The sequence below is a fragment of the Acomys minous genome (assembly GCF_964271855.1).
Source record: "Acomys minous genome assembly, chromosome: 17".
NCBI lineage: Eukaryota > Metazoa > Chordata > Mammalia > Rodentia > Muridae > Acomys > Acomys minous.
Window position 1 is genome coordinate 9,260,311 of NC_140500.1, and position 52,022 is coordinate 9,312,332.

Genomic DNA, 52,022 nt, shown 5'->3' on the forward strand with positions numbered 1-52,022 from the left:
TTACAGACACTGCTGGGATTTATTTAAAAAAATTCATTTCCTTTGCATTAGAGAGAGAAAAGAAAGCCTCTCTTGCCTGCCAACTCATTAGAAACAAAAGTTATGATTCTGACTTTGTTCTTCTCTTCTCTCATTCCAGCTCTTACCTTACGCTCCTTTCATCCCGCCTTCTACATCCTGAGCATCAAGATCAATCTTTTCCCTGCTTCCCTGTGTCACCCACTAGCCCTTGCACAAAATGGGAATCCAGTAATTTCAAACATATTCCCCAGCACAGTCAGCCCTGTCTCCTCTCCACCTTCTGTCAGCCACTGATAGGTGCTGAACAGTGGTCCCACTCTAGGCTGGTCCTACAGAATTATACAATCTTTGTCCATTCAAGGATGTAACATTGATAACTGAGCTTATCAACTTTGTAGAGGCTTTTTTCCCCCCTTTGGTTTTTCCAGGGTTTCTCTGTGTAGCTTTGGCTGTCCTGGACTCACTTTGTAGATCAGGCTGGCCTCGAACTCACAGTAATCTGCCAGCCTCTGCCTTCCAAGTGCTGGGATTAAAGGGTATGCCACCACATGCTGGCAGCTTTGTAGAGTTCTTAAAATCATCCTCCTGATCAGAATAAGGAGAAAATAAGAATTGGGAGATAACTGCAAGGTCATTGCAGCAACCGACAAAAACCATAATCAGGTCTGATTGACGCGGTTAGGAGAGGAGCTGGCATAAGACACCTTTAGCAGGAGCTGAAGAGATGGCTTGAGGTTCAGGGCACTACCAGCTCCTGCAGAGGACCTGGGCTCTGCTTCGAGCGCTCAGAGACCCTGGGCAACAAAACTGACAAGACTCAATGACTAGGACTAAGGACAAACAAATTGGAGAAAATAACTGAAAGTTGGGTCAAACGAATAAGCAAATGGGGGGCTGGAGAGATGGCTCAGAGGTTAAGAGCACTGGCTGCTCTTCCAAAGGTCATGAGTTCAATTCCCAGCAACCATATGGTGGCTCACAACCATCTACACTGCAATGTGGTGCCCTCTTCTGGCTGCAAGTGTTACATGCAGGCAGAACACTGTATACATAATAAATCTTTAAAAAAAAAAAAAAAAGGCCGAGCAGTGGTGGTATACACCTTTAATCCCAGCACTTGGGAGGCAGAGGCAGGTGGATTGATGTGAGTTCGAGGCCAGCCTGGTCTACAAAGCAAGTCCAGGACAGCCAAGGCTACACAGAAAAACCCTGTCTCGAAAGAACAAAACAAAACAAAAAACAAAAAATAGAGAAGTTTTCAGTGACATTTTCCACAGATGGTTCCCACGTGCCCACACATCTGAATGTAAAAATTTGGGGTATTTTGGGGGTTGTTGTTGTTGTTAGTTTGTTTTGTCATAGGCGATAATATAGCTTGAATGTGAGGCTTCACACCTGCTAGACAGTGCTCTGCCTTTGAGCCCAGCCCCTCGGAAAGTTGATTAAGAGAAAATGGAGGAGAAGCTGGCACTAGTTTTTCTGTGACACCTAACATTTCATTTCTGTGTGCATGTGACTTCACGCAGGCAGAGAGTCACTTGGTCATGGTGGTGCTTGCTGAGAATGGCGGCATTAGGCAACTTCATCACTGTGACCTCGTAAGACACACCTAAGAAACGTCACACACAGCTCTCTATGAATGTGAGTCACTAGACATAGGCAGTGATATTGAGAAAAGCTCAGCCACTATTTTTTTTTTCAGATTGATTTTTGTAAACCAAATCTATGCGAGGTAGATAAAATATTCCATTTCTAGTTCTAGCCTCTTAAGCCACTGAGAAATAACATTCTTTCGAAGCAAAGACAGACTGCCAGGTGCTGGCCATGCTGAGCCCTTGCCCCCTTCCACCGCCTCACAGGGCGTGCCCAGGCATGGAGCCAACTCTGCTTGTCCCCAGAGTGAAGAGGGAAATGAGACACTGCATCAATGTCACACCTAGTGCCAGATAGGCTTTGACGATAGGCCAGGATCCAGGAGTACTGCTGGCCATACACAGTCCTGGGCAGTACGGGAAGAAGCCAAGCCTCACGTGCAGGCAACAGAACTCTAGCTGTTGCCTCGGGTCCTGAGCTCTGGGCTCCATTCCAGCAAGTTTCCAAACTTCTTGTCTTTCCATAGATATGTATGGATAGAACCCTGGCACTAGAAACACTGCTCTTATTGCTAGAAAATTTCCCTTCTCTGCGGGGATAAAAATCAATGCCTGTGCCCACCACGTGTTTGCCTCACTCCATGGAGCCTCTGGTAAAGAGAGTACAGCTCCAATCTTTGACATCAAACAGCAAAATTCCTGTGAATCCCTCTGGAATTGTGACAGGTGCAGACAGGTACCAGACATCCAGAGTTGAATGTCAGAACACACTTTCCCACAGAAACAGTTGGGAGCTTCCCAGGAGAGTTCATAAAATCCCTTTCGCCGACAGCATTCTTAGAATGCCCCAGAAAAGTCTATGTGAGTCTCCTAATGCGCTCTCGGTTTTCCCCACTGATTTTTGTTAATGGACTAGAGTAGACAAGGGCTCACTTTCGCATACTCTTCCAACACTCTTCACTCGCATTTACAAATTCGCATCTGTTCACTCTGCCAGATATGGAAAACAGAGGCTTATCCAAGAGGCCCCAACACTGTCCTCCCAGCACTGGGCCACGCAGAGTGTGGGTACAGCCCAGAGCTCTTTCTTCTCCTTCAACATTCAGGATGTTCATCTTTCAGGGAAAGTTGGGGCAAATGTGAGGGCTCTTAGCCTACATGATGAGCGACCGCAGTGGATCCACTGTGTTTGGAAATGCGATGTGCCAATTAACAAAAAAGAATCGGTCTTACAAATGTTGAGAATGCTGCTCATGTCAGGGTAGAATAAGGTCTGAATCCTAAGAGCCTCCTGCAGAGATGATGATGGGCCTTGAAACATGCACGCACGCACGCACGCACGCACGCACGCGCTTGCTAGAATAATTGCCAGAGCTGTTCAAACCACATGGTGTGCCGCCGGGGCCCTGAAGGGTGAAGAGTGATCTAGGAACTTGCTTTACCTTCCCTCTTATCAGCCTCCAGTGAAACTCACCAGGTTACAGATGCTGACCCCGAGGCTTGCCTCTCGCTCCCCAAGAGGCGGACTGAGCACCCCCTGACTCTGAACTCCTAGAGTACATCTCCAGCCTCCCTCTCCCAGACACCCACCCCTAGTGTCCCCTAGGCAGCAGAGGGGAGAACACTGTCTTGCTCACAGTATGATTCTACACTGATTCCAGACTTCTGCACTGACGCAACTACCATCTTCAACTTTTGTATGGATTTAACTCATATATATGTGTGTGTGTGTGTGTGTGTGTGTGTGTGTGTGTGTGTGTGTGTGTACTATTTATATATATGATATGCATTATATATATGGAATATATATATAATACCGGTTGGAAGAAGAAAGACAAAATATCATGGATTTGTTTTGTTTTGTTTTCAAGACAGGGTTTCTCCGTGTAGCCTTGGCTATTCTCGACTCACTTTGTAGACCAAGCTGGCCTCAAACTCAGTGATCCACCTGCCTCTGCCTCCGAAGTACTGGGATTAAAGGGATGCACCACCAGGCCCAGCATGTCATGGATTTTTATATGCAGAATCTAGATTTAAATTTTATTTTATGGCCAGGCAATGATGGCTCACCCCTTTAATCCCAGCACTTGAGAGCCAGTTCAAGGCCAGCCTGGTCTACAGAGTGAGTTCTAGGAGATAGCCAAGGCTGTTACACAGAGAAACCCTGTGTTTTGACTACATGCATGCCTGTGCACTGTGCTCCTGCAGTGCCCACAGAGACCAGAAAAGGACGTCAGATCCCCCAAATCTGGAATTACAGACAGCTAGGAGCCACCAAGTCGGTGGTAGAAATCAAACCTCGGTCTGAAAGAACAAGTGCTCTTAGCTACTGAGCCAACTCGCCAGCCACCAGAACCTTGAGATTAAAATATGTGCATATAGAAATAAATCTATACACACACAGTTACACCAGATGCCTTGGTCACGTGCTTGCTGCCCAAACATGCAAACCTGGGTTTGAATCTCTCACCCTTGTAAAATACCCAGCACACATCTGTAACCCCAGCACAGGGGATGCGGAAACAGGTAGATTCCAAATTCAGCCAGGTCAGTAAATCGGTGAGCTCAGGGTTCAGCAAAGCACCCTACCTCAATGTGACAGACACCTGTAATCCCAGCACTCCATAGGCTGAGCAAGGAGGCTCACTGCAAAATGCAGGCCAATCTGGTTTACCAAGGGAGTTTCAGATGAGCCTGGTCTGCAGAGTGAAACTTTGTCTCAAACAGATTGTAAAAAATTTAAAAATATAAGAGCTCTGGGCAGGAGAACAAAATAGGATTGTTTCAATGGAAGAAACAGAGTAGCCGGCAGATGACTGCCGTTCAGGGGTGTCTGCCCTTCACCGGTGTCTTGGCTTCTTCTTTGCTGTGATAAAATACCTAAGCACCTAAGGGAACAGGGGATTATGCCAGCTCTCAGTTCCAGGTTGTATCCAGGCTCCCTCATAGTAGAAGTCACAGCAGCAGGAGCTCAAGACAACTGGTCACACTGTATCCATAGTCAAGACGCACAGAGCAATGACTGCATAGCAATGGTCACATCGCTGTCTCCAGTTTTATGCAATCCAGGATCCCTCTGCTGGGTGAACAGTGCCTGCTTGTATGTCTGGGTACCACATGTGTGCCTGGTGCCTGTGGAGGCAGAAGACCACAGTAGGTGCCCTGGAACTGGAGTTCTGGATGGTTGTGAGCTGATGTGGGTTGCTGGGCACTAAACCTCAGCCCTCTGCAAGAGCAGCCAGTGCCTTTAACAGCTAAGCCTTCTCTCCAGCTCACATCTTTTTTTTTTTTAATTTTGTAATTGCTTTATGAGTCAGGATTAAGTATGTAGCCCTGACTGACCTCCAACCCACTTGTACACCAGACTTTACTGAAAGAGGCCTGCCTGCCTCTGTTCCCTACTGCTAAGATTAAAGACACTTGCCACATCTGGCTTTTGTTTGCTTTTAAAGACAGGGTGTTTTGTAGCTCGGCCCAGTCTGGCCAAACTCACTACGGAGGGGAGAGTAGCTCGGAACTCTTGGCTGATTGTCCCAAGTGCTGGGATTTCAGGTGCCCTCACCACCATCAGCTTGGAACATGATCTGTTTTAGAGGTTCCAAGGGCTGGATTCCATCTCTTCTAGATGTGGCCATTTGCCTGTGTTCTACTTTTAGCTGGGGTGAAATATCCAAAGATGACACCATCATCTGTTCTTACTGGATCAGGACCAGGGTGACTTCGCACAGCTATCAGTGTTTGTTTTATGAAACCTAGAGCCCCCCCCCCAACATGTGGTTGATAACAAGTTTATAATTGTTATGGTTAGCTAATTATTCTCTTTATTAATATGAACTGGCCTCCTGGCTGGCTATGGTTTGAACTCTATCTGATTAACTATCAATACAGCTAGGCTAGCTGGTTTTCAGCCTGCATTCTCTTAGCTGACTTGACACTTTGATTGAGTCTGTGAGGACCTTTACCAGGGGTGTATTTCTTGGCAATGTGATGGGATTTAGTTTTTAGCCAGTCTGTTGCTGTGCTAATTCCATTTACATTTGAAGTTATTATTGAGAAGTACATATATACTAACTCCTATACTTTTACTGAGTTTCAGTTTTAGTTGGTTGGTTGGGTTATTGTTTATTCATTTCTATCCTATAGTATTAGAGGCTTCTTGGCTATGGTGGACATCCTTCATTCATCTTTTCCTCCCACAAAATATATTTTTCCTGTGTGCCTGTGACTGAGACTTTCTTCCTCTTTGGTATGCAGTATTCTGTTCAGTGTCTTCTGCAATGATGGTTTACTGGTCATGAGCTGCCTCTGTGTTTAAAAAAAAAAAACAGATCTCACTAAGTAGTCCTGGCTGGCCTCCAATTCCCAGAGATCCTCCTGCCTCTGCCTCCTGGGATTCTTAATATTTGTCATGAAACATCCTTTTCTCTCCATCAGTTAGAGAGACATTACATTACTTCATATGAACAAAGTCATTGTTTCTCTTCAGCCAGGGATATTACTTACCCAAAGGATGCGGGACAGCAAGATAGCTCAGGGCACAAAAGCATTTGCTGCACAAGCCTAGCATCCTTAGTTCAAACCCTGAAGACCGAAGGAGAGAAGCAACTCCTCACAGTTGTCTGCTGGCCTCCCCAATGGCAGCAGGCCACGTACTCACCCACGCACAGAAAGAGAACTTCTCTTAGTTTTATTTTTAAGGATGTACATGTGGCTGTGGTTGTGAGTACCAAAGCCAAAGAGGGCCGAGCACATCACACAGGCTGGAGTTACTGGTGATTGTGAGCCCTCTGACATAAAGGCTGCAAACCGAATGACAGTCTTCTGTAAGAGCAATGCCCATTCTTAACCATGAAAAAGAATTCTTTAAAAGGAAGAAAAAAATAGTAACTTCCCTATACATCCTATTATGTTTTCATAACCAAGGAAAGTAAATGTCAGGGATAATTTGGGACTTTTTCTTTTTCAGGAATTTGATCCACTTTATCTTTTGGGTTTTGCTGCTGTGGTTAACAGGGTGGATTGAGAGCAGATAAGGAGTCCAAGAGGGCAGAGTGAGTCAGGCACAGTGGTCAAGGGAATCTTACAGCTATGACTGACTAGCAAGCAGATTGGCTCTTATACACGGTTCAAATAACAAAGACAGACTAATGATTATCCAATAAGTACAAATTATATCATTGTGTCTCCAGACACATGTTTTATTTTTCATTACATGTCTGGGGCAACAAGATCAGTCACAATTAGAAAGTACAAATAGGCCAGGCGTGGTGGCGCACGCCTTTAATCCCAGCACTCGAGAGGCAGAGGCAGGCGGATCGCTGTGAATTCGAGGCCAGCCTGGTCTACAAAGGGAGTCCAGGACAGCCAAGGCTACACAGAGAAACTCTGTTTTGGGGGGAAAAAAAAACAGAAAGTACAAATAGAAACGTAATTTATTTTATTAGTCCTATAACTCCAATTGTAAAGAATTGGAGAAACCCTGTCTTGAAAAACAAAGCAAACAAAAGAACACTAGGAAACAACACATGGGCAGGTTTATTTCCATGCTGAGAGGACTCAAGTCGGAAATCAACAGTGGGGAAGCCAAGCATGCAGGGGTGAGATGGAACAGTGTTTCTCTTTAAAGAAACGTCAGCAACCTGGGAGAAACGTGCAGGTTTAAGGAGGGCAGAGGTTTGCTGAGGCTGGCGAGTTGAAGCTTGACCACTTTCGAGCTGCCAGCAGGGTCAAGAAATGGTAAGTAAGGCATTTCTGGCAAATGGGGCTACTGCTCAAGAGACATGCACCCCACTCTCGGAAACAGAGGCAGGCAGATCTCTGTGAGTCCAAAAGCCAGCCTGGTCTACCAAGTGAGTCCAGGACGGACAAGGCTACACAGAGAGACCCTGTCTTGAAAAAACAAAAAACAAAGATGTTTATTACCTTTGCACAAAGGTAATAGGGACAGTTTATTGCAGCCTACTTTGCCCTACTTTTTTTTTTTACATCTTATGTAAAAAGCTGACCAGATATGGTGTCACATGTCTGTAAACTCTGTGAGGCTGAAGCAAGAAAACAGACACAATTTCAGGGCCAGCCTGAACAAGGAAGTTATTTCAAGGTGAGCCTGGACTAAAAACTAAAGGAAGTAAAGTAGGGAGGGAGGAGAAAGAGGGGAAGGGAAGGGATAGAAAATCTTTCTATGGGGTGTCAGGAGTTCTCCAATGTTTCCAAACGTGGTGTCAGGAAGCACTGTACCCTCTTAGAGCTTACTTCCTATACCCTAAAAGGGAAGGGCAGAAACTTGCCTGTAGTGCTAGGCAACTTTGCCAAGTTCTGCCAGCTCAGAACCAGCTGGTACTTAGTATTTGGTGTCTACTGCCTATTTCCACACATTATGTTAATGTGACCTTACCCCCAATACCCCACAGGATCCAAGATGCTGACTGACATCAGTAAAAGCACACAAGAAGGCAAGGCAGTGTGGGGAGTTGTTTTTGTTTTTTAGCTTTTCTGTGTAATACCACTGACTGCCCTGAAACTCTCTGTAGACCAGGCTAGCCTGGAACTCACAGCTATCCCCCTGCCTCTGCTTCCCGGGTGCTGGAACTAAAGGCATGTGCCACCATGCCCTGCAGCAAGGCAGTTTTGATCAATGACTTGAACTATGAATTGGTTGTTCTTTTATCCTTTGGCAGCTGATGAGCATATTGATTTATTCAAGAAGGGGGAAGAAGTTAGGCTGGGCTTGGTGGCACACACCGTGAATCCTAGCACTGTGGAGGCAGAGGCAGGCAGATCCCACTGCTCACTGGTTCTTCAGGAGTTCTGCTTAAGCTCAGATTCACCAGACTTTTTAAGAGACAGAGTTTTCTCTGTGTAACAAGAGCCTTGGCTATCCTGGATTCACTTTGTACACCAGGCAGATCTGGAAGAGACCCCCCCCCACCTGCCTCTTTTTCCTGAGGGCCCGAGATTAAAGGCACTTGCCACCACGCCCTGCTCTCACTCCGACTTGTACAGAGCGTGCAACAATCTCAGAGTTTAACAAAAAGAAATACTGCCTTCTTTTTTAAATCAGGCCTGATGCTTGGATGTCTCCTCAGCACAGATGGAAAGCATCAGTCATCCCTGGAATGCCCCTCCCCAAGCTGTGCACTGCACCCCCCCAGAGTTGTTCATTCTTGGCAGTTTAAAGCAAAGTGGCCTTGGAGTCAGACTCTAACACAGTAACAGCTCCACCTTCAAATGAGCTAGTTTCTTTAAAGCATTCTTAGTGCATCGTGTGTGTTTAAACAAAACTATCTTGTTATCTCCATCCTAGTGAGGCTTTTAAATTTGACCATGTCCCCTGGACGGGGAGACCTGGTGGCACTCAGAGGAAGGACAGCAGGTTACCAAGAAGAGACTTGATACCCTATGATCATATACAGGGGGAGGTAATCCCCCTCAGTCACAGTCATAGGGGAAGGGAATAAGGGGAAATTGGGAGGGAGGGAAGAATGGGAGGATACAAGGGATGGGATAACCATTGAGATGTAACAAGAATAAATTAATAAAGGAGGAAAAATAAATAAATACACTCTACTGCACTTTGATTCTGACTTACTCTTGAGTGATACTTGAGCAGTTACCTTATTTACTATGACAGGCTTTTCTCTCCTAGACTGGCAGGCCAATAGGCTCTAGGTTCCTGCCTCCCCATGCTGTGTGTGCTCATATGTTCATGTGTGCTTCTTAGGTAGGTTACATGCTAGTGGTCTCAATTCAGCTATGCAGTCTTTCTGGCTACAAAGCTGAGCCCTCTCCTGACCTGCCATGGTGTTTAAAAAAAAAAAAGCCAGACATGCTGTGTGATAGCCCTGGCTGTCCTGGATTTGCTATGTAAAAGGCTGGCCTTGGAACTCAAGAGACCTGCCTGTAACAGCCTCTCCAATGCTGGGATCAAAGGTGTGCACCACCATCCCCAGAATATAGCCAGATCTTAACTTTCTTTTCCTTTTTTTTTTTTTTTTAACACTCCATGTCCTCAAAGATAATGTCCTGTCATATGAACTCAGCCTTACTTCCTTCAAGTGTGAAGATCCAAGAAGCTGAGTATCTTTTTTAGGTCTTACCATCTGTTTAGAATGATGCATGCCATAATAGTCTTCCCTCTAGTCTCTTGGTCTTTATACTTCTGTGCTGACAATTCTTTTCTCTTAAAGCCTGCACAGGCTCTCAACTCCTTTATGGCTTTGCTCACAAGAGCTTCCATCTGTCTGAAAATCACATAACTCACTTAGCCCCAGCCCATTTAATAACATTTGCATCCCATGGCATTCTATCCACTACCATCCACACACAATAGCTTGGAGACAAGGTGGCAATGCACCTTTATCTGAGCACTAAGGAGGTTAAGGCAAAAGACCTGTGTTCAAGGCTGGCGTCTCAGTACGGTGGTAGGAGGTACACTGGGAATACAACATAGTGGTGTGCTTGTTCCAAATTCAACCCTAGTATCAGGGTGGGCTAAAGGCTTCACAATTAAACAAACCCACAACCACTGAAATCTTGTCCTAGTATCTCCTAGTGTTGGGAGCGTAGGAAAATACATCCCAAATCATCACCTGTAGTCTGACAAGGCAGAGTGCTGTCAGAGGCAGGGGGGTTGGACAGCTTGAGCTATTACCTAGTGAACCCATCGTAGAAAAACAAGAACTTGGGAGGCAGCTGTGTTAGTGGCCTCAATCACACGGACGGGCCCCAGAACCCAGCAACAAACTGATAGAAGCCATGAGACTGGCCAAACAAGCCACTCAATTCATAACCTCTGTTGTAGTTACTAAATATTTTAAGAGCAACCTTAAGTCAGGAGCTCGGCTGAGGGCTGGAGGGATGGCTCAGGGGCTAAGAGCACTGGCTGCTCTTCCAAAAGTCTTGAGTTCAATTCCCAGCAACTACATGGTGGCTCTCAACCATCTGTAATGAGATCTGGTGCCCTCTTCTGGCTTGCAAGCCTACATGCAGGCAGAATTGTATACTTAATCTTTAAAGAAAATAAAATCAGTTCAGCTGGTTTTTAATATTCCCAATACCTACTTCAACTACATATAGCTAAAAGGAAACCACAAAGTCCTTATCAACTTTTTTCAAATTGCTAATTACTTGAGTAACCAAAACCCAAACCAAACAAACCAAAAAGACCTTTAAGAAAACAATGTTCGGGACATTTTTAAAAGAGCTAATAGCTATCTAGAGTTAAACTTGAGAAAGAAATGAGACCTGTCATGAAAGCAGGTGGGGAATGTGGGGAATGGACCAGTGCAGGGCACTACATGTACAAACACATCACAATGAAACTTGCTTCTCTGTAATTTCCTGCCCTCCCCCCCCCCCCACAGGGTTTCTCTGCAGTCTTGGCTGTCCTGGACTTCTTTTGTAGAGCGACCTGCCTCTGCCTTCCCAGTTAAAGGCGTGGACCATCACGCCCAGCCTTTCTGTTGTTTTAGGGTTTGTGTAGCTTTGGCTGTCCTGGACTTGCTCTGTAGATCAGGCTAGCCTCAAACTCTGTGATTCGCTTGCCAGCTCCAAGATTTCTTTTCTGTCCAAGACAGGGTTTCTCTGTGTAGCCTTGGCTGTTCTAGACTCGCTTTGTAGACCAGACTGGCCTCTGCCTCCCCAAGTGCTGGGATTAAAGGTGTGCACACCATGCTCTAACTATAGCTTACATTGAATGACAGCTTTTTTTTTTTAATATGTACTTTTATAGGTTAAGTACAAAAGGTTATGGAGTTACAGGCGGCTTAACCCATAATAGGCACTGGAAACTGCAATCAGGTCTGCAAAGGCAGCACACTCTTCATCACTTGAGCCTGCTCATTTTTCCAAATTTCATATACTTTTCAGCATTTCTGACTTAGGATACTCGTCATTCAACTGCACTGCTTACTCAGTTCAGTGCCACATGCTATTTAATTGTGTGCACTCCTTTCTCCTTACATGTACATTTTAAATATGTTTGTTGACAAGCCAGACCACTGAGCTGACTTAGGAGAGGCATATTCTGAGACAGACAGGAGACCAACATCTACAGAAGGCTACGACTGTGCCTGCGTCAGTGAGACTTTCCATTGAGGGTCTTTTTGAACATCTAATAGTGTTCTCAGTTAAACTGCCTGCACTGGGCCCAGAAACCAAGAGAAGACTCAGAGATAGGGGAACTCACTGGGAGACGGCTTTAACCACCTGAGGTGCTGAGTTCCACTCCTACATAAGTGCCAAAAGTTTTCTACTTTGTTAATATTCCCTAGCTATATAAATCCCCCAAAACATGATCCTTCCACACCCAACCTCAAATGCTATCTTAATAAACACACACAAGAACCACAGGCATAAAAATTTGTGAAATTTTCTTTACAAGAAACATAGATATTGTTATAAAGTTGTAAAACACGTTTTCCTCAGGATGTAAACAATGAAGAAAAAAGGTCATCAAAATATAGGACAGCAAGGCTGGGCAGCCTTATAAGCAAAGAAAGCACAGGTCAGGCAGGCCCTCAGGACAGGGTTACTGACATCATTCACAGCAATTTCACTGAGGTTTTTTACTATTCTTAAGAGGTTCTGCCAAAAACAAGCATTTTAGTGAGATTAAATAAACATCACAACTAAGTTTATGAGATGTAACATCAGCAATCATTCCCACTGAGTATGTTTAGATATCCAAACGCAGGTCCCTTTTATTAAATCTGTATGTAAAGGCAGACATCACTGCTCAACTTAATCCTAGGGTCCTGTGCCCTGCTGAAGCTCTCCACAGCACCTCACCAAAAAGCACTCTTTACAAATCATCAGTTATTTTGTGTTGAGTATAACACTGAGAAGCAACTTGGTATAGTGGAAATACTGACCTAGGGAAAAAACAAAACTCTGCTGGAAACTGCTTACAACCTGTTTTCAGCTTAGCAGAGCCATGTGTGACACTGGGGGGGGGGGGCGGCGGGCTTTACGTAGGGCAGGAATCAAGCTAAATAAGTTTGCTTTCAACCTTTTTAACAATTAAAAAATCAGAACACAACATTTCATGCCTACATTTTAAGTCTATTAAGGCTCACAAGGAAAACACTAGAAATTACAAAATAGTCTCACCTTTTTATTACAAAGAAAAATTCTAAAAATGTTATTTATATTAAAGCTGCAGTGTTAAAATTGCAAAGGTCACAAGATTCTTAAACAATTAAAGAAAAATATTTACGCACAAATTTTCCAATTTTATCTTTTTATGAAATAGAATAGAAAAATATCTTAAATTAAAACCTCAAAGTGCCACTCCTCTAAAAAAAACTTCCAAATAATATATGGTTAGAATTTTTCTTTATAAACTATATATATTATATATGTATCTCTGCAACCTGAGGACTTGTTAGACACACCAACATGTCAGGCTTTGCATTACAAATCCACATAGGCTTAAATTTGGTTTGCCTTTAGGATTTATACAGGGGCATTATAAAAATAAAGACATTAAGGCTGCGACTAAACAGAATGTTTATACTACTTCAACCACAATTATCACTCTGAAATAAATTCGCTCAGTATGATCTCACGGCTCTTGTTAACCATGCAGGGAGAAAACAATTCAGAAAGCAAACAACCTGCTTTAAATTCTACCTTTTAAAAGAGTATTTGCATATTTAAGATATTAGTATGTCTATTTACTTGCTGGAGGAGACAATTTCACAGTCCTCAAACCGTGTGGATTGTAGGGATGGAACTCAGATCACTAGGCCTGTTACCAAGCATCTTTATCACTGAGCCACCTCAATGGTCCCTAATATGTCAGTGTCTCTTCTTTTCTACTTGGTTTGCTCTGCCTCGGGCTCCCACTCTGGCACTGGACTCTTGGCAATCCTCTTGCTCTGATCTCCCAACAGCAGGGCCAGTCAGAGCACCCAGGTTGTATGTTCAATGAGTTAGACACATTTGAATATACTTGAGGGTTAAGTATTATTGTCCACTTTATTTTCTTTTCATCTGAAATTCAGAATTCATGTGTAGCCATATTATGAAAAGGTTTATTAGAAAAATAAAGAACTTTAAAATTTTTACAATATTTACTACTTCAAAATTATTTTAGATAAAACAAGTGTTACTTGTGGTTGAAACACAGAATCTGACTTATAGATTCTCATTTAATCCCTGTAAGACAAAGGACACATAATAAAATAGTAGATCCTCAACAATACTAAGAAATGCAACATGAAAGCCTCACTCAAATGCCATGGCCTCAGGTGCCTATGGCGGTACATGCTGCAAAGTATATGAAAAGATCTTCTCGGAAATTTAGCACCATGCTCACTACCAACATTAACACCACTGTGTTAAATGTAAATTGTGTGGTCTGTGTTTACTGCTCCAGAAATTTTATCAGCTACACAAGGGCTGAGCAACCATCTTTATAGAGCAGGCACAAAACACCTCAGGCTTGTTGGCCTCTAAGTCTCACTACTCAATATGCAACTGCAGGGAGAGAAACAACAAATATGAAAATAACGGCTGTGCCTGTAGGCTGCAGGCTGTCCGGTGCTCAACTAGACGTGGATTTGAAGAACTAGTCCTGGGCCCGCTACAAACACATCATATATGTGCACAGGATGAACTGAGCTGGGTAAGGAGAAACATTAATAAACATTACAGACTAAATTTCATACATCCCAATCATGTGTAAATATGTATAAAACTTATTTTACTTCATATAAATTTTTTGGTGTGCTAACAACAGTGTCAAACCCAAGTCACATCAGAAGCAAACGGACCATGAGTACTCAAAGGCCAATCAACAACCAGCAATATTTTGACATGTACGTTTTTCTATAAATTGGTAGTAACCAATTTGTTCTCCGTGCACCTAAAACGTTGGATGTGTGTTTCAAGATATCATCTTAAAATTAAATTGAATTGTTACAATTTGAAGCTAAGTGTGATTTGCTTTGTTTTATTAGAAAAAATACTCAAGCAAGGTCTACAATCATCGGTCAATTAAGAATGACAAGAACATGAAACAGTAAAATAAAAATACAGATACAAACTATTATGTCTGAAACACTCTATTTGGCAATGTTTAAACAAATCAAGATTTTAAAGGAACAAAGATTGCAGAGTACTTTGCAGATACAAAATAAAACAAATGATGAAGTGCTTAAGCAAAAACAAAGAAAAAATAGTAAGAACACACTGCTTTTCTTCTTTTGAAAATAAACTCCCGTTTGCTACAGAGCATTAGACGGCCGTGCAGAGCATCCTCATTGGCAGTGCTTCCCTTCTCGTCCCTCAGGGTCGATGACTCATTTCATGTCTACCTCTTTACCCCTGTTAGAGCCCCCCATGCTTTTAGTACCTTTTGTGCATTTGTTTTTTTTCTTTTCTAAGCAAATGAGAAATGATCTATGCATCATGGAATCTGTCCCAAAATTGGAACCAAAGGTTTAATTTTATATTTGTCTATTCTTTAAAAACTTTAGTGTAAAAACTGCTGGTTTTCCTGTCACTGTAGGAAGTGAGAACTCTGAGTGAGTGAGGAGTGCTTTCTGCAGTCTGACTGCACAGCACATGCTCCCAACAGTAAGGAACAACTGCCCAGCCATCAACTCCCATTGTGGGTCTAGGTCCTCCCTCAAAGGCTCCCTGGGAGGATGTGGATGCTTTGTTCTTAGACTTAACAGTAGTACACAGTCCTCAGTCTGCAGAGACAGCTCTCAGTAAAGGTGCTTGTTAGCAATCCCTCTGGCAGCACCAGTGAGTTAAATTTCCTTCAATATCATTTCTACATAGTATATACATTGACGTTCATGCCGCTAGAAAACATCTACAGTACATTTCATAATAGAAAAATATATTACAAATCTGCTCGATTATTTACAAGCAATGCTCTATTATCTCTATGGACATTTGTTTGATACAGTACTGACAAGCTACACATATTTCCATTTCTGTAAAAGTTTTAAAAATTCCATATGGCCTCTTGCCTGCCAAGCAAGAAAGTGATTTTATTTTCCTTTTCAAAACCAACTTTGGTGCATAAAAGATTCGGTTTGAAGATACTTTAAAAAAAATACAATTTTTTTTACATTAAAAAAAAAAGGACCAGTTTCCCCGGGCATAAAATTAAGAGTCAAAGGTTAAATGAAAATATGAGGATTATTCAAATAATTTGAAATTGAGAGTTTTTTTTTTCAAAAACCATTGACACTGTGCCCCAAGAGAACCTAGTCCTGAAAAGGGAGCCAGACATATGGCAACACTCTTAAACAGTTATTCTCAGACCTAATTCGATAGACGAATTTTTAGTTGATTGCAAATGTCGTTCACTGTTTGCTTAAATACAAATTGAACATTTTTCTTATCAGAGTTCTGCAAAAGAACACAAATGGCAACCAATCACATCTATTTATCAGAACTGAAAGGTAATTTCCACTGTCTAAATATTTTCTATTAAGACTTCAAATCAGTACACACTGTCAAGATGGATATCTTACAGTGCTTTTGGTATTTTTAAGGGCAATTGTTTGTCTTTCCAATAAAACTACTGTAATCATTAGGGGGAAGAAAAACAGCAGCTTAAGCAGCGAGCATGCAAAGCCTTTCAGAAGCTGTTCAACTGAGTTGCCAGAGAGTGTCTGCGCAGTCTCCCACAGCGCCATTCCATGACATGTGGACTACAGTAATATATTAATATATTCCACAGAAGACCTACTTCATTCACAGAATGTCCACACTAAGCATAAATATTACTCTAAATACTGGACTTAAAAATAAAAGAGGAAGGGGTTGACTCTAATGTGCAACTTTCCCTAAGCCCATTGTCAGTGACTAAGACTGCAGGTGTCCCCGCTTGTTTGCGTTTATGTATTTATGTATGTTTTACCTCTTCAACCTCTTCTGTGGCATTGTTCTAGAAAAAGAAAAAGAAAAGAAAGTCCTTATTCAGTTGAATCAAACACACAGAGTACTTTAAAAAAAAAAACCACTAAAAGTTGTAGAACTGAACACAGTGACGGTGAAAGGCCATCACAAAAAGGAATGTATTTCCAAGTCCTGGAGCGTGCCTTCAGCCCCAACGTAAACTTGGGAGTTCACGGACAGCTGGAACACAAATATGTATATTGAAAGCAAAAGGTATTATTGCTAAAACATACAGATATTAGTACAATTTAATTAAAAAAACCATCTCTGTAAGTGGTGTTTCTATTAAGAGAACCCCTGTCTCAAAACACAAAAGGTTCCATATTTAACGTGTGTTTTTAACTACTATTTTTAAATGTATGTTTAAATTTCAAATAAGTGTTTTTTGTAGTCTCATTTGGAAGTGTACATTTTCTAGTGGTTTTCAGAAACCATTCCTTAAAAACACAAGAAGGGGGCGCTGGAGAGATGGCTCAGAGATTAAGAGCACTGGCTGTTCTTGTAGAGGTGTGGAGTTCTATTCCCCGCAGCCACATGGTAACTCATAACCGTGTATAGTGACATCTGGTGCCCTCATCTGGTTTTGCAGACACATATACATGTAGAATATTGTATAAATAATAACTAAATGAATATTTTTTTAGAATGTATAGCTTCAGCCGGGCGTGGTGGCGCACGCCTTTAATCCTAGCACTCGGGAGGCAGAGGTAGGCAGATCGCTGTGAGTTCGAGACCAGCATGGTCTACAATGTGAGTTCAGGACAGCCAAAGGCTACACAGAGAGACCTTGTCTTGAAAACATTCTAAAAATATAAAGGTAAATGGCTTTTTCATCACTGTTTAATCACCCAAGTAGTCTATTTGGCTACAGCAGCATGAAGTTTAGGCTCATACTGAGTGACCTTGGGCAGATGAAATGAACTTTTTACTGCAGTTACAATCTATGTGAAGATACAGTGACCCAAGAAAGGCTGCCATGATGTGTATCACCTAACAGTATCTCCTGGGCACTTCTCTTTGTAACACATTAACCGGCAAGCTTAGAAATGAGACCCAGAAACATTAAGCAAGCACACTGCCACTTTAAACTATTCTTTTGAAAAGTTTGGGGAAAGGAAATGAAGTACATGGTACTTAAGACAGTCTCACAAAAGTCTGATTAAACCCTAACCGCATCTTTTTAAAATTAAGACTTACTATCACATGCTCTGGTGCCCATGAGGTCAGGGGGAATCAGATCTCCTATTACTAAGTCACAAAGCTGATGTGGGTGCTTACACTAACTTCATTCCTCTGCGAAAGCATGCACCTTCCACTGCTGAGCCATTCTCAGCCTCAGAATCACGCTTTTAAAAGAATTTCAAAATACTTGTGTATTATAATCTAAGCAAGTAATCTAAACAAATCTAGAATTAAACAAGCATATAAACCTTATCAAAATACTGTGTTTCTGTGTTCTATTCCTGTGATATCACTGCTATTTAAAGGGAACAAACAGTAGAGAAATGCAGTGTGCAACAATAACCGACACAGGGGTGCTAGGGCAGCACTGGCTCCACAGCACGGCTGGGTAGCACGGGCTGCGTAAGACCCTCTTCCCCCACAGGTCCTGCCTGACTCCCAAAACCCTCAAGTCTGTTGAACAGAGAAATCAAGCACAAGTTGCTTATCACAAGTCCAGGAACCTACACTCTAAAGCCTTTTGAGAATCAACATGATTTTAAAGGTTCTGATGAGGGATGTTCAATTAGTCCTGTCTAGGCAAAAACAAAACAAACATCCAGAATTTTAGATAAAGAATATTCAATCTCAACAGAGAAAGAAAAAAATCCCAACTTACCCAAACTTTAGAAAAGTTCAAGATGAAAACAAAAAAAAGCACACTGTCATGAAGTAAATTACCTGTAAATGTTTGGGTCCAACAGCAAGGCAGTATCTTTGGGTAGCTTTGATAAATGAACTACTTTAGTTTTTAACTGATGTCGTTCACTTTCATTCACCCATACATCTGGCAGGCTATAGATTAAAAAAGAAAAGCCAATGATTTAGTTATCCTAGACTTATCATTTCAATGCTGTCATACTCTCCAGCCTTTTCTGCAGCTGACAGAGACACCTATATGCTTCTGCAAAGACAGGTGTGCCAGGCCGTCTATCTACTCGGGGACCAGACACTCCAACTCCAAGATAAATAAATAACACCCAGGATTTTAATAAAACTGAGCTGAACAGCGGTTGCACACCATTTTCATCTCAGCGCTCGGGAGGCAGATCTCTAGGTTTAAGGCTAGCTTGGTCTACAGAGTGAGTTCCAGGATAGGAGTGCTATCTACACCCTGCCTGAGGCATTGAGTTTATTTATTTTCTTTTCTTTTTCTTTTTTGAGACAAGGTTTCTCTGTGTTAGCCTTGGCTGTCCTGGACTCTCTCTGTAGGCCAGTCTGGCCTCGAACTCACAGCAATCCACCTGCCTCTGCTGGGATTAAAGGTGTGCAACACCACCGCCTGGAAAGTTTATTTCTTATACATAATATTTCAAATACTTACATATCTTCAGGCATCCAATGAAGTAAAAGCTTTATCTTTCCAGATTCCTCCTTTCTTTTAGCTATTACCTAGTAGCATTACAAAAAGAAATGGTTAAAAAGAAAAGAGAAAAGAAAAACCAACTATTTATAAAATACCATTTTTCTATACTGTAAAGAACTTGAAGTGGTCATGCCTACACAGGAAAGGCACTGACACCACAAAAATCTTGCCCTCCCTACTTTGCACATGCGAATCTCTTCACATGATACTGACATTGCCAAGGTGCCCCCACACATAATTTAAAAATAATAAATATTCCTTTAAATTAAAAAAAAAACTAAAGCAACAAATGGCTGTCAGGTTGCTCAGCAGTTATGAGCACTTTCTTTAAGAGAAGGAGCACGGACTCTCAAGCATCTTCTGATCTCTACATGAATGGATAATGGACAGGAGACCAGAGAACAAACAAAAAATAAAGCAGAAATCAGGCGTGGTAGCACACACCTATAATCCCAGGCAGGAGGGTCAAGGAGTTCAAGGTTATCCTTGGCTATGTATGTGGCCAGTTCCAAACTAAGCTACAAAAGACCCAAATCTGCTGCTGCAAAGAAAAAGATCTACTTTACAACTGAGTTGGCTGACTGCCTCAGTTTCTGTTGCTGCACTTGGTAGGCCAATTCAAGATCTTTAGGTCTGAGCCTGAGTAACCCACCTGTCTACAGCTTATCAAGCCATATTGCCATGCATGTTAGTAGTCAAGGTGACACTTGGAATTGCATGGCTCTCCAATGCCCACACTGACATTCGTGCTTTAGTTTATGTAGTTACAATCTCAGCACCATGTTACCAAGTTCCAGTTACAAATACCCAAATAAATACTACAATATTAATCTGAAAACATACAACTAAGAATAGAACTTTAAACAAAGAAAGATTACTTCTTCCATTATATATATAAGCTTGTGGTTGGATAAATCCCTAATTTTAAGCTTGGCAATTAATGGAAAAATCTAAATAGATCTGCTGGTACAGGAATAGAACCCTACAATGCTAGAATAACTTAAGCCAGCCAAGCACAGTAACACACCAGAAACTGTTTCTGCTGACCTCTTCTGGAGCAGACTTCAATTAAGGCATGCACTTAGCACGTGTATGTAAACAGTTTAAACTTTCATGACCACTGAGGAGCTACTACATGTATAGTTTGTATTAAGCATTATCAGAGCATGTGCTACCTACAGTCCCAGACCTCAATAAGCCACAGGGTTTCTGTGTTAGCCATAGCTGTCCTGGTTGTAGACCAGGCTGGCCTTGCACTCAGAGATCTACCTGCCTCTGCCTCCAAGTGCTAGGATTAAAGGCGTGAGCCGCCATGCCTGTCTGCTCTCTTCTTTTTGAGAAGGAAGAAGTCTCCTCTACACTGAGCCTAAGTGTTTCATTGTCAATAAGGATATTTACTTGAGGGCATTTGCACATACAACACACAGGGGGGAAATGAAGCAGTTAAACAGAAGAATGAGAGCACACATGCGTTCAGCACACACGCACACTCGGTAAGCTCTCGTCCTCAACTGCTTACCATCTTGTTTTTAAATATTTTTTTCTTGGTGAAGCACATTAAAGCTCAGCACTAGGGAGGCAGAGGCAAGGAGATTTCTTGTGGGTTCCGCACCAGACAGGTTTCCATGTGACATAGTCTCACATATATCTTAAACATGTATTTTGGTTGTCAGGCTCAGCAGCAAGCACTCTCATCCACGAAGCCATCTTGCCACCCTTCCACTTTATTTCAGTCCTTGTTGTTGCTGCTTGCTTTTCTGACGGGCTAGACTGGCTGGTCAGTGAGCTCCGGTATCACTCCCCTCACTGCAGTTACCGGTACATCTGGAGGTCAATCAGGCATTGAGGCCTTTCCTCTCAAACTTAACACAGGACTAAGTTTCTTGTCAGTGTAATGGACAGAGACTCTAGGATCCGGCCCGATTCTCCCTGGGAGGGCAAAACATGTACTCCTAGTCTTTAACTATTTTTTTACATTTGATTAGGGGCCATTCTCCCCTCCCACCACATGGTCACAGGGCTCAAACTCAAATAGGCATGCACCTTTAGCAGTGAGCCGTCTTAGTGGCCCAGGAATCCTTTCTTTCCCTACAGTATGCTGTCAGCACAGAAAAGCTATAAATCTACTTGAAAAAGAAAAGCTTAGAGCCGGGTGTGATGGTGCATGCCTGTAATCCCAGCAACAAAACACACACACACACATACACACTCACACCAATAATACAAAAGCCAAACCAGTAGGTTCTAAAGGATGGCACAGAGGTGCGGGTGAGCTTCCAAGGAACACAGAACAGGGAGTAACGGTGTGCTCTGGGGGTGGTGTGCTGAGGGGTAGAGGCGTAATCACATCAGTCACCAACTTGTCAAGGTTGGGGTAAACTTTCCCACCTCATTTCCTCACTCACCAGGTTAGTTTTGTTTTGTTTTTTTAAAGCATAGTTGAACCCAAAATACTACAGGCAACTCAAAGTGCTTTCCTTATTAATTAACCTCCCCTCAAGCTATGATGTTCATCCTTCCAAAACTGGATGTTAAGAAACTTCATTATAGGAGGGAGACAACGTGAGATGATCAGTGCCAACCAATAATACTTAAAAACTTCAGTTTTGTTGAAACAGAAAATAAAAGTAGCCCAGTTCTACAGTATTTCATTTATTTCAAAATAAAAACTGGGCTAGAGATGGTAACTGGTAAAAGCACTTGCCACATGAGCCTAGAGATCTGAATCTCTACAATTTCTACAAACCATATAACGGTGGTGGAAAAAACTAAAAATGTGACGGGCATGGTGGCACACACCTTTAATTCCAGCACTAGGGAGGCAGGATCACTGGGAGTTCAAGGCCAGCCTGGTCTACAAAGTGAATCCAGGACAGCCAAGACTACACATGGAACCCCTGGTTTCGAAAAAAGGAAAAAAAAACTAAACTAAACTAAACTAAACGGTCCCTGACCTTCTTACATGCGTCATAGTATGTGAACCCACACATATATGGCTAGACATAAGACTTTAATCCCAGCCCTTTTGGGGGGGGGGGGGGAAATGAGAGTTATGTAAATGCCCACAGACCACACAAAAGAATGTTGCCTCCCATGGTCCCTGGTCCTCTACAAGAAGAGCAAGCACTCAAGCCACTGAACCATCTCCCCAACACTAATAAAAGTACACATTAATTTTTCTAAGAATTCATAAGCCAGAAGTCTCACCTAAAGACCTAGGCCAAAGTACACCAATTTAAAGAACGAAATAAGATGAGGCTAGAGAAGACTCAGTAGTCAGAGCCCCTGCTGCCCTGAGTTCAGTCGCCATCAACCACATAGAACACAACTCCTTAGACACCAGGTGCACACGATGCACACATGACATGCAGGCATATGAATACTCATAAATCAAAAATTTTTTTTAAAAAAATGGACAATAAAATCTTGCTTTGTGTTTCCAAACTGACATTCTGATTGTTCTGGGTTGACAACCTAGCCTCAAGAAACAGTGACTCTCTACAGCATGCTGGCCAGACATAATTTTTAAAACCTGGGGTTATACCTATGATACAAAGCACATTTAAAATCTTCCACCATGACTGGATGATATGTTTAATTGAATATACCACACACACAAACTTTTGGTGGGGAAGCTTCCAGAACTAGGCATTGGAGAGTGACCCTAGGGCCTTGGATGTGCTAGGCAAGTATTCCATCACTGGGCTACATCCCTGTTCTACATTTTCAACAACTAAACTGCATCTATTTTTTACACACTATCAAAATCTTTCCAAAGCTGAGACAGAGAAAATATTTCCAAGCTTTTACTTAATTACAAATAAATGGCCCTAAGTGCACAAAACTAAAACCCTAGGGGTCGCAGCTAGGGTCTCCCACATGTCAGACAAGAACTCTACCCCATCAGTGCAATTCTAAATTAATTAGTTCAAAGTCTCAAACAGTTCTCAACTGTATACTGTACACATGGCTCAAGATTGCTTCTTTCCTTTTTAAAATTATTTCTTGCTGGGAAGGAGGCCTTCCACTCCTCCTGCTTTGGGCTGCACTGCTGGGATGACAGGCATTACTACCACAACCAACAAACCACGTGACTTTTAACAAAAGGTCCTATATTTTGAACAATATAAAAATATAATAGTGAAAACCAATGTTTTGCAAGTTGGTATAATTTGAAAGAAAAAACAGAATACTTACAGTACTATGAAAAACAACACTGTGTCCCTTCCCTAAACTTTCTATATGAGCTGAGAGGTTAAAGCATATGGCTCGATGTCTTATGGCATCCAGTGTTTGTGCATCGAAGAAATCATGTGGTCGCGCTAAAAGTCAACACACAAAAAAAGTTAAAGACTGTTTAGAAAACTTCATCAGTCTACTAAATGCTCAAGTGTTTTCCAAACACAGGAGACTACAGCTTTAACCGACAGGGAGCACGTCCCTGGCCAGCATCTAGCTGCACCTGTCTTTGTGTTCAGGGTAAGAGCTCTAATAAGGTGACAACAGGCAGAATTCAACTTATCAATGAATGCAGTAACTCCATTATCCCTGTTTCTTGGCCTCGTGGTCCACCATTTTATATTTTTTCATAAAAATACTTCATGGGGGTTTCAAACTTACCATGTGATCTCTCAGCATGTATTTTTTACATGCTTTCAAAATCTTTCCAAATCTGAGACAGAGGAAATATTTCCAAGCTTTTGCTTGATTACAAATAAATGGTCCTAAGTGCACAAAACTAAAACCCTAGGGATCGATGCTAGGGTACACACCTCTAATGCCACACATATATCATGATTATACAACAATCGTTTTAAGGCTTTATTTCTCAGCATGCATAGTAGTCCATGCCTTTACTCCTAGCACTTGGGAGGCAGAGGCTGGTGGGATCTCTGTGAGTTCGAGGACAGACTGGTCTACAAGAGAAATCCTGTCTCCAAAAAAAAAAAAAAAAAAAAGTCAAAATTATTTTATTTATTTACTTATTATTTTTACAGTGGTCTACATGTACATCTGCAGACCAGAAGAGGGCATCAGATCACATTATAGACAGTTGTGAGCCACCATGTGGTTGCTAAGAATTGAACTCAGGAAGAACAGTCACTGCTCTTAACCTCTGAGCCATCTCTCCAGGTCCGTAAATATTATTTCTGAGATAGTCTTGTTGTATAGCCCAGGCTGGCCTCAAAGTCACAAGCAAAATAATAAAGCCATTTTCAGTCAGGTTCAGCAGGACACACTAAGCTCTTAAAGAATGAGCACTGAATTAGTTCAGGGCCATCCTAGCTAATGTGCCAAAACAGTCTCCAAAACACAGAAGAGGTAGTCTCTAAGCAGTATCTAAGCCTTGTGGGGACTGGACAACCTTGATTTTGAATCCAGCCTTGGCACTGGAGATGAGAAAACAAAGTTACTGTAACTCTATTTAAAATTTTTTTAAAATGACAAACAAAGTAAAAACAAAGTGACTGCTTCAGTACCCATGCATGGATGTTTTGGAAGGAAACCAACAGTCAAACCAGAGTAACATCTGCCTAAGCAATGGTCCACAAAGTGAAAGGAAGGCCTTGCATGTTTTCCAGTTTAGAGAGCCAACATGCATCCTCTCCAAACAATACAGTGACAAAACCCCTCAAACTAGGTAGAAAGTATTTCCCTATAGCCTGTCATTAGCACTTGGCCACCTCAACAGACCTGAACAGAGACTACAGGGCAGAGCAGCACCTCCTTAGGTAGCACATATGCCAGTTCTAAGCAGCAACTGGGGGAATGCACCCACCTTCGCTTTCTAAGAACAGGGACCAGGTAGGAGTAGAATTAGAAGATCAGGAGCTTGAGGCCAACAGGGCTATGCTGAGAGTGCCTTAAAAAGAATGCAAATGGGGCCAGGCGTGGTGGTGCACGCCTTTAATCCCAGCACTTGGGAGGCAGAGGCAGGTGGATCGCTGATTTAAAGGCCAGCCTGGTCTACAAAGAGAGTTCCACGACAACCAAGGCTACACAGAGAAACCCTATCTCTGAAATTAAAAAAGTAGTAGTAACAATTAATAATAATAATAATAATAATAATAATAATAATAATAATAATAATAATAAAAATAAAAGAAAGCAAATGGGTTCCTGAATTGGTGACACACACCTATAATCCCACCATTGGGGATGCTGGTTTACACAGTGAGGCCTTGTCTCAATAGAGTAGCAAATTGTGCAAGCCTTGCTAAACAATGGGAACAGTGAACAGATGTAAATAGTGACACAGTGTGCAATGAGACGGCAAGCTCCTCTGGGTTTTCTGGTTTGTTTTATATTCATTTGGGGGGCGGGGGCATGTGCCTCAGTGCGTGTATGGAGGTCAAAGAGACAACTTGTTAATTCTCTCCTTCTACCATAGATCAAACTTACACCAGACTGGTGTGTAAGGCCTGGATGCCTCCAGGTTACTGGCCTAACTTCCCTCAGTGATACTGTTTTGGAACTGTAAGGTGAAATATAAATTCCTCCCAAGTTATTTATGGCCATGGTATTTAGAACCAACTAACAGCATGTAAAGATATTTTTACTTTAATAGTATGGAGGAGGAAAAACTATATATATATATACACACATATAGTGGTCAATTGGTTTGTTCGCTGTAGCTTTGTGGCGAGATATTTCAGTGTTTTAGAGCTTGCATGTGCCTTTTCATCTATATCCCAATCACACCAACAATGAGGAGATTCCATTTACCTAGTACTCCACTCTTGAAGAACTCCCTTTCTCAACAGCATTCCTCATTCCTTCACTCACTCACTGCATGCCACTATTCCAGATTTATTAGCAGTGGGCCCACAAAAATTCAAGCACGATGCCCTCCAGGCTCTAGTTAAGGTTACTCCTACTCTCTATTGTCTTTTTTTTTTAACCCTAAATATCGAAGGAGTATCGAATATATGACCCAGTAATTAAGAGCATATAATCTTCATATGGTCGTGTTATAAACACTCCATTCACACACATTCTACACTTTGGTTAATTCATTGCTTAACTTTTATTTGATTTTTTTACATCTGACATGCTTTAAAATCTCAAAAATATTTGTAGAAACACAAACATTGCCATGTTTTAAGTTTTTCTAATATATAACAAATCAAACTAGACACCACCTAGTATCTAATTCTCTGAATACAGTTTATATTCTAAGACCACATGCACTTAATAATCCTTTAGTTTCTGCAAACATCTCACTAGATTCTCGTGCTGAAAGGCAGATAGCATATATCACTTCCATATATACACACAAGTCCACCTCAAGACCAGTAGTAAAGCTGAACTTGCTTATTAAAGCCCTTTCGCCACACAGAGACTTTCTAAGTAAGCACTTACGTAGCGAACGCCGTCTTTTGTTCTTTAGTTTCCTCCTCTTGTTCATTCCAGCTTTAGAAGGAGATTCTTCTTTGGCCTTTGGCTGGCTAGAAACTTTTGAGGAATTCTGCTGACTGAAGTGTGTGGGTACATGGCGAGCTAGCCCTCCCTGAGAAGCAAAGCTGGCATTGCAGCCACCAACTACACACTGAAAAGAAGAAAAGGGCTGTCAGAGTTACTGCATAAGGCATGAGCAGAACTGAAGGCAGCAAACCTCAGTACAGCTGAGTCTAGAAAAGACACATGAAGCATTTCTTTTGAGTTCACTGCAAAAGGCAGCTAAGTTATCTAACAAGTGAACAAGTGAACCACTTGGCAGTGGCATGGCTGTTTCCAACCTTAAATTCGCAAGGTTATGTTAGGCTTAGGTTAAGTCTCTCCATTGTACCAAGGCAAACTCCAAGGGATCATCTTCCTACAAGAGTTTTTTTTTGAGATTTATTTACTTATTATTATGTATACAGTGCTCTGTCTGCATGAACACCTGCAGGCCAGAAGAGGGCATCAGATCACATTGTAGATGGTTGTGAGCCACCATGTGGTTGCTGGGAATTTAACTCAGGACTTCTTGAAAAACAGTCTTAACCTCTGAGCCATCTCTCCAGGCCAACACAAGAGATGTTTTTAATAAGCCATGCTTATATATAAAAAAAAGATAAGAAACTGACACACTAACAGTTGCACCAATTCCTTCATTTCTGAAGCCCTGGCTAGCCTAGAACTTAATATTTAGTATTTAGACCAGGTAGGCCTCAAAATCAGAGAAATTTCTGCCTCTCCCTTCGGAATACTAGGATTAAAGCCATGCAACACCATCTAAAAATAAAAGCTACCACAAAATCTTCAGATGTCTATTTTTCTCTTTTGGTTTTTCTCTGTGTAGCCTGGGCTGTCCTGGACTCCCTTTGTAGACCAGGCTGGCCTTGAGCTCACAGTGATCCACCTGCCTCTGCCTTCGGAGTGCTGGGATTAAAGGTGTATGCCACCACGCCAGGCTTTGTGTCTGTTTTTCTATATTGCTGCAACAAGTGGGGTGGGATGGGGTGGAGGGGGAGACAGGCTTTCATATGTATACTTTTATTTTTGTTTTAGGGATGGGGGGGGGGGCAAGGGGAAGGCGAGGGAGAGAGACTGGCTACATGCATGTTTGTGTGAGGGTGTCAGATCCCCTGGAACAGGAGTTACAGTTAAGCTACTATGTGAATGTCCTGCCTTGAACTCACAACGATCCATCTGCATCTGCTTCCTGGGTGCTGGGATTAAAGTGTGCACCACCACGCCGGCTTGGGCTGTTCTTTTTTAAATAGGATAAATTGTTATAGTATAATTAGAACTCTGCATGTAAGTCAGGCGTGGTGGCGCACACCTGTAATCCCAGCACTCAGGGAAGCAGAGATAGGCAGATCTCTGAGTTTGAGGCCAGCCTGGTCTACAGAGCAAGTTTCAAGACGGCTGAGGCTACACAGAAAAAAATGTCTCAAAAAACAAACAATGTTCTGCATTTGAAACAGTTCAGCAGACAACACACAAAATACAGCTCACTCAGTTTTCTGTAATAAGAGAGAGGCTCAGGTTAAGGAAGGATTTATGGGCAGCTTGGACTACACTGGATGTTTCAGGTCAGTGGACTACAAGCACACAAAGCAGGGAGAAGGCATTACACACATTTTAAAGAAACTGAAAAATGGGCAATGGTGGCACACGCCTTTAGTCCCAGCACTTGGGAGCAGGGCAGGTGGGTCTTCATGAGTTCAAGGCCAGTCTGGACTACAGACTGAGTTCCAGGACAGCCAGAGCTGTTACACAGAGAACCCCTGTCTCAAAAAACTATAAAAAGAAACTGAAAGAATTTGAGGAATCAATGAAACAGGAAGAAAGCCATGCACATAGTAGCAGTGGAGGGAGCAACGCAGGATATGGATGTCACACCATATTGCCTAGTGGGGGGCTTCAAATTCCTAGGCGTAGGCAACACTACTGCATCATCCTCCCAATTATAGTAAACAATTTATTATTATGTATATAGTGGACTGGCTGCATATACGCCTGCAGGGCGAAGAGGGCATCAGATCGTCTTACAGATGGTTGTGAGCCACCACAGAGTTGCTGGAAATTGAACTCAGGACCTCTCAAAGAGCACTCTGAACCTGTGAGCCATCTCTCCTGCCCCATAACAATCCTCTTAAAATAAGTCCTCTCTCAGGGGGCCTGCAGACACATGCCTTTAGTCACAGCACTCAGGGGGGGGCATTGTGCTTTTAACAGTTTGTTGTTTTGTTTTGTGAGACGTGGTCTCTCTGTGTAACAGTCCTGCCCATCCTAGAACTTACTCTGTAGACCAGGCTGGCCTCAAACTCAGAGATCCACCTGTTCTGCCTTCCCGAATGCTGGGATTACAGGTGTACACCATCACACCAAGAGCTTTTCAATTTTTTTTTAAACTTTATAGTGGTCCTTTAAATTCTGTAGCATGAATGCAATAAAAATTATATTTTTGAAAGTTTTATATTTTAAAAGATTAAGTCAGAAACTTGCTCTTTAAAGGTTTCTCTAAAGGTTTCTTAGAATACATCTATTTGGTGATTTTCAATCTCAAAATTGAATAGTGACACACGCCTTTAATCCCAGCACTTGGGAGGCAGAGGCAGGTGGATTGCTATGAATCTGAGGCCAGCCTGGTCCAAGAGAGATCCTAGCTTGGGGGGGGGGGGGGGGGGGAAGACACCAGTGACAGGGGCAAGTCTGTAGCAGAATGGTTGCCCAGGAGAGCTCGGCATGCCTATGGAGTTCAGAAACACCTGCGCTGAGATGACAGGGTGAGACCTTTAAAAAGAAAGGAGATGAGGGGGCTGGAGAGATGGCTCAGAGGTTAAGAGTGCTTCTGATAGCTGCTCTTCCAAAGGTATGGAGTTTAATTCCCAGAAACCAGATGGTGGCTCACTACCATCTATAATGAGATCTGGTGCCGTCTTCTGGCATGCAGGCAGAATAGATTAATAAGTAAACCTTTACTTAAAAAAGAAAAAATACAGTTCCCTGTGGCTTTATGACTCTCACATACGCACCTTGAAAGGTTTGTCCCCGCTGTGTGTCAGCATGTGCCGCTGCAACCAACTCTGACTGGTTGACGGGGTGTTATACACCTTACAACCTTTCCACAAGCAAACAAACACCTGTTAAAAGAAGAACAATGTTAGCCGGGCGTGGGAGCCCTGTAACCCTGCAATCCCTGCACTCAAGGGAGACAAAGGCTGGAGGAGAGCTCTGTGAGTGGAAGCCATCCTGGTCTACAAAGCAAGCCCAGGACAGTACAGCCAAGGCTGCACAGAGAAGCCCTGTCTCAAAAACAAAACAAAGAAAAAAGGAAGCACTTATCTCAATAAGGACTTTGGTCCCTCGTAATTTCAAATGATTAAAAGACATCTACTGTGCACTTGATCAAAATGCATTTAACTGGCCAGGCGTGGCAGCCTTTAATACCAGCACCACTTTCAAGCAGAGGCAGGCAGATCTTTGTGGGTTGGAAGCCAAACTGGTCTACAGTGTGAGTCCAGGACAGCCAGGGCTATTACAGAGAAACCTCGTCTCAAAACCAAAAGAAAAAGAAAAAGAAAAAACTAACAACAACAACAAAAAACAAAACCAGAATGCATTTAACTCCTGTCCCAACAGGGTACAGTATTCCGCAGTATCAACAGAGTCCTTTCCCCTCATTAAGGAACTAACACACCCCTAGGATGAAGATACGCATAAGGTAAATAATCTCCAGGCACTAAAGAGCTTACTTATATTTGTATGTGTTTGTATAAGGAACATTTGCTACTTCTCAGTACTAGAAAAATATGAAAACAAATGGTCAATAAAAAATTAAATTAGGCTGGGCGTGGTGGCGCATGCCTTTAATCCCAGCACTCAGGAGGCAGAAGTAGGTGGGTCGCTGTGAGTTCGAGGCCAGCCTGGTCTACAAAGTGAGTCCAGGACAGCCAAGGCTACACAGAGAAACCCTGTCTCGAAAAAAATTTTTTTAATTAGTAGATAAGCTTTTAACTTCCAATAATCAATTGAAAGTTGCATTCAAGTTTTAAAAGAAATAAAAATTGTTATCAAATTTTTCTACTCATGGATTCCTACACTCACATGCCTACTAACATTTGATGTTCTTGTACTGTTCTTCCCATTAGGATGTATTTTCAGCTATCTTAATTATGATGAAGCAAATACAAAACATTAATGAAGAGCTACATTCTCAGCCTTAGGAAACCAAATTTGACTAGGTCTGGAAAGTTCCAACACTAGCAACCTAATTTTCCAACTGAATATTCCAAACACTCAAAGCTGTTCCACATACTGCAGTCTCCCCTGAAAGAGCTGGCACACAGTGAGATCTTCCTCGAAAAAAAAAAGAACACTTGAGACTTTTTCTAAGAACATTATATGCAGAATCACTTTAGTACGAAGACTGAAGAAAAATACATAAAGGGCTAAGAATGTAGCTCTGTGGTAGAGAGCTTGCCTACTATGCACAAAGCCCTGGGCCTCAATCCCAGGGAGCACAAAACAAAATAGCAAACAAATTCAGGGGCTGGAGAGACAACTCAGTGTTCTCTCAAGGACCTGTGTTGAATTCCCAGCACCTACATGGTGTCTCACAGCAATCTAACTCCATTCTCTTCTAGCCTTCTTGGGAAGTAACCAGGCACACTTTAAAATCCAATGTAGAGCAAATGTCTCAGTCCATGAATTAATGACTTAAGTCAGGTAGACTTGGTGATCTATCTATCTACTTTGGCTTTTTGGTTTTCTCAGGTGGAGTGGTATGTCCTCAATCAGTCCCAATTTTAATGCCAGCTGGACCTGGTGACAAAGGCCTCGTCCCAGCTCCTTATGAGGTACAGTAAGAAGGACAACTGCAGGGCCTGGGGCTGCTATGCGTCCTGTGTTTTGTAGAGTACTAACCAGCATACACAAAACCCGGAGAAGCGAGGTGTAGTCAGTCCATAGCTACATAGCAAATCTGAGACCAGCCTGGATTAGATGAGACCTGATCTCCAAAACCAGAATAAGGCAGCATGGCTGTTGCCCTCCTCAGTGGCTGCTGCCACGGTGCGGAACATACACTTCAGATGGGCAGCAGACAATGCATCTCCTCATCGCTGACTCCGGGCCTCCTCTATTCTTCCCATAGTGCTTCGCACTCCCTCAAGTTTCAAGTTACTAATTGCAGCTACTCAGCTGGATGAGTCAGGAAAACGAGTGTGAAGCCTACCTGGGCTACAGAGGAAGTTCAAGGAGTAAATTACAGGGCTCTGCCGTATGTGCAATACCCCCACCAGAAAAACCTTTCCAAGGTTACTTCTGGACCAGTGAGGTGCATAAGTGGGCAAAGGCACTTGCCACCAAGCCTGATAAAGCACTCGCATAGCAGTTGACAATTGTAACTCAAGTTCCATGGATTCTGACACCCTCATACCAATGCACATAGAATTAATAAATTATTTTAAAGACAAAAGCAAAACACCCAAGGCTTTGCTCTACTTTTGAGAATTCTGTCATTTTGTTTAGATGGATTGGTTTTTTTACGATAGGTCCCCTCAATCTCTTATGAGCCAAGGTTTTTACAAACCTGCTGCTCAACCAGGTGTGGTGGTACACGCCTTTAATCCCAGCACTCGGGTGGTAGAGGCAGGTGGAGCGAAGTGAGTTCGAAGCCAGCCTGCTCTACAAAGCAAGTCCAGGATAGTCAAGGCTACACAGAGAAACCCCGTCTCGAAAAATCAAAAACAAAAAATAAACCTGCTGCTCTAATGATCTAAAATTAAACTGACTTTTCCTCCCTAGTGCTGGGGTTAAAGGTGTGTTCCACCCACCACTGTCCGGAAAAGTAACTGCAAGTATGGAAAATCTACCACTTTTAGAGAGACCGGGTCTCAAAAAAAAAACCAGGAACTAGGGGGCGAGGGAAGAGAGAACAAAAGAAAGGGGGAAAGAAGAAAGTACAATTGTAGCTACTTCATAAGTAGCTGTGGTTTGGTTTTTTCTATTTGTTTGTTACTCTGCATAGCCTTGGCTGTCCTGGACTTGCTTTGTAGACCAGGCTGACCTTGAATTTACAGCAAATCCACCTGTCTCTGCCTCCTGAGTGCTGGCTGGGATTACAGGCATGAGTGCTTTATCTGCAGAAGAGGGCATCAGATCACATTATAGATGCATTTAACTCCATGTGGTTTCTGGGAATTGAACTCAGGACCTCTAGAAGAGCAGGCAGCACTCTTAACTTCTGAGCCATTTCTCCAGCCCTCTTTTTTAAGTGTTTGTGTGAACTGGGGCGGGTATGGGTGTGTTTGGAGCATATGTGTGGTGTGGTGTGGTGCACACCTTTAATCTCAGCACTAGGGAGGCAGAGGCAGGCAGATTGGAGGGCATAAGAGAACACTGGATTCCCTGAGAACTAGAGTTAAAGACAAATGTTAGCAAACAAGTAACTGCTAAAACCAGAACCTGAGTCCTCTAAAGAGCAGCCTGTGCTCTGGTCACTGAGCCACCTCTCCAGCCCCAGCTGTCTAGTTCTAAGGCAGCATCTCACACAGTTTCTCCAGATACCATCCTGTCTTAGCCTCCCAAATAGAGACCACAGGCAAATGCCACTATTTCTGGCCTTGAAAAATATTCTTATAGCCCTGTGTGGTGGCACACGCCTTTAATCACAGCACTTGGGAGGCAGAGGCCAGCAGATCGCTGTGAGTTTAAGGCCAGCCTGGTTTACAAAGTGAGTCCAGGACAGCCACAGCTAACAGAGAGACCCTGTCTCGAAAAACACCTACACAAACCCATACACAAAAGGAATGGGGGAAAAAAATCTAGTTATGGTTAAGAAGAGTCAGGGCATACATGTATGTGTTGTATGCCTAGTAATTGAAAAACCAAAAAAAAAAAAAAAAAAAAACCAGAATACTTCCATTATAAAATTTGTTTTTGTTTTTCTGAGGCAGTGTCTCACTACACCGCGTATCCTTGGCTAGTATGTAGACCAGGCTGACCTCAAACACATAAAATCCAACTGCCACTGCCTCCGCAGTGCAGACTTGCCTCACCACATTCAGCAGTGGGTCCTATCAGTCAATTAAGGTTTGCCTACGTTAATAAATCCTATTAGGGACTGTTAGACAAAACAAATAAATATAGTAGACAGACTAGCCAGGCATGGTGATACATGCCTATATTCCCAGAATTCAGAAGACGAGAGATAGAAAAGTGCCAAAAAGTGAAGGATAGCAGAGTCAACACAAAAGTTCATGGCTGGGGCTGGACAGAAGGCACTGCCTATTTTTCCAGAGGTACTAAGTTCAATTCCCAGCAAACACATGGTAGCTCACAACCATCTATAGTATGATCGGATACCCGCTGTATAAAGAAAAAATGTTCAAGGGGGCTGGAGAGATGGTTCAGAGGTGAAGAGCACTGGCTTTTCTTCAAAAGGTCCCGAGTTCAATTCCAAGAACCATCTATAAATGGTTCACAACCATCTATAATGAGATCTGGTGCCCTCTTCTGGCCTGCATGTGTGCATGCAGGCAGAAAATTAAGTTCTCACTTGAGAGGCAGAGGCAGGCAGATCTCAGTGAGGTCCAGGACAGCCAGGAATAATAAAATGCAGGCACGCACACTTGCGCACATGCGTTTCAGGCTTCTATCTCAAAAATCACCCACGCCACCATGGAGAATCCAAAGTATATACACAATTAATTATACTTGACACAAAAGCTTGGTTTTTCCCACCTTGCTAATTACACAAAACATTTCTGGTTTTATTACTTTTTTAAAGTCTTTGGTACTAATCCTAAGCAGCCTAGATATTCCTGAGTGCTAGGGTTATATAACACCCAGATTGTCTCCTTAATTCTTTAAAGTATAATAATAATCCGTTGCTTTAACATATCCATCTATACTTATATATGAAATAGGGGTGCTGGATAGATGGCTCAGCACTTAAGAACACTGGCTTCTCTTCCAGAGGACCTGGGTTCAATTCCCAGCACTCAAGTGGCAGCTCACAAGTATCTATCTCCAGTCTCTGCAGGCACCAGGCATGCAGAATGCACACACATGCATGCAGGCAAAGCACCCAAATTTAACACAAACTCTAAAGGAGGCTAGAAAAGATGGTTCTAATCCCTTCAAATTGCATGGCTGGTTGCATGTGCCAACCATGGCACCATCACTCGGGCTGGCTGTGTCCATTTATAGATCTCTACTACAGTTTTAAAGGGGTTTTTTCCTCCCAAAAAAATATCTAAGAGCAAATTGAAATCCAAAAAACTATACCCTACTTTCATGTAATCCTAGCAAGTAGATAGAACAATAACAAAAACCCTGAGGTAAATTCTCCACTTCCTTTGGTAAAGAAGAAAAACCCTATTAGCAATTATAAATGAATAAAATAAAAAACAATGAAAAAGAATGGCAAAACCAACCCCTCCACGCTGACCATCTACATGTATGGAACGGATGTGGTCTGCCAGGTCTGGGCTAGAGTTGAAGCATGCCTGGCACTGGTCCCAACAACAATTATAGGCAATGTGTTTGCTTGAAGAAGTAGTGCTCCCTTGTCCATTCATCATTGCTGGAGTTGAACGCCCACTGGAAATTGTGCTGTCTACGTCCATTAGAGTACTGCTTATGCTACAAGAGAAGAAAAGGGCTGTTACTCCTAGAAATTCACCAACACGAATGAGCTTACAAATACTAAATTACAACATTCTGCTCTATACAAATAATGCATACTGAAAATTCTCCATTCAATTGCAATGCTTTAAAATTAACTGGCAATAAAATACAAGATAAATACAGAACAGTGCCTCACACAGTGGACGGTGTGGGGCTGAATTTGAAGACAGCTTGGGAGAGTGAGGGAACCGAGATCTGCTGTGAATATATCTTAAAGGAGGGAACAGGGGCTGAAGATGTAGGTAATGGCAGAACATTTTCATAGCTGGGCTCGACCCCACAAACCATCAACACTGCCCCAACACACACACACACACACACACACACACACACACACACATTGCATTTACTGAAACCTCTGAACTAAGCTGCACAGAAAGCATTCTCTGGATCTGGAACGCCCACATCCTAAATCCTAAAGGACTAAAGACCTGGGAAGCAAACAAATTCCCACACCCCTGATCAGGAGGCATGCCCCTACCCCAACACCATAATACCTGGCTCTTCACACTTTTAATATGAAAAGGCTCAAACTGGATTATAAAGAAGTGGCAGGTTGCCTCCATAGCATATCCACGGTTCAGTTTCCAGCACTAAAGTTAATTAAATTCAGTTTCAGACCAGAGTATTCTGCATTAGTAGAGTGCTTGCCTATCAATCTCCAGGACCAAAATGGAAAACAAGAGAAATGAAAAACCAGAGAAAGATGGCTCAGCAGGTAAAGTTGCTTGCCACCAATTCTAATGACCTGAGTTCAATCCTCAGGACCCACATGGTGGAATGAGAGAACCAACTCTCTAGTTAGTTGTCCCTCTGACCTCCATATGTGCCCACATACACATGCATGCCAGCATATACACACACAAAGCTCAACAGATGGCTTGCCAATGCACAGACCTCCTGTGTTCAATCTGTAGCACCACATAAACCTAATCCTTGCACTTGGTAGATAAGGACAGAAGGTTATGAAGTGCAAAATCATCCTCAGCTACAAGTGAATTAAAAGAAAAGGCTCAATTTGGAACTGGGTGTGGTACTTCATACCTACAACCCCAGCACTTAAAAAAGCAAGACAAAGTTGGGGGGGAGGGGGACACACCTTTAATCCCAGCACTTGAGAGGCAGAGGCAGGCGGATCTGAGTTTGAGGCTAGCCTGGTCTACAGAGTAAGTTCCAGGACAGCTAGAGCTGTTACACAGAGAATCTGCGTCTCAAAAAACAAAAAAAAGGCAAGAAGCTCACCATAAGGTCATGGCCAACCTGAGCTACACTCAGACTGTCTCAAAACCAAACAAATTAACAATTGTAGAACTGAGGGATTTAGTTCATGATGGAACACCCTCATTCAGCATATTAAAGACCTCCCATGAGAGAGCACCAGCTCTTGCAAAGCTGTTGTTCTGACTTCTACACCAATGCCTTGGCATACATGCCTCCACATATGCACATGAAATAAAATGTAACATAAACAGAAATTCCAAAGACCTGACCCCCAAGTCAATCCTAATCAAATAGCACTTTAATGTTTATGTGTTAGGATCTAGAGAGATGGCTCAGAGGTTAAGAGCACATTGTGGCTCACAACTATCTGTAATGTGATCTGGTGCCCTCTTCTGGTATAAAGGCATACATGCAGACAGAGCACTGTATACATAATAAGTAACGATTTGTGTTGGGGTTCCATATACAGTTTCATTTGAGAAGAAATTTTCAACCACTACTGGAAATTCATAAATTGTTTTAATTTTGAAGGATACATAGTTGTCACTTATGGAGCAAAGTGATGTTCAGTAGCTGTACAATGGAGCAAACTAGGGAAATGAACATCCCTATAACCTTAAACATCATCTTTTGTGGCACATCCAAACTCCCAACTATCCTGTTACCCACAATAATTGCCATGCTGTGCAGTAGGGAACACAGAATTTATTCCATGTATTTACAAAAACCATGTAAACTGTTTTTAATTTCCCTTTTCTCAACAGCAGACACCAACATGTCCACCACTGTGATAACAACACTTTATTAAAGAGCTGGAAACCAGCTGGGTGGTGCATGCCTTAAATCCCAGCTGTGAGTTGGAGGCCAGCCTAGTCTACAAGTCTAGGACAGCCAAAGATATACAGAGGAACCCTGTCTTGAAATACTTCCCCTGAAAAAAAGGATTGGAAACCACCGAGCTCTTAGACAGGAAAGGATTAAGGTGCATGAATTTGGGGACCTTGAACCTACCATGAATGCATATTCCAAACTCGAGTCAAGAAATGAAGGCAAGCAGATCTCTGAGTTTGCGGCCAGCCTGGTCTACAAAGTCTAGGATCGCCAAGGCTACACAGAGAAAACCTGTCAAGAAAGAAACAGGACTGGATAGATGGCTCAGAGGTTAAGAGCACAGTCTGCTCTTCCAGAGGTCCTGAGTTCAATTCCCAGCAACCACATGGTGGCTCACAACCATGTATAATGTGATCTAATGCCCTCTTCTGCCATGCAAGTGTACATGCAGACAGAGCACTCATGTACAATAAATAAAATATTTAAAAAGAAGCTGGGCGGAGGTGGCACACGCCTTTAATCCCAGCACTCAGGAGGCAGAGGCAGACGTATCTCCGTGAGTTCAAAGCCAGCCTGATCTACAGAGTAATTACAGGACAGCCAGGGGGTACTCACAGAAACACTGTCTCAAAAAAACTGAGGGGGGGGAGGAAGGAAGGAAGGAAGGAAGGAAGGAAGGAAGGAAGGAAGGAAGGAAGGAAGGAAGGGAGAAAAAAGAAATGAAGGTTTTAGCTGGATGGTCTAATCCTAGCACTTGAGAGGCAGAGGCAGGTAAGTGGATCTCAGTGAGTTCAAGGCCAGCCTGGTCTACAAAGTGAATTCAGGGCAGCCAGGGCTACAGAGACCCTGTTGGAGGGGGTGGGGGGAGAGAAAGAGACAGAGATTGGGGGGGGGGTGAAGGTCGGGACATTTCCAGTACAAAATGTCCTTAACCTCTTACCAAACCGTTTTCCCTTATAAACAGTCTTCAGAAGCCCTTCAATTCATTTAATTACTACAAATTCCTAGTGACTGTATATAAGGAATTAGGAATAGAACCTTGTAACTCATGTGTGTGGTACATCTATAGCCTATAAACAAGTATTCCAAATTTTTCAGAATAGAACATGGGCCACCTGGTGTGACATGTCTGTAACCCTCAGGCAGAGGGAGGAGGACAAATTACCAGCAGTTCAGACCTAGCAATAAATGGTCTACCTCAGGATGCCATGGTGCTGGGTTCACACTGGGAAAGCTCAAGGATAGTATCCTAACTAGCTTCTGTTGGCCCAAGTTAACTGAGGGAATCTCAATTAGGGACCAGCAATTCCAGGCTTAGTGAGACTCTGTCTCAAAAAGGGAGGGGAGATAAGTAGAATGAAACACATACGACCCTACATATGAAATGAAAATTGCTTAAGGGGGAGGCCAAAACTATAGGTCTAGGAGTACTTAAAGGGTCAGAGTGACTTGGGAGGCAGAGGCAAGCATAACTGTGAGTTTCAGGCCAGTGACACCTCGTCTCAAAAAATAAATAATTAAAATCAAGATGAGGGGCTGGAGAGATAGCTTAAAATAAATGAAATACATGGCTGTCACACTGAGCTGATCATAAAAAATTAGAGGCAGATTAAAAATCATTAAGCAAAACCAAGATATTTTTACTATTACTCTAATTACATCTAATTATCACAGTAAACCAAATAGCCAAAATGGGTTTTTCTAATCAAGAAAAAAAAGACTGCTGTCTATCCCCACAATGACTTCTCTAGAAAGAGACAAAGGATTTTTTCTCCCCAAGACCCAGCAGCATTCACTAAATTAGTCAAAAGGGACTTTATGCAACAATGATGAAATGCAGTCTGTGGAAAACAAGCAGGCTGCTTTCTTGTACGACACTCTCACTTCACCCCGCACACTGAGCTTGCTTCTCAAGTAGACAGCCCTCTAGCACACTGCACCACAGTTCTCTAGCCAGAGACACAGGCAGTCGTGGTCGGGCCAACAGTGGAACACCTTACTTTAAATACGACTAACAATCAAGTGTGGCCTTCTACTTTGTAAGATCATTTCCAGGAGGCTAGAGACACCGCGGTTAAAAGCATGCAAAAGCCTGGGCACCTGAGCGCAGCCCCCAAAACCCACATAAAAGTTAAAGGGGAAAACTGGCTGGCACACGGTGTCCTCTGACCTTTATACACAAACAAATCAATGTATTAAAGGCTTTTTTACACCCAGTTAAAGCTGGGCAGTGTTGGTACACGCCTTTAATCCCAGCACTTGGGAGGCAGAGGCAGGTGGAGGGCTGTGAGTTCAAGGCCAGCCTGGTCTACAAAGTGAGTCCAAGACAGCCAAGGCTACACAGAGAAAAACAACAAAACAAAACAAAAAGCCAAAAACTACCACTGGGGCCAGTGCATGGTGGTACAGACCTTTAGTACCAGCACTTGGGAGAGGGACAGAGGCAGGTGGATCTGAGTACAGCCTGATCTACATACAGAGTGAGTTCCAGGACAACCAAGGCTACTGAGAAACCCTGTCAGGAAGGAAGGAAGGAAGGAAGGAAGGGAGGGAGGGAGGGAGGGAGGGAGGGAGGGAGGGAGGGAGACTGCCACTGGGTGACTGATCAGGCCTATAATTCAGTACCCCAAGGCTGAATGACTGAGACTAGTCTGGTCTACAAAGTGAGTTCCAGGTTAGTGTGGTCTAGAAGAGACCTTGCCTTTAAAAAAAAAAAAGGGGGGGGGGGGCTGTAGAGATACTCAGCAGAAGAGAGTCCAGGCTGATTCCCAGCACCCATATGGTTGGTGTCTTACAACTCTCTGTAACTTTAATTTCAAGGGACTCAGCCATTGAGTTCAATCCCAGATACCAACATGATGAAAAGACCCAACTCCCACAAGTTGTCCTCTGATTCTAACACCAGAACTCGTGAGCACACACACAAAAAATAAGCAAAAAAGTTAATATAGTGAAGAAAAATTAAGGAAGTGGTGGCTCATGCCTGTAATCCTAGCACAAGGAAGGCCATGGCAGGTAGGTGGATCAACATGGATTAAAAGACAGCCTGGGCCAAAGAGTAAGCAGGCCACCCCAAAATACACTCACAGGCTCACACATACACGGTGGCCAGAAAAGGCAGTAATTGTGTTATGATGGTTTTGTTTTGGGGGTTGGGGTTGGAGTGCTTTGAGACAAGGTTTCGCTGTGTAGCCCTGGCTGTCCTGGACTCCTTTTGTAAACCAGGCTGGCCTTGACCTCACAGAGATCCACCTGCCTCTGCCTCCCGAGTGCTGGGATTAAAGACCTGTGCCACCACGCCCAGCCGGAGTGGCTATTTTTTTAGTATATATGAGCACTGGACGACCTGGAACGCATGTGGACCAAGCCAACCTGATATTTGCTGAATGGTCTGCCTCTGCCTACCAAGTGATGAGATACAGGGGTGTAGGAAACTTCCCGTTAAATTGTAGCGTTTTGAGGGTTTAAGAAGTTTGTTTCACTCATGGGTGAAAAAGCAATTAAATGTATCAGAGACTTAAATAGATACAGAAAAGGCTTACTGAGGTGCTACACTATCACTCAGCTGTAAGGAGCACTGGCTACTTCTCTTCCACAGGGCTGGGTTTCATTCTGAAAACCGTAAAACGCAGTCCCAAGGCTCCCAATGGCACCAAGCACACATGTGGTACAGACATAAATACAGACAAAACAAAATAAAGAGGTTTATCTGGCTCGAAGAGCTCTGTGGCTTCCCCTTTGCTCCTTTTCAGATCAACTCTAGGTGAAAGCAGCCAGTCCGTACTGATGCCATACAAACTACCCTGTGCAAGTGCTGAGGCACTGAGCTAACTGAAGCTCCCTGTCAAACCAAATACGTGGGCCATGCTGATTGGCACTATGATCCACTGCACTACTAAACTCTCCACTGCAACTCCCCCATAACAAATGACAAAAAATAAAGGCTGACATTTTTCACTTTTCATTAATCAAATTGATTAATTGCTAACTGTGGGAGGACTGGTCTGTAATCCCAGCACTTACTTGGAGACTGTGTAGTAGAAGGATCAGGAGTTCTAAGCCAGCCAAACTACATGGGGCTAGCATGGCCTACGTGAGCATCTGCTAGGAGCTATGGCAACATCTACCTTGGAATTGAAGGCTAAATGTCAACATACGAGATGGATCAGCAAAAGTTGTCCCTCTATCTTCCACATCAAAAAACAAAAAACTTACATAATGCACACTGCACTCACATTCTCTTACAGACACAAATATTTAAAAATTTAGTTTAAAGTTAATATTCATATTACATCTAAATTGTTATAAGTTAATAATATATTTTTAATTAATTATCAAATATGCTGTAACCTATTTCTTGTTTGATAATCAATTTTGTACAGCATTTAATCATTTTAGAAATTAGTCATGCCACACACCTGTAAATCCTGTACTCAGCGGGGCAAAGGCAAGCAGATCTGTGTGAGTTTGAAGCCAGCCTGGTCTACAAAGAAAGTTTCAGGACAGGCTTACACAGAGAAACCCTGTCTCGAAAAACCAAAAAAACAAAAAAATAAAAAATAAAGTTGAGAAAGAGAGAGAAGAAAAAGAAGAAATTGGTCACTTAAGCTGGGCTTGGTGGTGCACACCTGTAATCCCAGTACTTGGGAGGCAGAAGCAGGCGGATCAAGGTCAGCCCCATCTACAAGCTAGTCCAGCACAGCCCAGGCTATATTAAGAAACCCTGTCTCAAGAAAAAATAAATTTAAATAAAGAATTAGCCATTTGTCACTGCAATACTTCAAATACAAGGCTGGAGAGATCTTTCAGGTTAAGGACAAACACTTCCAGAAAACAAAGTTTGGCTCCCAGGACTCACAACCGGAGGTTCACAACTACCTAGATCGCCATCTGGGGGGGGGGGGGGGGGACGGACCCCAATGCCTCAGGCTTTGCACTTGCACCACAGTACGTACAGATGCACACACACTAACTACATCTAATTAAAAAGAAATATTTTAAAAACAAAAATGTCTAATACCTGTTGGTAAATGACAAATATTCTAATACCTAGGAATTTCTATGTAATTATTTTTCTATAAGCAGAACATACATACTTAAGAAATTTCCATAAAATAGCCAGGCATAAGCCTTTAATCCCAGGACTTGGATACAGAGGCAGGCAGATCTACAAAGTGAGTTCAGGACAGCCAGGGCTGTTACAGAGAAACTCTTAGGGGTGGGGGATAGAATTTCTATAAGCTCTAAGGCATAGCAGATAACTCAAACGGGTCAACCTTATTTTTTTATTTTATAGGGTTTCTCTTTTTAACCAACCCTGTCTGTCCTGGAACTTGATCTGTATGTAGACCAGGCTAATGACTGTCTCCAGAGTACTGGGATTACAGGTTTGCACACCACAGCCTGGCTTGTCTGCATGTTTTCAAAACCAGAAAAACTAAACATTCTAATTGAAAAGTACAAAACAGCAGGGTGTGATGGCACACGCCTTTAATCTCAGCACTTAGGAAGCAGAGGCAGGCAGATGGATTGTTGTGAGTTAGAGGCCAGCCTGGTCTACAAAGAGGGGGGAAAAAAAGTACAAATAATTAAAGGTATTGGTGTCACAGGAATGCCTCTACATTTTAAGCTACTATGTGTTTCCAATTACAAAACTTACAACTACCTTCCATGAAATATAAAGTAAGAGTCCACAGATTGGTGTAATCTGCGATCTAAATAAAGGTAAACTCAAGATTTAAATCTGGAGCTGGGTATAGTGGCACAGGCATGTAATCCCAGGTACACCTCTGAGTTCAAGGCCAACCTGGTCTCAAAGCAAGTCCAGGACAGCAAAGACTACAGAAAAACCTTGTCTCGAAGAAACAAAATAAATAATGGGTCCTTTTCAAACTTTAACTCTGAAATATAAAACTCAAAGCCAACAGGAGGTATTCAAAACCATCACGGCTACAATCCAATTTCACTAGTAAGGATTCCCAAGGCAAGTGATAAAGCTACTACCCTGAAATAATCACTAAAACAGCATTTTTTTTTCAGTTGCCAATGTTTAAAATCATTAAGAAAGCAAAAATGGGCCAGTGAGTTCAGCAGGTAAATGGATTTGCTGCACGGCCAGCTGACCTGATTCCCAAGATCATACAAGATGGAAGCTAGTCCTCCTTAAACTCCACAAGTGTGCACCATGGTACATGTATATATGTGTACACACACACCAATAATCCCAGCATTATGGGGAGGCAGAGGCAGGCAGATCTGAGTTTGAGGCCTGCTTGGTCTACAATGAGTCCAGTACAGCAAGAATGTTTGTTTTAGCCTTTTGGTACCAATGTTACTCTTCATTGCGTTGTTACAATAGGACATTCAAACTGGGTGGTGGTAGCAGGCGCCTTTAATCCCAGCACTTAGGAGGCGGGAGTTGGATCTCATGAGTTGGAGACCAGCCTGGCCTACTAAGAGTCCAAGACAGCTAAGGCTACACAGAAAAACCCTGTCTAGAAAAACACACAAAGATGCTCAATACCAAATGAAGCCAATTTACTAAACTACTGCTTAACCAGAAATTCATTCTCCTAAAAGTAAGAGGAGTGGGAGAGATAAAAACAACAGGATTCTAAGATAAATATCACTTGTTATCTCAAGTGAATTATTTTAGGCCATAGCTGTAAGCCTCTTTAGTCACACCTCCCCCAGTCATGATGGACTTTATCCCCACCCCCAAACCATACTGTGGACAGCTCCCCAGGGAACATCTCAGGTCTGGCTGCAGGTGTGACCAAACCCAGGATTTCCCTAAGCCAGGGGTTGTTCAGCAGAAAGAAGGATCTGAGATTGAGGCCAGCTTGGTCCTACGTGTGTAGTTCCGAGACACCAGGACTACACAGACTCTAATAAATAATAAAACAAAGCCCACAGGCTCTTCCCATGTCCAGTCTTAGTGTGGACATAATGTGAGCAGCCAGCTTCCTGCTCCTGCCCAGTGCTGTTCCTGCATGGCACTTCCCTGTCAGGATGGACTGTGCTCCCCAGACCCCACCCCAATGACTACAAGCCAAAATAAACTTTCTTCCTTAAATATTAAAGTGAACAACTTAAATAAATATGAACTATTTAGTTTAAATAAAGGCGAACTCTTGTGAGGAAGAGAACTGTGACATCCAGCTGCATCTCAAGGAATGCCGTTTTCAAGGAGACACTCAATCTGTTTCCTATCTGCTAGCTGGAAGGTAAAGCCGCCCCTCTCATGCATCATAAACATAGGATAAGATAAAGGCATGGAATGTGGACATGCACATGTGTGCACTAGGCGGAAGAGTTGGCAGATGTCATCGATGAAACATGCACATGCTTCACTCTGCAGTTCGAATCAACTGGTGTTTCTGAAGGGCAGACAAGGTTTTACTGAGTAACAGCTTCCTGCAGCAGAGAGCAACCACCAAAATAGGCTGCCCCAGTGAACTTTTAACTTTTGTTAAAGAAACTACACAGTTCAGCTCAATTTTTCTAAGGGAGCAGACTCTACATTTTCTCTGGAGCAAGTCTGTTTTACTGCATTCAAGAGCACTTCTTGAGCCACATATGGTGGCTCCTGCATTTGGGAGGCTGAGGATTTCTGTGAATTCCAGTCTAGCCTGGGTTACAAGGCGAAACCCTGTCATAGCAAAGAAATGTTGGTGGAGAGAACAAGTATTTACTTGTCTTGGATTTAAGCTGTCAAAAGAATTCCTAAGAATTTTGTTCCAGAATATTCCAGCATCACTAATTATAATATGCTCATCTTTACTTGTTAGCAACCAGAATTCCTAAAGACTTTAAAGTGCTTTAACTTAAAATCCAGGTGTGGTGGTGGGTATGAAGCCAGCATCCAGGGGCTAAAGGTAGGTGGGATCAAGTAAGGGCAACTGAGTTATTAGCCAGACACCCCTCCATTCCCCCCAAAAATACAACCCAGAGATAAAACAGTACTGGTTTATAAATTCCAATCATCAAAACACCAGCAGATGGTCAAAAGTGCTGATGTACTTTAGGAACACAATAAGCAAGAGATCCCTTTTAAAGTACAAAATTTCACAAAGCAATCAAAAACTTGAGCGGCAAGCAAGACATACAGCATTTCTTCTATGTTCTATCTAGAGCATGCTCTATAAAAGAGCTAATTCCTCCAGACACCTCCACATAAGACTTTAAAAGGGGGCCTTAACACCCACATCAAAGTATCACTGCATACAGCCGTTTTTAAGCCACATCCTAATTTTTTAAAAAACCTCCAACGCTGTATCTTGTGAATCCAATTTTTTCCGATTCGGCAAAGTTACTATAAAGGACATCAATTCACTGTTCCTTTCCACAATGGTCTTTCTGTTTTAAACTTTCACCCAGATTTGGTGGCCCAAGATTCAAATCCCCTTAAAGATGATATAAGGACCATATATGAGGGATTTGGGGAGCAGTGATTAGATATTATGGACCAACAGTCTTTTTAAAGTAAAGCAAAGCCAGAGCTGGGGTCTCCTGCCTGCACAAGTTAGTTCTGTGAGATCCAGAAGACCAGCCATATTGGAAAGCACTTGTCAATTACAGTTCTGACAAGTGTTCCCGAACACCGATGCACGAAGCTAACCTTGTGTACCGAGGTGTACATCAAGGGCCTCTGGAGCTCGGCTGAAGGGTCTGGGCCGCTTTGGGGGGCTGTCTCCGGGATAGAGTCGTCCTTCCGTCCGAAAGAAGAGCGGCGCCGAGGAAAGGAGGGTGGGGAAAGGAGAGTTGAGGGGGATGGTGAGGAGTTGGAAGCCGCTCACTAGTGAGAGGGGCGCGGCGGCCGCCCGGGATTTCCGAGTTGAAATATAAGGGAGGGGCCGAGAATTCAGGGGGCGGGAGATCGCGGAGAGAAAGTCCCTGGGATCTGGGGTCCCAGAGTCCGAGATGGGGGTGGGGGAACACGGTGAAGGGGTCCCCAAGGGGGCAGGCGGGCGGGGTCGGGAAGGAGAGGCAAGGAAGGGAAAGGATTGCGGCGAGAAAAGTCCCCTTGGTGCCCTCGGTGGAGCCCAGGAGTTTACTTAGAGCGAGGGGATCGGATCTTTGCGAGGAGGTCCCCATGGCTGGACTCCGGATCCAGGTGGGAGGAGATCGGGCAAGGAATGGGGACCAAGAGGAGTGCCCTAGACAGGGTCCAAGGGGAGTCCCCTGGGTCCCCTCGGTGGGGTCCGGGAGGAGTCCCCTCCAGAGTCTTGGAAGGAGTCCCCAGAGTCCCCTGGACGGAGTCCGGGAAGAGTCCCCTCGGTCGGGTCCCGGAGGCGTCCCCGTGGCGGCGCACTGACCTGTCCTCCGAGTCCATGCGGCTCAGCGGCTCCCCGTCCGACGACATCTCCAGGCTGCCCCTCCGGCCCCCGGAGGTCGCGCTGCTCCCGCCTCCCCCGGTGCCGTAGCCCTCGTCGCCTCCGCTCGACACCACGCTACTGCTGCTACTACCGCCTCCGCTGCCCGGGCCGCCGGGGCCGCCCCGCGGTCCCTTGGGCTCCTCCAGGCCCTCCTTCCCGTCCCCATCGCCGCTGCTGCTGCTCGCCGCGCCCGGGCTCAGCGAGCGCGTCTCGTCGCCGCTGCAGCCGCCGCTGCTGCTGCCCACCAGGCTCTCGGCGCTGCTCTCCTCCTCGGCGCCGCCGCTGCTACTGCCCTCATCCTCATCGTCCTCCTCCTCCTCGTCCTCGTCCCCGCCCGCCTGGCTGGCGCTCTCGGGGCTCGGCTCCGACATGGTCTCCGCCTCGCCGCCCCCCGCGCCGCCGCCGCCGCCGCCACCGCCACCGCCGCCGCCGCCGCCGCCGCCCGCTCCCCCGTTCAACAGCAGCGCGGCCACCGCCTCCGCCTCCGCCTCCTCGTCGTCCTCCTCCTCCTCTTCTTCGGGCGGCTCAGCCCGGCCGCGCGCCGCGGGCCCGGGGCTGCCGGAGGGCAGCGGGCTGAGGCGGGAGAGCTCCTCCAGGTCGGCCATGTCAGCGAGCGCGGCGGCCATGGCGGCGCCTGCTGCTCCTCCGCCTCCTCTCGCCGCCGCCGCCGCCGCCGCCTCCTCTCCCGGCGCGCCGCCTCGCTCCCCCTCCCGCCCCGCCCCGCACGCCCGCCCGCCCGCCCCGAACTCCTCTCGGCCGCGGCCGCCGCAGAGCGGGAGGAGGGCCCGCGGGGCTGCGTCAGGCTGCACACGCGCTACGGAGCCCGCGCGGGGACACGCGCCGGAACGCGCGCGCCACTCGCCGCCGTGGGCGCAGCGCGCATGCGCGGCGGCGGCCGGCGGCAGTCACCCCCACCCCCCCCTCCTGCGGGCTGGGCCCCTCAAGAGTTTCATGCGGCCTTCCCACGCCTTCCCGCGCCGGGTGGCTCAGCGACGAGCCACCGAAACCCGAAGTCAGTAAAGGGGGGGAGTTTCACACACAGCCCCGTACTTCTCTAGAGGAAACCACCCGCTCGGAGAGTCTGGGAGTGTGGCCTGAAGAAGGGAGCTAGAAATGGAGCAAGTGTCTGTCTGGCCTTAATGAGCGCTTGCTTTACTCAAAGACGGGGCACACCAAAAAATGGACAGAAAGTAAAACAATCGGGTTTTTTTTTTTTTTTGCTCTTTTTTCTTGAGGCATCAAGCCCGCATGCGCGACACAGTGGTCCCTTAGGCCACCCTCCTAGCCGGGCCTGCTTACCTGTTTCCAAGTTGGGCAGCTCGGAGGAAGCCAAGGCAGCACTTTGGCTCAGGGGTCCTGGGAGTTTGTAGATCAGGAGCTGCCGCTAACCGAATCTTGGGTGAAGGCCGTGACTTCTTGGGGGTGTCGTGGCGGCTGGCCCGGCACTCGGTTCCCAGCACCCTTGGGGCGGCTCGCAACCGTCCGTGGCCGCCGGAGCTCTGCCGCCCTCTGCTCGCCCGTCACGTGTGTGCTGCACATAAGTACCTGTGGGCGGGACTTCACTCCCTGCCCTCCCGAGGCAGAGGCAGAGGCAGGACGGTCTCTGCGATTTCCTGGCCGCCTGGTCTACAGAGTAAATTCTAGGGTGGCCAGAGATAACACATTTTTATTTTATTTTATTTTTTTTTAAGGATGCTTCCTCCCGCTGGGTGAACACTTCTGGCACTAACACATTACATATAATAGTATCCAAAGGTTAAGGCCACGGCTATAATACTGGGGTGTTTGTGGTGATACAGGCATCCACCTTGTGGCCTGTGCCAGTTGCCCTCAAAATTGCAGCATTTTGTCTCAAAAAGAGAAAGGGAGGGTGTGGAGAAGAAGGAAGGACGCCTGGAAGCAAAGATTACTACTCAGTCTACTGAAAGGCTCTCCCCACCCGACCCCCTTTGTTTTTGGTTTTGAGACGTTGTTTCTCCATGTGGCCTTGACGGTCCTGGAATCCCTTAGTAGCCCAGGCTGGCCTCGAACTTACAGAGGTCTGCCTGTGTCTGCCTCCCGAGGGCTCGGATTAAAGGCGTGTGCCACCACACCCTGCAAGCGAAAGGCTCTTTAGGAGTCCCTTTCCTTTGTGTCACAGGGAAGTTTGCAGTAAAGGAGACATCGCATTTTCTCCGTCAGACATTCTTAGCTACACACGCGCATCCCGAAAAAAAAAAACCCTAGTTAGAACACTTTCACATTTCCAGAACTCACTGCTCTAAGAAAAATTAAAAATATTTAAAATAATTAATAAAACAAAAGGAACACGTAGCCCACCAAGGTAATCACAGCACTCAAGAATGAGGCAGGGGGATCCTGCAATTTTGAGGGCAACTGGCACAGGCCACAGGTGGATGCCTGTATCACCACAAACACCCCAGTATTATAGCCGTGGCCTTAACCTTTGGATACTATTATATGTAATATGTTAGTGCCAGAAGTGTTCACCCAGCGGGAGGAAGCATCCTAAAAAAGAAAAAAGAAAAAAGGTTATCTCAAGGGAAAGCAAAGATTAAAACAATAGGCTGGCGAAAGCCTATAAGCCCAGCACTTGGGAGACTGAGACAGGAGGATCTCTTTGAATTCAAGGCCAGCCTGGTCTACAAAGTGAGACCAGGCCAGAGCTACACAGAGAAACCCTATCTTGGATGGGGGTGTTAAAATAATAATATACAGTGCAAGGTGCTAACCTCAAACACTAGCATTCAAAGCCATTTTTCCAGAGAGATTAGAAAATGAGTTATTATCTTGGAATTTAGACTTAAAAATTACCAGAATTGGACTGAAAACCATGTAGTCAGTGTACGCACCAATTGCTCTGTTGAACATGGCGATTAGGACTGAATTAGCAGAGCAAAGCCTTTTTTCTCTTTCTTCTTCTTTTCATTGTTGCTTGTTTTTGAGACAGAGTTTCTCTGTGTTGCCCTGGCTGTTCTGGAATTCTTTCTGTAGACCAGGCTGGTCTCAAACTCACAGAGATCCTCATGCCTTTGCCTCCTGAGTGCTGGAATAAAGGCTTGTGCCATCAGGCCTGTTAGAAATTCAAATATTTTTATCTCCTCTTCCCCCACCACCCCACCCCACATCATCTAAGAATTTATGCTAATATTGTAATCCTCCTCCCCAATAAGACCTTTGTTTGCATAAAGGCCCATAGCTCTATTCTAGGATCTTGATGGCCTGGAGCAGTGACCCTTTTCTCCTTGGGGCAGTGACACGCCCCCCCCCTCAATTTCCTGGATGAGTCTTTTCAGACTAGCCAACTAAATAAGGTCCTGAGATGGAACCCCAGCCAGTAGGGAAAGGACACAGCCTCCAATCTGAGTTAGAACAAAAAACTAAAGGCACTTCCTATCTCTGTGTGTTCAATCTCATGAGCACATGGCCTTGATCAAGAGTGTTACCCTATCCAGTCCCTTCAGTTGCAATGGTCTCTTTCTCTGTGACCCCCAATTTCTTTTCTTTCTTTCTTTCTTTCTTTCTTTCTTTCTTTCTTTCTTTCTTTTTTACACAAGGTCTCTCTGTGTAGCCTTGACTGTCCTGGACTCACTTTGTAGACCAGTTTGGCCTCGAACTCACAGCGATCCTCCTGCTCCGGAGTGCTAGGATAAAAGGCATGCGCTGTCACCCCCCCACCCACCCACCCACCCCCACCCCCACCCACCCCCAGCCCCGCCCCCTGCAGTTTCTAACATTTGTAATTGTCAATTGCCCAATAGCACACCATTTCTTAAAATGAATTTGATTTGGACACCGTATTCAAACACACCACCCAGAATAGTAACAGAGTGCAGTAAGTAACACGACTTGGGTCTCACACCTAAGACGCTGTGGGACCCCTGGGATGGAGAGTCTGGAAAGTGTTTCAACGCTTCATCCCGTTGCCTCCCCACACTTGCCTCTGCTGTTCCAGGCACCAACTGCGCCCACCAGGGTCTGAAAGACAAACCACCACGCAGGCCAAACCAGCATGTAGTCTGGAGTGATGGAGATCATCGTGTTGAGCAGCGTTGTCAGCAGAAACCTGCCGTGAGCTGCTGTGCCCCGTGTTCCAGGCCTTCTGTGAAATGGCTCCCTATGCTTTTGCTCAATTCTGTCTCCTTTAGAGACCCAGAGAGGCTTGCATGGGCCTAGACGTGTGACAGATTTGAGTCACAGCTACCTCAAGCTGCATTCATGACTCTCGATCGCGTGACTAAGTCTTTCTCACACTGCTTCTTCATTCTCTCTTCACTAAAATGAGCCCTGTCAGGCAGTTTGGCTAAGTCTTACCTCCACAGGTCGCCAGACATGCCCAGGCCTGCTTGACCACAGAGCAGCAGAGCCACCTCAGCTGGAAGCTGGGACTTCCGCCACACTGCAAGTTAGATGCTCCTAAGATGTCTCTAAATTTGGCTGCGGGGTCACATTTTGCGTGGATTTGGCCCTAGTGCGAAAGATCCATGGTCATAGGATGACCTCCTCCCCTGAGTGACTTGGCATTGTGAGGAAATACGCATCTTCTAGATGTTAAAGCTAGGAAGAATGACAAGAGTTGCAAGCCGTCTTTCATATGATTATAGATTTGGAGTTGAAACCCATCAGCATCACCCAGTTACTTTGAGACATATCCACTGCCCCCATTAAGAGGTCACATAAAGAGGCAGGTGGATCGCTGTGAGTTCAAGGCCAGCCTGGTATACAAAAAGCAAGTCCAGGATAGCCAGGACTGTTACACAGAGAAACCCTGTCTAAAAAAAAAAGGGGGGGGGGTCTGTCTTTTCTTTCTTTTCCCCCTTCCTTCCTCTCTCTCTCTCTCTCTCTCTCTCTCTCTCTCTGTCTCTCTTTTTCTTTTTCCCGAGACAGGATTTCTCTGTGTAGCCTTTGTTATCCTGGAATTACATTATAGACCAGGCTGGCCTCAAACTCACAGAGCTGTGCCTGCCTTTACCTCCCTAAGTGCTGGGATTACAGGTGAGCACCACTACAGCCACCTTCACTGTTTGTTTTTCTATCTGTCTGTCTGCCCATCTGTATCTCTCCTTTAATTTTTCTTTTCTGTTTTTGAAACAGAGTCTCACTATGCAGCCTGGGGAGGCTGGCTGGGAACTTGAGCTGTAGACCTGGCTGGCCTCCAGTTCACAGAGAGCTACAGCCTAGGTTGTTTAATTTTGTTGTTGTTTGTTTTGTTTTCTATGTCCTGGTATTTTGCTTGCATGTATATCTATGCATGTGTTTGTTTATGGTATCCGCAGAGGACAAAAGAATGTATCAGAGCTGGGCGTGGTGGCACACGCCTTTAATCCCAGCTCTCGGAAGGCAGAG

General features: G+C 44.2%; 1 protein-coding gene across 5 annotated transcripts; it reads right to left on the bottom strand.

Moving 5' to 3' along the window:
- Positions 1-5,719: 5,719 nt before the first annotated feature.
- Positions 5,720-48,225, bottom strand: AEBP2 (AE binding protein 2). 5 transcript variants are annotated; one of them, XM_084766282.1, is made up of 10 exons: positions 47,976-48,189; positions 37,480-37,590; positions 34,995-35,202; positions 29,589-29,696; positions 26,485-26,671; positions 23,320-23,444; positions 19,081-19,148; positions 18,438-18,551; positions 16,498-16,524; positions 14,549-15,983 (listed from the first exon to the last, which is right to left on the bottom strand). In XM_084766282.1, the coding sequence occupies exons 2-10, from the start codon at positions 37,488-37,490 to the stop codon at positions 15,938-15,940; spliced, it is 894 nt and encodes a 297-aa protein (XP_084622408.1). In that variant the 5' UTR covers positions 37,491-37,590; positions 47,976-48,189; the 3' UTR covers positions 14,549-15,937. The 5 variants fall into 5 exon arrangements, with proteins under 5 accessions (XP_084622405.1, XP_084622406.1, XP_084622408.1 ...); XM_084766279.1 differs by lacking the exons at positions 14,549-15,983; positions 37,480-37,590; positions 47,976-48,189 and adding exons at positions 5,720-5,918; positions 46,617-47,384; XM_084766280.1 differs by lacking the exons at positions 14,549-15,983; positions 37,480-37,590; positions 47,976-48,189 and adding exons at positions 11,967-13,607; positions 46,617-47,384.
- Positions 48,226-52,022: the final 3,797 nt, after the last annotated feature.

What these genes read in the sequence shown, in the direction of transcription:
- AEBP2 (XM_084766278.1), bottom strand. Translation starts at nt 47,302, where the DNA reads ATGGCCGCCGCGCTCGCTGACATGGCCGACCTGGAGGAGCTCTCCCGC. An exon ending in CGCATGGACTCGGAGGACAG is followed by an intron (nt 35,203 to 46,616) that starts GTCAGTGCGCCG and finishes CTTCTCTTGTAG; the next exon opens with CATAAGCAGTACTCTAATGG. An exon ending in CATTGGATGCCTGAAGATAT is followed by an intron (nt 18,552 to 19,080) that starts GTAAGTATTTGA and finishes TTTAATCTATAG; the next exon opens with CCTGCCAGATGTATGGGTGA.